This window comes from Notamacropus eugenii, chromosome 5, assembly GCF_028372415.1.
Source record: "Notamacropus eugenii isolate mMacEug1 chromosome 5, mMacEug1.pri_v2, whole genome shotgun sequence".
Taxonomy (NCBI): Eukaryota; Metazoa; Chordata; class Mammalia; order Diprotodontia; family Macropodidae; genus Notamacropus; species Notamacropus eugenii.
In genome coordinates, this window is record NC_092876.1 from 28,433,922 (window position 1) to 28,503,758 (window position 69,837).

Here is a 69,837-nt window from a genome sequence, read left to right on the forward strand (position 1 = left end):
ACCTATAGTAAGGCTTAATCCTTGCGACCATATTGAAGGCTATAAATCAAACGCTGTTTGCCTCTGCTGAATATATACAAAGCTCACTTCCAGTCTAAAGTTCTGAGGGTTTTGTCTTTTTTTATAAATGGCATTTCCATTTTTCTTTTACATAATCCTTCTCTCCACCAGCTCTCCCCCATCCCCATTTACCCTTGTTCTGTAAATACCCACCCATTCTCATCCCTCCTTGCTCCACCACGGCTAACATACCAATAGATGGGGGTGGGGGTGGGAGTGGGGGGAGGTGAAAAAATAATAAAAATAGTTCACATTTCTGTGGCTCCTTCTTATTTACCACATGCCTGCCTCCTAAAGTGACAGAAGTGTATTTATAATTCTCTTCTTGCAGAGGAGAGAATCTGAGACTCAGAGACTGCAAGAGACTGCGCCAGGGCCACATTGCTAGCATGTGTTGGAACCAGGCCTCAAACCCAGGTCTTCTCACTGCAACTCACTGAAAAAGATGATGTACTCCTTCAACTCTGTAAAGGTGGTGGTGGCAGGGTGCATGAAAGGCTGGACTAGGGCCCAGAGAGACCCGGGCTCATATTCTGCCCTTCCTCCGTGCTGTGTGCTGGGCAGGTCCTTAAACTCTCCACCTCAGACTTCTCATCTGGAAAATGGGGTACTCATACTGGTAGCATTTACCTTCGCAAGGTTGTTGTGTGACTCAAATGAGCTGCAGTTAGCGTAGTCTGCAGACTAAGGAGCTGTAGAAATGTTGGATGTTACTGTAGATAAGGAAGTTGAGGTCCAGAGAAAAATGACTTGCCGCAAGGGGCAGGGCTTAGATTTTACAGGGCTCAGATTCAAACCCAGGCCTTCAGCAGATCCAATCCTTTCCACTCCACCAGGCTTATTTTAGGAGGAAAAAGTTGTGGAGATGAGGGGGAGAGAATGGGGAGGGGGTGGAGCAGAGCAGGGCCTATGGGGTCTGGTGGAGGTGAGGAGAAAAGTTGAAGGCACAGAGATTTCATAAGATTTAGAGAAGAAAAGGGCCTCATTGAACATCTAGTCGCTCTCATCTTTACCAATAAAGTAACTCAGGATAAGAAGCTAAATTGCCTGACTAAGATCACACAGATTGGGAAGATTAGAATCTGGATAGGATCAGTGAAAGGCTTGAGGAAAAGGGCTATAAGGAGAGAAAAGAAGACAGGAAAGAGCTGAGGGCACAAAAAGGTATGGAGGAAAGAAGGAAACAAGTATTTCTTAAGCGCCTACTAAGTACCAGACATTGCACAAAAGCAATTTATTTATGAATATACAAATTTGATCCTCACAATAACCCTGGGAAGTTGGTGCTGACATTATCTCCATTTGAGGAAACTGAGGCACATAAGAGTTCAATGACTTGCTCAGGTCATACAGACAGGTCTGAAGTTGAATTTGAACTTATGCCTGTCAACACTTCAAGCTCAGTGAAGTAAGTATCCAGGGGGCCACCTCGGAGTCTCTAGGGGATTTGGCCTTAGGAGCCTAGTGGAAGGTGAGAAGGCAGTTGGGGGCCAAGTGGAGGTTAAGGGGGGTGATGCTTGGTGGAGTATAGTAGGTTGTGAGAGGCAGGGAAGGGTTGGCTGTGAGGAGAAGATTGAGGAGTGTGGAGAAACTGGGGGGTGCTGGAGGGGGTTGAGGGAGGTGGGGGTGACTGGGGGCCCAGAGGGGTTGGGGGAGGTGGGAGTGTTTAAGGGAGGTAGGAATGCCAGGGAATGGCTGGAGGAGTAGAAGGGGATGAAGGATGTAAGGAAGGGATGAGGGGCGCAGAGAGGGAAGTGGGGCAGGCAGAGGTACGCAGGCGAGCTGGGGGAGGGGTGTGTCTGTACTGGAATGGGGGATGGGGATGGAACAGAGGGGCGCCCCCTCCCCCTCTGTTTTTACTCTTCCCCCCCCCCCCCTCCACTCTTGAATGACTCTCCATGTAGCCAATCCTCGAGGCAGAGTGAAGCCAGATCCGGGGGGCGGCCAATGGTTCAGCTGGGGGCACACTAGGGGCGGGGCTGGGGAGGGGGCGCCTGGGACCGCAGGAGGGGAGGGGACAGGAGGGGAGGGGGCGGGGCCCGGGGCCGCAGCTTCTGCAGTGGCAGAGGCGGTGGAGGCGGCGGAGGCTGTGGAGGCGGCGGCGGCGGTGGAGGCGGCAGCCATGGATCGGGGGCTGCAGAGATCCAGGTATCGGAAGAGGGCAAGTCCTGGGGGGAGGGGGTGCCCTGGAGCGCCCAGGGTGCGCAGGATCTACCCTAACTGCTGAAGCCCCTCGTCAAGGGGCGCCCCCTTCTGGGCCGATTGGAGATGGGGACCCCCTATCAAACCTTTCCCAGCCTTTTGGGAACCCCCAGGACAAGGGATTCACTCCCCTTTAGAGTCAAAGGGGTGAAGTCATGGCCTCTTTCCCTCAGATTAGAACGTCCCAGGTTTGGAATTGCTGTGGGTGGAGCTGAGATCCCGCTCCCCTTGGAATTGCAGAGCTGGGACCTCCAGGGGAAAGAATCAGGACTTCCCCCTACTTGGAACCTGGAAGGATGAGGCTGCCCCCTTCCCATTACCTGGAAATTCCACCTAGAACAAAATGTCCTAGGTATAGGGAGGGGGCTGATATTTGTAATTGGGGCTACGTCCCTTTAAACAGATGTCAGGGAAACCCATGAGGAACCGAATCATAGTTGACGATTGGAATCTTCCCCATTACAGCCAAGAAGACCAGACTATCCTTTCCTAGAGCCAAGCTCCTCACCTTTCTACCCTCAAGCCTATGACCAGCTTTCCCAGAGAAAGGCAGGGCAGGCTTTAAGACTCACTAGGTTTGTGGGGCAGTTCCCTGGGATCCTGAGGAGGGCAGTTAAAGTACCCTGTTAGTGCCAGGGATGTGGCCCACTCCTGGTCCTCCAGCCATAGTCAGGGGGGTCTGAGGCATCAGAAATTCTGAAACCCTGGGTTTGAGGGTAGATGGCAGAGCCTTCTTCCTCTCTTCAGGTCAGCCTCTCCTTTAGGGGCAATGGGAGTTGGGAGGAGGGGTGCCCAAAGCTAATTCTATCACATAGCAGGTGCAGCAGCATGGATGTGCCCTAAGCCAGATAGTGGGGTACCTGGTGCCAACAGCAGCTTCCCCAGGGGTCCCGGTTCTGGGGCTCTCCAGGCTCCACCTCTTCCCGCTGCGTTTTCTGGCCTGTTGTAGACATCCCCGCCCCTACTGTCCACACTCCCCCCCCCCCCCATCCTGAGCCTTGGCTCTCACCCTGGCAGGGAACACCCCCTGGAAGGGGGAGGCAGGTTTGGCCCCTCCCCCAGGCGCCCAGGCCTGGCTGGGTGCAGCCCCACCCACACTGCCTCTTGGCTGAGCTGGGGTGTCTCTTCTCCCCAACCCACCCCAGAGCCCGGCCCCTTCCTGTCCTGTCATCCACCCCCCCCTTTCCCCTACCCTTTGGCTGCCACCACCCACTCACAACTCGCACTCAGGGCCAGGAACGGCTCGTTCTCTTCTGGCTTTGTTTGCCCCCAGCCTTGGCTCCCTGGACAGATGGGGATTGGGGGCACAGGCACCAATCTGGGGGGAAGGAGACCAGGGATGGTCCTGGAGGCTGCCCCGAGTGGTGGGGATCCAAGCAATGGTGAGTGGACCCTGGGGAGGTGGTCTCTTTTTTTTTTTCTATTCTCTCTCCCTCTTCTGAATGATAGGTGCCTCCTTTGGGTGGGGAAGGGGGAGGTAGTGAAGGGCTCCCTGGTGGGCACAGTGCCCAGGGGGTAGGCCTGTCACTGGTTGCTGGGAGGAGCTGCCACCCAGGAGATGGAGATCCCCTGGTGTACCCATCTTCTTCCTGAGATGCTGGGGAAAGAATGTGCCTGCCGATCCCCTTAACCCTTTCCATGGGGATGAGGTGCTATGCCCATGTCCGAGAAGACTGTAGGGGTATCTAGGATACCTACCCCCTCCTTTGGGTGTTCTCTGTAAACCCATTAGTGGTTCCCGACTGTCTGGACTAGGATCTAGTATAGGACCCCCTAAACCCCTGGGCCCCAGGAAGTCAGCTTAAAGCCCACCCCACCCACCTTTCAACCTCTCCTTGGTCTTCAGGGCCACAGGCCAGGGAGCAACCAGGGCTTAGAACCGGGAGGAAGCCCCCTCTACTTTTTCACTGGTCTTTTGCCCCAAGACTTGTGTTTCCATACGGGGGAGTTTGTCTTTCCTTGTTTGGGGATAAGTGAGAGGCAACCCCCTCCTTGCCCTTCCCCCCTTTCCCTGGCCTCTGCCAGGGGCCTCCCTGACCCCGCCTCCTGTTCTCAGCTGGAACATGGGGAGGGAGATGGTCCCCCCAGCTGCACGTCCCAGCTGGGCACAGGGCCAAAGAGGCGGAGAAGGGCCAGGCTGGGAGCCAGGCAGGGAGACTGGCCAGCCTAGGGAAGAGGGGAAGCCAGGGTGGGGTAGAAAGGGGAGTGTCTGGGAGAACTGACAGTACAATGGGTAGGTTCCCTGGCCAGATGGACCCAGACACCCACTCCAAGTCATGGATGCATACACAGAGGCCAACGTGGGTGTACATGAAGGCATACTCTAGCCAAAAAACTACTAACATCGAGCCACTGACTCTGGATAGGCCTGGGGACACCCAAACCCTTGGGGGGATACAAAATCTCTCAAGCCTCTGTGATGATAGAGCTTCTGGGGTAGGATGGGGGCGGGGTACCTGCAGAGCCCTGTGTGTGAGTGTGATGAGCTCAGTAGCACCTAAAATCTGGTGCTGATACTCTCTGGGAGGGCCCTAAGAGCCTAGCATATCAGTGGATATCAGTGCTGGGAGACCTCTTGGAACTTAGAATGCAGTATGTCAGGGCTAGGAGGCTCCTGAGAACTTAGAACATGCCATGGCCAAGCTGGGAGGCCCCTGCGAATCCTGATTATGTCATATCAGTGCGGGGAGGCCCCTACAAACCTAGAACCTGACGTGGCCAAGCTGGGAGGCCCCTACAAACCTAGAACCTGACGTGGCCGAGCTGGGAGGCCCCTGAGAACCCGGAATGTCCGAGCTGGGAGACATCTCAGCCCGGAGACCAATATGGCCAACTTCCTTCCCCACACTAAGGTTGCAGTGTATTTTCTTTCTCCACAACCACCCTTCTCTTTAGATACATTGTTTCTCCAGACTAGGTCTTCTCATCTTTCTCTTTAGAGAGGAAGCTAAGATTTCAAGGCGGTAAATGACGTCCAAATTCACACAGTTCCCTGGGGGACCCTTTCTAGGAGTCCCAGGGGTCTTCAATTTACCCTCCTGCTACCAGGATGAGCTCCTCCGTCCCCACCCCATCATGCTCCAGGAGGGGAAACTGAGGCCAAGATTAGAGCCTTGACATAGGCCTTCCCCCCTACCTCTGGTCTCCAGTCTAGTCTTCCCCCACTCCCATTTTACAGATAAGGAAATTAAGGTGTGGGGAAGTACAGTGTCTTCCTCTAGATCACTCAGGTAGTAAGTAGGTGCCTAAGCCAGGGTTCCAGCTCAGATCCTGACTCCCAATCCAGCCCTTTATTGGGCCATACCTCCCAGTCATTCTAATTCTGGTTGTGGGGTGCCCCTCCTCCCTGCTGGGCCCACAGCTGCCAGAGAGGGCAGGGCCTCCAGTCTCAAGTTGCTGTCCCAGGTCCTCCCTCCTCCCCTCTTCCTCTCTTCCCTTCCTCCACTCCCCTGTTCCTGCTTGTCTGGGGCCCCCCTGGCTCTGGTTGTCCCTCCCACCCCCACCCCCACCCTCTGGGCAGGAAAACAAACGTCCGAACAGAACAGAATGTCCTCCCTGGACTGGGGGCCCCCTGGCCGCCCACCACAGAGGGGAGGGTGAGCCAGCTGGAGTTCCCTGCCCCACCCTCTTCAGGCTAGGGGAGGCCCCCACCCCACCCCCTTTCTATAGTGATCCCAGATGAGTGGGAAAGAGGAATTTTTTTTCCCCTGGGGCCTGCCCTGATGCCAGCTCTGAGGCAGAGTGTCCCCGCCCCCTTGGACCAAGGAGGAAAGTAGTACCCTGACTCCAGGGGCAGGATTCAGAGGTGTACCTACAGGGTGGGACCCCAGGCTCCCCTCAGCCTGCAGAGCACTTGATTTTCCGGTTCTGAGGGCCAGGCTTGGCCCCCTCACCCCACTGTTGCTCCTGTATTATTTCTGTAACCATGGACAATTTATTACTATCCTCTGGGTCTCAGTTTCTCCATCTTGTAAACTCAGGGGGCTGAATTAGATAAGAGTCAAGGCCTTTTCCAGGTAGAAATCTAATAATGTAAAAACTCATTCTAAACCCTTTCCCAGCTTCTTTGGCCACACTGATTACAGAGGGTTGGGTGCGAATGGTGATGGTGAGGATGATGACGAAAGCAGACTCTTACATAAAATGTTAGGATTTCCTAGGCGCTTTGCAGACATTTTCTTACTCGGTCCTCACAAGAATCTGGTGAGAAAGGTACTCCTGTTGTCCCTATCTGCAGATAAAGAAACTGAGTTCTAGGGACATTAAGTAACTTGCCCAGGCTCACACAGGTAGTAAGTGTCTGAGGTTGAATTTGAACCCAAGGCTTCCAGCCCTCTGTCTGCTAAGCCTGACCATTTCCCACCTCCCCTGGGACAGGGGGCTGGTCTTGATTGCTCTTTCACTCCTGACTGCTAAAAGGGAACTGGGCCTCTCCTGGGTCCTGCAGGAGAGATGTCCTCTTCCCTTGCCCCTCCTCCCCAAGACCTGAGACCTTTAACCCTTTCTTCTGGGGCCTCAGTACCTCCCCAGGGACTCCTGGCTCAGTGCCAGCCTTGGGACCTCTCCTGGTCTAGTAAACAGCAGATAAGTTAGGGTGTGAAAGGGGCCAGGTAGGGGTTGGGGGAAGGGAGTCAGGGAGCAGAGTGGACAAGCATAGACAGGGAGAGGAGCCGGGAATCCAAGTGGCATGCACTGGAATGGGGACAGGTAGTGGTCAAGGGGTGGTGGGGTGTGGAGAGAGCAAACAATAGATTTAGGAAGGTCCTTAGAACAAAGAGTATAAAATGTCAGAGTTAGGAGGGCCCTTAGAACAGAGAATGTCTGAACTGGGGGCGGGGGGTGCTTAGAACAGGGAATATCAGAGCTGGGATGGGGGGTTCTTAGCACAGGGAATGTCAGAGCTGGAAAGAACCTAAGATGACAGAACCAAACATGGACCCTTGGTCTCCTGACTCTCAGCCCTCCAGGAAAGTGTCCGGAGGGATGCTGCCATCTCCCCTCTTTTCTTGCTCCCCTTCTCAGATCTTCCTCTATATCCAGATCCTGGGACTGGAAAAGACCTTGGGGTCTGAGGGGCGAGAAAGCTTCAGGGGTCAGGATGGGCAGAAGCTGCATGCCATTCCATCTCCTTCCCCACTTCTGGGCAGGTCCAACACAGAACTTCGGAAGGAGAAGTCCCGGGATGCAGCCCGGAGCCGCCGGAGCCAGGAGACCGAGGTGCTGTACCAGCTGGCCCACACTCTGCCCTTTGCTCGGGGAGTCAGCGCCCATCTGGACAAGGCATCCATCATGCGTCTCACCATCAGCTACCTTCGGATGCACCGCCTGTGTGCAGCAGGTGAGAGCCTCGGCAGGAAGGGTCCTGAACTGGGGAGGCTCCCTTAGACATTCTTTTCCCCGAGAGACCCTGGCCTGGGGGCAGCCCCTGGGAAAGCCTCTCCCCCTTTTCCCTTTAGCCCTCTTGCTTCTGAATAGCTCCCCTTCCCCCTCACACACACCCAAGAGACCACCATACCCCCTTGATAACTGTGTGTCCCTCGACACCTTGCCCAGAGAGACCAATCTCCTTGGAGCCTTCTGGGCAGAGCTATAAGCTCTAAGTTCTCCCAGATTGAGCCTGGGCTCCTGGGGGCTAATTGGTGCCTCTCCTTCCAGGAGACTGGAGTGAGGTTTCAGCAGCTGGCTCAGGGTCCGGGGAGCCACTGGATGCATGCTACCTGAAGGCCCTGGACGGCTTTGTCATGGTGCTGACGGCCGAAGGGGACATGGCCTACCTGTCTGAGAATGTCAGCAAACACCTGGGACTGAGCCAAGTGAGAGCTGCTCCCCTTGGGATGGGCATGTGGACGATATACGAGAAGCCCAGAGCTGTGAGGGTCCCTAGAGATCACTGAATCTGGACCCTTCCATTTTAATGTGGAGCCCAGAAAGGGCAAGGGACTTACACAAAGTCATGCAGCAAGTCGATGTTATAGGGTGGGCGTGTTTGTTTTTTAAATTCTTTTCCAACATTTCCCTTTTTGGCCTCTGATAAGTAGTGAGTTCCCCATCATTGGAAGAATTCCAGCAGAGGCTGGATGTTATAAAGGAATTGAGGTTCAGGAATAGGCTGAATGAGATATCCTTGAAGGTTCATTTCAACTCTGAGTTTGTCCCTCTGCCCTTGTCTCTATATTCATCTATCTGAGACAGGGGGTTGGGGATGATGACCCTGGGCAGGCACTGAACCCAGGAGGGATGAGATCCAGAGCCATACTGTAGATAAGGAAGTCAGGGGACAGGAAGTCGAAAGATCAAAGTCAGGAGTTAGGCTGGGAATTGGGGGGAGCCGGTCTCCAGGGTCAGCTTTTTGGCTCATCACTAAACCCAGGAGGGAGGGGTTCTGAGATTGGGGAAAGCCATTGGGCTCCCCTCCCCAAACACCTTCCTCCCTTTGTAGCTAGAACTTATTGGACACAGCGTCTTCGATTTTGTCCATCCTTGTGACCAGGAGGAACTTCAAGATGTCCTGACCCCCCGGCAGGGTGAGCCTTTGCCATGTTTGCCCTCTGTCCCGCTGCATAGAGTCCCCGTTGCCTCCAGGGAACTACCATCCCAAGGGGGACCTCCAGACTTGCTCTTGGGGAGGCCCATCTCAAAGGGTCCTCTCTGCCCTCCCTGGACCATGGGAGTAGGAGGGCAGGGCAGTGAATAAAGCCTTGAGAGCTTGGTAAAGTGGAAAGTGAACTGGTCCTGGAGTCAGAGGCTCTAGATTTAAATCCTCCCTCTGAAACTTAGTTGTGTGACCTGGACCATATCCTAGCCTCACTGGGCCTGGGCCTTTTCCTCAGTGAGCTAGATGACTTTGAAGGTCCCTTCCAGTTCTGAGGGGAGGAGCCTCTCTTTAAGGAGAGGGATCAGGCCCTACCCTCAGGAAGCTGTTGGCCTAAAACTGCATGGTGCAGAATTGGGGACCAGCCCCTGTGGGAGAGACCCCAGAGCTAATGCCTTCTTCTGTCCCACCTCAGGCCTATCGAAAAAGAAGCCAGAAGCACCCACGGAGCGGAGTTTCTCCCTCCGGATGAAGAGCACCCTCACCAGCCGTGGGAGGACCCTCAACCTCAAAGCTGCCACCTGGAAGGTGGGAGACTCCAGGGGCAAGGAAAGGGGTCTTGATGGACCTAGGAAGCCCAGGGGAGGCTGGGAAACAGGGAGCCCTGAACAAAGAGGGTTCTTTGAGCAAGTGGGATTCCCGAGACTTGGAAAGATGTCTGGAGATTTGGGAGTAGGGCATCCAGGCACCCAGGTTTGAAGACTCTTGGGCATTGGGGACAGTGGTACATATTTCAGGGGACTTACAAACTAGGACAATGAAGTTTCTAAAGGGTAGGAGTCCCCAGGTAAGTGAGGGGCTAGGGGAAGGAGGGGAGGGAGGAAGGGAGATCTGAGCACCCTAGGAGAAAGTTTTAGAGAAGCTCAAGTGGTGTCGTCTCTGGGGATGCTTCATGACTTCCTTTCTTTAGGCCTCAGTTTGCTGATCTGTAAAAGGAGGAGCATTGAACTAATGGCCTCTAAGCTCCTTTCATTCCCCAGATCTGTGGTCCTTTGAGTCAGTTGCCCAATTATGGGGAAAATTGGGAAAACCAGGGGGCCCACCCTAGAGCAGGGCAGGGCAAGCCCCCTAGCATTGGGTGGGGCTGGGGAAAGAGCATGGCAGCAGCAGAGAGGACCCAGTCAATTGGCAGCTGATCTCTACCCCTTCCCTGCACCAGGTTCTACACTGTACAGGACACATGCGGGCCTACAGCCCACCTTCAGAGCCCTCTGTGGGTAGTGGGCCAGGTGGTCCTGAGCCACCCCTTCGTTGCCTGGTCCTGATCTGTGAGGCCATTCCACACCCCAGCAGCCTAGAGCCGCCCCTGGGACGAGGAGCCTTCCTCAGCCGGCACAGCTTAGACATGAAATTCACCTACTGTGATGAGAGGTACGACTTGGCTCCAGCCTGAGCCACCTGATTCTCCTCTTCCTTATCTTTCTCTTAATAGCCCTCATCTGCCCGCATCCCCACTCATTCCTTCTCCCTTGATCTCCCTGCTTCTCCCTCCACCTTTACTTGAACCCTTTCTTTCCAAGTCCCCCCCACCAGATCCTGTCCTCTCCACCCTCCCCATACTTCCATCCTCTTCCCTCCTTCCCCGTGGACCTGTCCCCCATTCTCAAGATTCTGGCCAAGAGCAGGCCAGAATTAACGGGGCCCATGTTCCTCCACCTCCAGGATTTCAGAAGTGGCAGGATACAGCCCGGATGACCTGATTGGCTGCTCAGCCTACGAGTACATCCATGCCTTGGACTTTGATGCTGTGAGCAAGAGCATCCACACCTGTGAGTCTGCCCCAGAGACACCCTCCCCTCACCCTGATCTCTTCCCATGGCGGTGTCTTAGCCCTGGTTTCCAGCTCCCAGCCCCAGTCTGGGAGCATCTTCCTCTCTGGCTGCCCTTCCCACCTCTACTTGACCATCCTTCTCTGCCTTCTGCCCCCACAGTGCTCAGCAAGGGCCAGGCTGTGACAGGGCAATATCGTTTTCTGGCCCGCAATGGAGGATACCTATGGACCCAGACCCAGGCCACAGTGATCTCAGGTGGCCGAGGTCCACAGCCTGAGAGCATTGTCTGTGTGCACTTTGTGCTAAGGTCAGTTCCAGGCAAGGAAGGGACTGTGACCCTCTTGGGGAGGGGGGAGGAGGGCTGACAAAGGCTGAGATCTTTCTAATGAAAGGATCCCTATGCTGGGAGTCAGGTGACCTGGGTTCAAACCTGGCTTCTCCCCTGACTTACTGTCTCTTGGGAAACTTCCTTCCCTTTCTGAGCCTCAGTTTCTCCATCTGTTAAGTAGATAGACTTAATGATTTCCTCCAGCTCTGGAATTTAGTGGTTCTGTATGAAGCTTGTCTCTGCCAATTGATGCATATGGGGACCTTGGAGCTGGGATATCACCCCTGGGGCAATTTTTAGAATAGACTGGTTGGGGTGGCCCTCCAGGGGACAAAAGTTATGCCCAGTTCTGTTCTCCCTTCCCTGACACCCTGCCCCTTTGCCCATCCTGCCCCCCCAGCCGGGTAGAGGAGACTGGGGTGGTGCTATCCCTGGAGCAGACGGAACAGCCAACCCGCCGGCCCCCCCGCCCTGCTGAACGGGGGCCTCCCTCGGAGAAGAGTCCCCAGGGTCCCGGAGACGGCTTTGGTATGGGGGTGGAAGGCAAGGGAGCCTGGGAGGTGGAAAGAGGGGAGGAGGGAAGGTTCATGGGGTGCCTCACCTTGTTCATATCATCTCCCCTCCATGTGCTAGCATCATCCCTTCCCACCCTTTCCTGGCTGTGAGCCTCTGATCTTTGCCCATTTCCTTGGCTCCCATGATCCCACTCAACTGAGTATCTGGCTCCTTCTCTACCTCATCCCTAAATTTCTAGGCATAGCCTGTGCAGCCTCCACCCCTTCCCTGCCTGGAATGTACTGTGACACTCACTGTATGCTAATTAGACTCACCTTACCTCTCCTCCAGGAAAGCTTCCAGGCTCTCATAGTCCCCAGTGCTCTCTCCCCAATTCCTTCATCTCCCTTCCCCCAAGATCTGACAGCCTCCCAGGATGAAACTCCACCCACACTCTAGTCTCTCCTAGCCAAGGGATTAGGCAGCTTACTCCCTTGATTCTCAAACAACAGACCAGCATTTCAATATCCTCCCTTTTCCCCGTAATATGAAGGTCAACTTCCTGTCCCCCGCCCTCAAAAAAACCTAATATCCCTACACAGTAAGTGCTTGCTCAGAAAATATATATTGACAAAAGTTGGCATTGGGGGGGTTGGCGCCTCGTATGCCCCTGTCCACCACATGTAACCATCCCAGTTGATGTCTCACAGATACCTCCGGCCCCAGAATCCTTGCTTTCCTGAAGCCCCCTGCTCTGAGTGAGGCCACTCTGGCTGCTGACCCTCGCCGATTCTGCAGCCCAGACCTTCGCCACCTCCTGGCCCCCATTCTGGATGGGGCCACCTCTGCCCCTGCTGCCGCTGCCCCTGCCACCATCACTGCCGCCACCCCCAGCGGACCGCCAGCCAAAGAGCGTCCTCGAAGCCCTCCACCGGTAGGCAGGCCTTCTGGGCCAAGTCACCACATCTTCCCAAGCTGCTTTTCTGGGTGTCCTGTTCTAGCAGATGTTGGGTTATATTTGGAAAGCAGTGTGATATCAGTTGAGATATTTGAAAGGTGCTTAGCACTTGGCTCTGATATTCCATATTCCAAGGTCCCTCCCAGCTCAGACATTCTCTGTTCTAAATCTGTTCTGACTTAGTTCTGACATTCCATGTTCCAAGGTCCCTCCCAGCTCAGACGTTCTCTGTTCTAAATCTGTTCTGACTTAGTTCTGACATTCCATGTTCCAAGGTCCCTCCCAGCTCAGACATTCTCTGTTCTAAATCTGTTCTGACTTAGTTCTGACATTCCATGTTCCAAGGTCCCTCCCAGCTCAGACGTTCTCTGTGCTAAGGGCCTTCCCAGCCTTGACATTCTCTGTGATAAGGTCTCTCCCAGCTCTGACATTCTGTGTTCTAAGGTCTCTCCCAGCTCTGACATTCTGTGTTCTGAGGTCTCTCCCAGTTCTAAATGGTTTGTTCCTAGAATCTTCTTCTCTCATCCCCTATATCCTCATTGGTTTGACACACTCTTCCACTCACTCATGGCTAACCCGTAGCAGGATCTGGACTTATTCTCTAACCTTTGGCTTCTCTGACCTTTGACTGCTCCCATCCCTTAAGTTCCTGATTCCCTGCGTACCAAGGGGATTCCATGGTCCCAGATCTAGAATCAGTGCTCCTTGATACTGGACTTGCCTGGCAAGGGCCCAAGGCTTTCTCTTTTAGTTTTGGAGCTGGCTGACCTTAGACATCCAGTCCCCTGCCCCCAGAGCCTTTGACCTTGAGACTCCCAGTTTCACACACAATCTTTTTGCTGTTTTCTTCTTTGTACGTGGAAATATTCTTATTTGTTGATGATATTTACCAAGCATAAAAAAAATGTCCAAAGCTTCCATTATCCAATGACCCAGTTGTGGGTGCTCCCCTTTGGCCCTCTGCAGTGGGGCTTTGCTGACCTCTTGGGCAGAGCTGTCTCTGTGCCTTTGGAGGCTTGGCACCTCTCCCACCATTTATTTGGTGATTGTTTTCCGTTCTGTATTCTTGGCTGGACTTTGGGCTCCCTGTCTCGTCTGGGAGGCTGAGATAGGCCTGACCTTGGAGATGACCTCCTGCTCCATGCCCTCATTTTATAGAGCTCTGGACTCACCTGTTGCCTCATTTCCATCTTGCCCATAGGCTGATCTCCCAAACGACCTCCTCCTGGAAATGGAAAATGTACACAAAATGTTTGGATTTGGCAAGACCCTGGAAGCTGTGGAAACTCTGGACGTGGAACAGGTCAGGCACAACGCTCCTCTGTCCCTCTCCTGCCGCTTTCCTTTCTCTGAATGGACAAATCTCTTCATCTCTCTCATCCTCAGTTTTCTCATCTGCAAAATGGGGACAGTAGCAATATAGAGATGACATCTGTTGAATGCCTTACCAGCATCCTAGATTTAGAATTGGAAGGGACCTTGGAGGCCATCAAGCCTTACACCTTTATTTTACAGATGAAGAAACTGAGGACTGAAGAGATAAAGTGACTTGCTCATGGTCCCACAACTACTACATATCTGAGGCAGGATTTGAATTCAGGGTCTCCTGACATGCCCCACCTCGAACACCCATGTCATGAAGTAGAATCATGGGATGTAGAGCATGACCTCAGAAGTCATCTAGTCCAACTCATCCTCATTTAACGGAAAAAATACCTGAGGCCCAGGGAGGTCAAGAGACTTTCTCAAAGTCACACAGCCAATCCATGGTTACGATGGTACCTGAGGAAGGGTACCTTGTTGACCATAAGCCTGAGTAGTGACTCCTCCCCCACCTTCCCTGCCCCTTCTGGGGGAGGGGGAGCCAAACATTGGACCTGTAGAGGCCAGGGGAGTGCCCAGGTCTCCCTCCTGGACAAAACTCCTCCCAGGAGGGAGCAAAGTCTGACCTGGTAAGGGGTATGGTGGTGATAGGAGGAGCAGGAGGTGGGCATCTATGGGGGGGGGGGGGGGCGGGTGCCAGAACATTGGATGAGATGAAGACATGCAGTGCCCTGGGATATAGTCTGGGGAGTAGCAGAGCTTGCCAGGTTTTATCCAAACCTTTTTTTTATGGGCTTTATCCAAAGGCCTAGTGAGATGTCAGCCCCCTTCCTCCTCCTCCTTCTCCCTCAGACCATATCTGGAAAAACCCAGTGGTTATCTCATCCATTTTATAGGTAGAGAGACTGAGGCCCAGTAAGGGCAAATTGACTGATCCCAGACCACAGAGGGAGGAAGGGGAAGAGGCAAGATTTCACTGTGGGGGGGCCACGCCCCTCTGCGGGCTTCCTAGGATGCTGGGACTAGGGACCATCAGCCTGGACAATGGAAAGCTCAGGGCATCTGAAGAGCCATCCTTTGGAGAGGGAGATTAGCCTCCTTCTGCCTGGCCCCAGAGTGGAGAACCAGGAGCAATGGGACAGTGGAAAAGAGGCCAGTTTGGACTTTCTGTCACAAGACAATGAGAATGGAATCGGCTGCCTGGAGAGGTAGTGAGTTCCCTGTCTCTGGAGGCCTCCATGCAGAAGATAATTGAGCTCTTATCAGGGTTGTGGTAGTAAGGGTTCTTTATTAGTATCTTTATAAAGTTTCTTTATCAGGTTCTTTATCAGCCTTGGAGGCCCCTTCCAACTTGGAGGTCCTGGATTTGCACCCCAGGGGTCCTTGACTTTATAGGTCATACTATATGCTCCATGGTGTTTCTGTTATCACCCTGTCCTGCAATTCTGAGGCCCTCAGGGACACCCTGCCCTTGGGGGTTGGGGGAGGGGCTGGGGGTTACGTGCTTTCTTGGGTTTTTTGTACTTTCTCTCCTCCCTGGTTGATATGTCTTGCTGTTTTCTGGGTGCCTGCCTCTAGCAGTTTTCCTTCTCTCTTCAGTTTACTGTTCCCAGTCTCCTAGGCATTCCTGTCCTACACCCTCCAGTCTTGTTAGCACTGTGTACAAGGCAGGAGGCAGTGTGATGAGGGTCGCTTCTTTGAGGAGAAATGCTTGGGCTTTGTGATAGCAATTTTGTTCACTCAGAGACATTTTCTACTTCCTCCTGAGCTCTTGAGAAGTAGCTGGATCAAGCAGAGATCCAGAGAGACCTGGGCTGGAATCCCAGCCCTGCCCTGCAGTAGTCCTGGATGACCCCAGACAAGACACTTCAGCTTTCCCAGTTTCCTCCCCTGTAAAATGGAGGTGATGATGCCTGCAGGACCTAGCCTTCAAGAATTGTTGGGAGGACATGGATTTGTCCAGGCCTCACAAACAGCTCTGGGAGATGGGAGGATGCTTTGGCTTCAGCATCACCCTTTTTTCTGCCCTCCAGAGAACTGAAGGGAGCTTTTCAGGGTCTCACAAGAGCTTAGTCAGCAGCAGGTCTGGGGTTTGGTCCTATGGCTCCTGCCCCAAAGCCCAACATTTCCATGATGGATGCAGAAATGGGAGTCAGGACTTGAGTTCAAAACCAAACTTTGTTACTAAGGACTGGCATCATCCTCGGTTTCTCCATCTGTGTATTGGGAGACTTAGACCTTGGAAAGCCTCTGAGGTCTCTTCCAGATTGAAATCTATACTCCTAGGATTCTCTGACCTACGTGACCTTGGGCAAGTTTTGACCTCTTGGCCTCAATTTCCTCATCTGTAAAATTTGGGGAATTCATTAGATCATCTTTGAGACCCTTGCCAGCTCTAGATGTGGGGTCCTCCAGTCTTTCTGGGATGACTCATGAGAGAGACAGTGCCATAGGAAAGAAAGGACTGTGGATCTCCCCAAGCCCAGGACCAGATGTGGTTGGCCTCCTGGGGTCTTGTCTCAACTCCAGGGCCAAGAAGCTACAAGGACAAGGGTCACTTACATTGTCTTCTCCTTCTCTTCTGCCCAGGACATTGAGGCACTAGAATTAGAGATGCTGGCCCCTTACATCTCCATGGATGATGACTTCCAGCTCAACACCAGTGAGCAGCCCTATAGGATCCCTCGAAGGCGTTCGGGGGCAACCCCTCGCCCCCGTGCCCGTAGCTTCCATGGCCTGTCACCTCGACCTCCAGAGTCTCTCCCTCTGTTTCGGTGGGGAAGTGACCCACGACTAAGCCAGAAGACCCACCCTGCAGAGGGGGACCCCACAGACACAAGCTCCCAGGCTGGAGCTCGGAAGAGGTGAGGGAAGATGGAGTACAGAGGGATGGAGATGGAGGAGATTGGGGCCCTAGATTTGGAATTAGAGCACTCCAATTTAAATTCCAGCTGTGTGCTGGGTGACACAGTGGATAAAGAACCAGGCCTGCAGTCAGGAGGACCTGAGCTCAAATTTGACCTCAGACCTTTACTAGGAGAGGGATCCTGGGCAAGTTACTTAAATATGTTTGCCTCAGTTTCCTCATCTGTAAAATGAATGGATTGGTCTAGGTAACTTCTAATGTCCCTGTCCACTTCAGTTTCCCCATCTGTAAAATGAGAGGGTTGAACATCCTTTACAGTTCTAAATCTTGTCCTCCTAATAATGTGCATTATAGTGGTTTGTGTTTGTGTTTTCCCTTCTTAATAGATTCTAAGCTCCCTGAGGGCAGAAATCAAATCAAATCAAACTGGCCAGTTATAGTTGAGCAATGCAGTTCCTTCCTCCCTCCCTTTCTCCCTCCCTCTCTCCCTCCCTTCCTTTTCCTTCCCTTCCTTTTCCTTCCCTTCCTTTTCCTTCCCTTCCCGTCTCCTTCCTTCCTTCCTTCCTTCCTTCCTTCCTTCCTTCCTTCCTTCCTTCCTTCCTTCCTTCCTTCCTTCCTTCCTTCCCTCATCTCCTTCTGTCTACATAGGGAATCATACCCTTATTTGCTGGTACTCTGCCCTAAGAAATATAAATTTTGCTCCCTAAAACTTCACAAGAAATCCTGGGGTACACAGGCTAGATTTCTTTTTTTAAAGACCATGCCTTCAACCCAAATCACTCTGGTTCTCATTGGCCAACAATAGGTCCCAGCCCAAGCCCCATTTAATGGTCATTGTTTGGTCTCTAAGTGTAAATAGCAGTTCTTTCTGTTTTGGCCAGAAACTCCGGTGGTCTTCCCCTCCCAGATTGGTTTTTTTCCTGACTAGGTAAAAGAGGCCATTTTTAACCTTGTTTCTTACTTAGCTTTAATCACTGAATGGGTGTTGCCTTAGTCAGACTGAGACCTGGGAAAGACCTTAGCTTAAAAGGGACAAAGTCACCCACTGCATCCGGGGCCATCTCCAGTTGTCCTCATCTTTATCTCGCCACTGGAGCCAGATGGCTCTGGAGGAGAGAGTGAGACTGGTGACTTTGCCCAGCCCCCTCACAAATCCAATTCACAAGCAAGTCATGATATCACCTTCCTGATGTCATGTCATTCTTGGAGAATGAAAGACAAATAAGAATAAATATAAGTATCCCTATTTTACAGATGAGGAAACTGAGGCCCTGAGAAATCAAGGGGCATGATCACATGGCTTGTAAGGGTCAAAGCCAGGCTTGTAACCCAGCTCTTCCTACTACATGACTTTGAGCTCCCCCAACCCTCTTTTCTGTGGTGCCCCACCCCTCATCTGTAGCCCTTACTGGGCATTTGCCACATCTTGCCTTCTGACATTATGTGAGCTTGGATAAGTCTCTTCCCCCTCTGGGCTTCAGTTTCCTCATCCATAAAATGAGTCACAGAGAATCATGGGTAAAACCTAATGCCATCCAGGGTCTCCCTTCTGATGTTAAATCTTGTGATCTGGAAATCTCTGCAAATAGGAAGCCTACAAGTCTTTGCTCTGTTTAGTTCAGCAATCAATCAGTCAACATTTATTAAGCACTGTGGGGCAGCTAGGTGGTGCAGTGGATAGAACAGCAGTGTAGGAGTCAGGAGGACTTTCAAATCTCACCTCAGACACTTGACACTCACTAGCTGTATGACCTTGGGCAGGTCACTTAACCCCAATTGCCTCATCCTGGGTCATTTCTGGTCATCCTGATGAATATCTGGTCACTGGATTCAAAATGGCCCTGGAGGAGAATTGAGGCTGGTGACCTGCACAGCCCTCCCTCACTCAAAACAAAGTCAAGTGCAAGTCAGGTCATCATTTCTCTGATGGCATGATCTTCCTTGGCAATAAAGGACGATACACACATTAAGCACTGGGGATTCAAGAAGAGACAAGAGACAATCCCTTGCCCTGGAAGAGCTTACAATCTAATGGAGGAGACAACATGCAAACAAACAATACAAAGCAAGCTACAGATAGGATAGGGAGGGCATTGGAATGAAGCGGGTCTAGGGAAGACTTCTACATTGGAGCTTGGAACAGGAAGGAAGCTCAAGGCCTCCCTCCAGACTAGCCTATGCCTGTGCATCACTGACCCACCAAGCCACTGGTTATCCAATCATCGCCGCCTGAAATTCTTGGAGTGGGGAGGCCTTTGGCCTTACTCTGATGTCCTTCCTGGTGCCAACCCTAACTCTGTTATTCCCCAACTTCCCTCCATGCTCTTGGTTCTGGAGCCAAGGAGAACTCCCAATTCAGTATGTGAATGTCCCCATCTAAATCTTAGGCTTTTCTTGAGGCTGAAGAGGCCCACTTCTTCACCTTTTTTCAGGTCCTAGATCCCTTTGACAATCTCGTGAAGCCCAGGGACCCCTATTCAGAGTTACATTGTTAAAAGCATAAAATCAAATCCAGAGGATTGCAAAGGAAGCCGATTATATTGAAATACAGTCATCAGAATAACAGTGATGATGACGATGATGATGGTGGTGATGGCGATGATGGTGGTGGTGATGATGATGATGACGATGATGGTGGTGATGACGATGACGATGGTGGTGGTGATGATGATGATGGTGGTGATGGTGGTGATGATGGTGATGATGATAATGATGATGATGATGATGGTGATGACGATGATGGTGGTGATGACTATGATGGTGGTGATGACGATGGTGGTGGTGATGATGATGATGGTGGTGATGACGATGATGGTGGTGATGACGATGGTGGTGGTGATGATGATGATGGTGGTGATGGTGGTGGTGGTGGTGATGATGATGATGACGATGATGGTGGTGATGACGATGACGATGGTGGTGGTGGTGATGACGATGATGGTGGTGATGGTGGTGGTGGTGGTGATGATGATGATGACGATGATGGTGGTGATGACGATGACGATGGTGGTGGTGGTGATGACGATGATGGTGGTGATGGCAATGATGGTGGTGGTGATGATGATGGTGATAGTGGTGATGGTGGTGGTGGTGGTGGTGATGATGATGGTGATGACAATGATGGTGGTGATGATGATGATGGTGATGATGGTGGTGATGACAATGGTGGTGATGATGATGATGGTGGTGATGATGATGATGGTGGTGATGATGGTGGTGGTGATGATGATGGTGATGGTGATGGTGGTGGTGATGACGATTATGATGATGGTGATGATGGTGGTGGTGGTGGTGGTGATGATGATGGTGATGATGGTGGTGATAACGATGATGGTGGTGATGGCAATGATGGTGGTGGTGATGGTGGTGTTAATGATGATAATGATTATGATAATGGACACAAGTTCATGGACCCATGTCTAGAGGATCACCAGCATGTTTCAAAAGCTGTGAATGCAGGAAAAAATTAGATAACATCTGTAAAGCACTTAGCACAGTGCTTGGCACATAGTAGGTGCTTAATAAATACTTGTTTCCTTACTTTCCGCTCCTCTAACTATGGTAAAACTAAGCTAGAGGACACCCTCCTTATTCCTGGAAGCTGCACAGCTTACAGAAGCACCTAGGACAGAGGCAGTCACACAGAGCTCTGGGCCAGGAGTCAGAAAAACCTACCCGAGTTCAAATAGAACCTTAGACATTACTACCTGTGTGACCCTAAGCAAGTCACTTAACCTCTGTTTTCCTCAGTTGCTTCATCTGTAAAATGAGGATCATAATACTACCTACTTCCCAGGGCTACTGTGAGGATCAAGTGAGATAATATTTATAAAGCACTTACCACAGTGCCTGGCACTAACATTTGTAATAACATTATAATATATATACATTATATTATACATAATATAATTATAAATTATATAATTTATATATTATAAATGTTAGGTATTCTTATTATCAAGAGCCTTCTATGGGCATGGTGGATAGAGAGCTGGTGTTGCACTCAGGAAGACCTGGGTTCAAATTCTGCCCTGTCACAGGCTGTAGGACCCTGGGCAAGTCATTTGACTTCTCAGGCACCTGTCTTAAGACTATTCTGCATTGGTAAAGGGAGATCTGAGGTCCAGTCCTCATCCCAAAAGGCAAGACCCTGTTCTTAATCCTGAGGTACAGAAATGGAAAACTATGGCCATTTTTTTCTGCCCTCAAGGACAATCTATGGGGAGCTAGACCATGATGACATAAAGATTAATGAGTGTGATATGAGATAAAATATGCATAGAGGATAAAGAATAGATGATGTAGGAAAATCTGAGGAGGAAGAGGGAGGGGCCTTTGAGGAGTGGGTGATCAGGGCAGGTCTTGAGCCTGGACTGTGAAGGAAGGAGAAGGTTGTCAACCGGTGGAAGGGAAGAGGCATGGGAGTAGGGGATACAGTGCTGGATAAGAGCATGGAGATGATAGAGAACAGGACAAGATCATGAGATGTACGCTAGTTTGAGATCTACAGTTTATCAAGTGAAGTAGTTGAGTTCCAAGGGTTGAGAGGTAACTGGAACCCAGAATGTGGTCAGGTTTGAATTCTAGGTAGCCTGAGGAGTCTGTACTTTGTCCCAAAGGCAGTAGGGAGCCCCAGAAGATATCTGAATGGGGAAATAATGTTATAATGACGATGATAACTCATACAGCTAAAACGATTTATTTTTTTAAGAAGTACTTCCTTAAACTGGTTGTACAAATATTAAGCCCATTTTACAGATTAGGAAAATTAGGCTTGGAAAGATTTGGAGGCTTGTGCAGGGCCACTCAGGTTAATATCCTTGCCCAAACATTCTGTTCTTTCCAGTCATTTCAACATTGTCTCCAATGATCAATTCACTGCTCCCTATGTGATCAGCTTGTCCTTTGTTGGACCTGCTTCTGCTCTGATTCCATATGATACTGAATGAATGATACTTGGAGGAGAGCTGACAGTTAACAGGAGGTTTGCTTAGCTGGAGTGCGCCGCCGGGAGGGGATTCATCAAGGACATCTTAAGATTCACCCTAGCTCTTTTCCTCAGACTCGGTGCTGTCCATGGTGGTCCAGGGGTGAGCTCAAAAGCCTTCTCACTCTTAGTACTCAGGTGACCAGGAAGCCATGCCAAGCAGCAGAAGCTTAGTGTCCTAAGCAGTTATATCTCAAGGACAATCTCAGTTCTTTTTTCTTAAATTCTCATTTATTTCTGTTTTGAAGTCATTAGACTCTTGAGTCCTGAGGGGCTTGGGAACCCCTTAGAGAAAGCCTGACTGTCCAGATGACTTTCTTTGCCGTCAGGCAAATATAGTCTGGCTTTCTAGGGGCAGAACCTTAGGGCACTGCTCCCTCCACACTAGCACATCCTGGGTGTGTGAAGTTGATTTTTTTTAAACCAAAATGTAGATGTTTGTGTGTATCTCCACTCCATTTGATCTTCTAAGATTAGGCCCATTCTGTTGAGATCTTTTCAGAATCCAGACTCAGTTTTCCAGTGCTTTAGCTCTGCATCCCAGAGTTGTATGACATCTGCAGATAAATATTATTCTTTACCTTTATTCAAAAGAGGGATGAAAATGTTGACCATCACTTGGCCAAAGACAAGACCCTTTAGGTACTCTATGACAATGTTCAACCACCCATCTGTGAGCATTTCGTACATACCTACTGTGTGCCAAGCAATGTTAAGTGATAGGAGAAGAAAGATAAAAGGGAAGGAGGGCCTCCCCTCAAGGAACTTACATGTGCCTGAATGAATACCCTGTCCTTTCAAATGACAGTGACCAAGGTGTGGGAGACACTGGCACAGGACTGTCCAGCATGGCATGCCCTCATCAAAGATGGCACTGTGCTCTATGAGCAAAGCAAAATTGAAGTGGCTCAAATGAAACTTCTCCACTCCATGGACTGTCTGTGCCCAATCTGCGGCAGAGCATTCCAAGCTCGTACTGGTTGCATCATCCACAGCTGTATCTTGACTTCAGCATAGCAATATCATTTTGGTCTTCTTTGAGAGCAAAGGACAGTGACCATGTGGGAGAAAGGCTTAATTAATCAGTCAATAAATATTAAGTGCCCACCATATGCCAGGCACTGTGCTAAGATGAGGGTACAAAGAGTCAAAAGTCTCTGCCCTCAAGGAGCAAGTCTAATTACATGCAGCAGGTCATGAGCAACAGCTGATCTCCTGAGTGGAGAAGTTCTTATTGCCAAGACTTCTTTCCTCTCCCCTCTTGGTGCCTAGCACAGATCTGGGGCTGGGTGCATCTGAGATGCTCAGCCAAGACACCTTGCCAAAAATATTTACCTGGCAGGGAAGATTCCATGATGAATTGCTTGCCTTCTCAATAAGGCAGGGTAAGGAGCGAGGAAGGGAGAGAATCTGGAACTCAAAGTTTTAAAAACAAGTGTTAAAAATTGTTTTTACATATAACTGGAGAAAAATTAAATACTAAATAAATACTCCCCCAAAAAAAACTCCTTGCAAAAATGAGGGACGGATTACAAGTCCCCAGTGCTGGTGTCTGATGCTGTGCCCATGTCTCCTGGGTCCTGAACTCTCTCCCTCCCTTTCCTGCAGGACCCTGCCCCAGAGCTTGGAGGAAGACAGCGGGCCTGAGGCCCTGGGAGCAAAACCCCCAAAACGATCCCCCAGCCCAGCACCGGAACACTTTGTGCTGCCACCCCTCAGCCTGGTATGTTGGGGAATAGGGGCATCCATAGTGGGAGGAGGACTGGAGGGAAAGAATCAAAGGATTTTCAAGCTGACCTTCTCATTTGAGCCAGAAGGGGAGTGGGACCCAGAGGGAGAAAATTCCACAGCTGTTGATTCATGGCACTAAGAGCTGAATTGACTTGCCTCAACTCCTTCCCTGTGCCATGGATAGCCTCACATTTCTTCAATGGAGGCAGTGGGGTGAAGATTACTAGACAGAATCCAGAGAACCTTAGGTTCAAATCCCACCTCTGATGTGTGCTACCTGTACAACCATGGTTAAGTCACATAGTTTCAGTTTTCCCATCTATGAAATAGGCACAATAATTTCACCTCGCTCCCAAGGTCATTATGAGATGAGGTCCTACATGTAAAGTGCTTCTCAAACCTGAAGTCTCTTTGAAAATGTTTACTAGGATTATGATCGTATGAACAGTTTGTGTGCTCCTGCCTCAATCTGACACAGGTGTGAAATCCAGGTGTGACCCTGGGAAACTGGGACAGAAGCCCCAGCATGCCAGCGGCACAGTGGGTAGCACCCTGGGCCTGAAGTCAGGAAGGCCTGACAGGTTCAAATCTAGTCTCAAACATTTACTAGCTGTGTGACCCTGGGCAGTCACTTAACCTCTGTTCACCTCAGTTTCCTCATCTGAAATTCCTTCCCTTCCCTTCTTTCCTTTCCTCTCCTCTCCTCTATTATCCTTTCCTCTCCTCTCCTCTCCTCCCTTCCACTCCCCTCCCCTCCCCTTCCCTTCCCTTCACCTTTAACCTACTGCATTCTGAAGCCCATAGATTGGACAACACTAGGCTCCTGCCCAAGCTCCATTTAAGGGCTATTTTCTGGACCCTCCTGGCTTAAAAGTGATTATCAATAGTTACAGTTGCTGTTTCCCTCCCAGCTTGATTTAGTTATTTTTCTTTGGCTCATTAAAGGGACCATCCCCTGACTACTTCTTAAACAGACCTATTCACTGAATGGATGTTACCTCACCCCAAGTGAGTACCTGAGTAGACCTAGGCCTAAAGGGGCCAAGGTCTCCCATTGCTGAGGACCAAAGGAGGTAATATTTGTAAAGCGCTTTGCCAGCCTTAAAGCTCTCTATAAAGGCGAACTATGACAATGATGGAGATGATGAAACTGCCTATCAGATGTCAAAGATAGTAACAAGACTGCCCAGTTTGTGTGTCCCCTATGAATGTCTTTGTTTTCCTTCTGTGTGTTTTTAATGTTCCACTCAAGAAGCATTTATTAAGCTCTTACTATGTGCCAGGCACGTAGTAAGGCTACAAAAGCTGAAAACAGTCTTGACTTGCTAAAAGCTTCCATTCCACTGGGAGAAGACACCTGTGCCTAGAGCAGTCCAGCACTCAAGATATTCTGAGTTACTTGTTGTGGGAGTGGCAACTGGGAGTTCAAGGCTGCCTCCTCCTCAGAGGTGGTCCCACAGGTCTGAAAGAAGCTAGATGTTCTATCGATGAGCAGGGAATATATTCTAGCCCGTGCAAAGGTGCAGAGATGGGAGATGGCATGCCATATGCAAGGAACAGCTGGGTTGGCTACTTTCTATATAAGAACTCATCAGTCAGTGAATAATGTGCACTTATTAAGCACCTACTGTGTGCTAAGCACTGGGGATACAAAGAAAGGTAAAAACATCATATAGCCAGGGCTCTGGGAACAGAGTTGCTGTTCAGTCATGTTTCAGTCATGTCTGACTCTTTGTGATCCCATTTGGAGTCTTGTTGGCAAAGTAGTTTGTGTTTCCTTCACTAGCTCTTTTTACAGAGGAGGAAACTAAGGCAAACAGGCTTAAGTCACTTGCTGCAGGTCACACAGCTAGTAGATGTTTGAGGCCAGGTTTGAATTCAGAAGTTGAATCTTCCTGCATTGTACTGCCCCATCTAGCTGCTCCTAGGGAACAGAGAAGGGTGGCTATGGGGAATGGAGGGGATGAAAGGTAGAAAGGTAAAACAGTGGATCTGGGAGCCATGGGGAGCGCTTGCTAATTTCTGCCTCCTCCCTACTCCACCAGAGTTTTCTCCTGAGTGGTGAGGCCACCCCTAGCACCCAACCAGATGCTGATGCCAGGCTCCTGGACCTTGAAGAGCCCATGGGTGAGTGAGGGAATTCTGAGTAGGAGGGGATATTTCAGCAAGGGCCCAGGAGAGCCCAGGTGGGTCAAGGGATTCTGGAAAAGGAATTTCCAGTCTGAATGATCTGTCTTCAGGGAGGATCAGACTTGGCTAGGACTAGTAAGTGAGGGGATTTGCAGAAAGGCAGATTTTGGCTCAGTGTAAAGAATGATATCCTCATCATCAGGGTATCCCATAGCTCAGTGAATTCCCTGTCCTGGGAGACCTTTAAGTGAAGGCTAGTCATTGCAGGAGAGAGATCACAGGATTCAGAACTGGAAAGGAGCCATCTGGCCCCTCTCCATCATGTATGAGGAAACTGAGGCAGATGAGGTCAAATGACTTACCCAGGGTCACACAGCTAGTAGGTGTCTGAGGCCAGATTTGAACTCAGATCTTATTCTAAGACCAATGTGCCTCCCAGGAAGGATGACCTGTAAGCTTCCTTCCAGGGCTGGGATTCTGTGGGTTACACCAGGGTGGGATTGTTTTTGCTTCCCTTGAACTTGACACATAGTAAGTGCTTCATACATGTTTGTTGACTGACTGATGGAGACAGTGTGGGAGCTATGCTGTTCACCCTCAGGGCAGTCATCCAGACCCTCCAAACAGTCCCAAACTTCCCTGTGACCCTGGGCAATGTCATCTCTTACATTCTAATGGAGGATGCAACATACAAGATACTTGCATGCAGCATGTTCACACAACATATATGCATGCTCGTACAAGATAAATGTAGAGTAGATGGAAGAAAGAAAAGCCCCAGCAGCTGAGAGGTGCAGGGTCCTGATCCAGGAACAGTGCCGGTGGCGCTGGATGGAGAAGGCATTGAAGAACCAACTGTAAGATGGGAAGATAGGAAGGGGCTGTGACTTAGTGGGCTTTAAAAGGGAATTTTGTATTTGATTATTGAGGTAATAGAGAGCCATGGCAGTTTATTGAGGAGCAGAGTGGAGTGATATAGTCAGACTGAACTTTAGGAAGACCATGCTGGAGAATCGATTGAAATGGGAAGAGGCTGAGGCATGGGGGGACTACCCAGTGTTCCAGGGTTCACTAACTGCCCTTCCTACCCCCTCCACAGCCCTGGGCCCCTCCTCCCTTCTCTCTTTCTATGAGGATGAAGATGCCGCTCAGCCCCGGGGTCACTTCCAGCTGGAGGAGACCTTATCTCAGGAGCTCACCCCAGGCACCTGAGTGGCACCCCCCTTCCAGTCCCTGCCCTCTTCCCCTTCCTCCCTCCCCACACCCAGGACCTCAGCCATACTCCAAGTCCGCAGCCTACGCACAGGAAAGAGGGATCTGGGGCCAAGGGAGAGGGACATGTGTCTCCATCCCATCCCCATGCCTTCCCACATTGGGCCCTACCTCACTGTTCCCTCCCACCCTAGCCTTCTGTGTTTCAGGGGATGTGGGTGGCCCAGGAAGAGCCAACCAAACCTCAGCTGGGATGGAGGGAGCCCCATCTCATTCCCACTGGTCCCACACCTTCCATAAGGGGGTAGGGTCCTCCTAACCCCTGACTCAGCTCAGTGACCCCCCACCTTGGAGGGCAGGGACCTCCTTTCTCCCTCCTCCCACCCCCCTCTCAGGATCTCTTGGTGCTCATTTATTTACACAGTTACCTCACCCATATTTTTAGGGGTTTACTTTATAAATGGGGTTTTCAGGGTGGGGGGTTGGGGGAGGGCTAAGGACCTTTTCTACAGCATGCTTTATTTTTTAACTCTGGGGTACACATAACCACCTTATCAATGAGAAAAATCTCCTCTTTTGTGATAAATGTTCTCTTTTTTAAATTGTTATAATCTAAAGGTACAGGGAGAGGGTGAGGGAGAACTGATGGAATACATAACCCTGAACCCTTCCCCCTAGGTTTCACCGGGGGGGGGGGGGCGCCCTTTAAAATAGACCTCCCCTCATTGTACACAAATGCCTTCCCTCTTCTGTCCTTTCACCCCCAAAGCTGCCTCTCATTCCAGACCTTACCCCATCCAGACAACTGGGCATGGTGAGCAGACCTGGCCCCTGGCTCCAGCCTTGGCACTTATCTGACTTGGCCTGGTCTCCCTTGCCTTTTCTCTGCCTCAGTTTCCCTTTACATGAAGTGAGGCAGTTGGACTTAGCAGGCAATAAGGATCCTTCTAGGTCTGTCCTTCTGTAGGTCTGTGAGTGGACAGTCCTCTCTCCTCGTTTCACATAACTGGAATGTGTCAGAGGAGGTGAGCTGGGGGTGGGGACTTGTCCAATCCTCAAGTCTTAAAATTTAGAGCCAGAGTCTAGAGATCATCAACTTTGACCCCCCTTATTTTACAGATGAGGAGACTGAGGTGGGGGAGAAGGATTTGCCACACAGTGAGTCTCAGAAGCACAAAAAGATGGAGTTAGAAGGGTCCCCTTAGGGATCACCCATTCAACTCTCATTTAACGTCAGTGGAAACTGAGGGCCAGAGAGGGAAAGAGCCTTCTCCAAGATCACAGATAACAAAGCTGAGGGTCTTGAAGGCCAGTCTTTTGGGGTCTTTCCATGGCCTTTGACCCATCCTGGTTCCAGACTCCCTGCCTGCATCTCCCTTTTGTCTGCTACCCCAGCCCCAGGCAAGGTGGGGACCTTGAAGCACTCCCCTCAGGCCAAGTCCAGATTCCAGGCCGCCCAGTCACACGCACAGCTTCAGCTGCAGGTCTCAGGTTGGGACGTGGTTTAGGACCGGGGTTCACAGGACACCCCTTCCTCTATCCCACCTCCATGAACCTGCCTCTCATCCCCTTTTCCCTCTTCCCTATTTGCACGATGGTGCTATCCTCCAGGTCTGGAGTTGGGGACAAAGAACCCCCACTCCCACACACACACATAAACCACCTGGTAACTTCCCACTATCCCCTTCCTGGGGGCTCCCCTCCCCTCTACGCTGGGGAGTTAAGGAGTCTAACCAGATGGTGCTATGGGGTCAGTGGGGTAAGAACCAGGGCTTTCTCCCAGCTTTCCCCAGGAGGTCAGAGGCCTCAGTGGAGGGGGCTGTGGATGTGGGAGGGGAGAACTGGGGAGGAGTTATATTTGTAACTACCACCCTCAGCCCCAATAAAGCCTTCAGCCTGAAAGGCACCAGAACTCCCCAGGTGAACTTGTATTCACTGACTTTGTGTGTGTTTGTGTATATGGTTTTGTGCATCAGAGACAGAGAGACTTAGAGCTGGAATGGACCTCATTTTACAGAAGAGGAAACTAAGGTTTCAGGAAGGCGAGTGATTTGCCTAAGGTCACACAGATGACTCCATCTGCTTACAGTCAGAGGAGTGTGTCTGTGCAGGTTGTCTGGGTGACTTGTTTCCTTGTGTTATAAAGAGCTTGCTTCCAGTCTCCTCTCTGGTGTTTTGCTTTTTCCTCCATTGTGTGTATCACAGATCTAGTCTGACTTTATTTTTACAGAGTGGTAAATTGAGGCCCATAGAAAGTATGGGTTTTGCCCAAGGCAAGTTTTGAATTTGAAATCCAGTGTTTACAAGAATACCCAGAATTTCTGTAACTGTCAGGTTTGCAAAGGGCTTTATAGATATAAGTCACAGTTAGATAGATGTGGGTAAAGGATAGATTGATAGATAGATAGTGAGGTAACTGGTTGGACAGTGGACCTGGAGTCAGGAAGACCTGAGGTCAAATACTATCTCAAGACAGTTATTAGCTGTGAGACCCTGGGCAACTCACTTAACCTATTTGCCTCAGTCTTCCTCATCTGTAAGATGGGGGAATAACCACATTGACTCGTTCCAGGGTTGTGAGGATTAAATGAGACAATGCTTGTAATGTGCTTTGCAAACTTTAAAGAGTTCTCTAAACAGCGGTTGAGGTGTATCTCGGTGGATGGATGAGTTACCGCCTGGGTTTTTAGGTGAGGTCACCAGCTCTCTTGGATCCTGTGGGAGAAGGGTCATATGCTAGAGCTGATGGAGAGACCAGGCCTTAAACTCAAATCACTCTCATTGATTGGCTCAAACTAGGGCCCAGCCCAAGCCCCACTTAGTGGCCATGGCTTGGGCCCCTAGGGCTCTCAGTGAGTGTGAATAGGAATTGTTTCGGTTTTGAACAGAAACCCAGGGGGTCCTCCCCTCCTAGACTGATTTTTTTTTTTGACTAGGTAAAAGGGGCCAGTTTTTTTACCTCATTCTCACCTAGCCTTTATCACTGAATGGGTGTTGCTTCACCCAAACGGACCTGAGAAAGACCTTAGGTCAAAAAGGCCAAGATCTCAACCTGAATGCAAGGCCGTCTCTAGTCATCCTGATCTGGCCAGTGGAGCCAGGTCCAGACACTCCTCAGCAAGGGTTGATCCACTCAAATTCCCTAAGTCTTGTGTGGGCCTAACACCCTTCTCCCTCCCCACCCCAAGCTGGCTTTTTGGGCAGCTGTCTGTCAGGGCTGCATCTTGGAGACATCTTTCTCCCTCTCTAGAGCTGTGGCCATGAGGCTGAAGAGTGAGGGGCATCCCCTGGCAATCCCCCAGGTCCCTTCAGTGACCAAACCCTGTGTCCGGGGTGTGTGTGCGTGTGTGTGTGTGTCTGTGTGTCTGTGTGTCTGTCTGTGTGTCTGTGTCTGTGTGTCTGTGTCTGTGTGTCTGTGTGTGTGTCTGTGTCTCTGTGTGTGTCTGTGTGTGTCTGTGTCTGTGTGTCTGTGTGTGTGTGTGTGTGTGTGTGTTCACTCCTGTGTCTCATGATCTCTTTGGGTTGGTGGGGATGGGGGTTGGGGCAGCAGGGCCCCAAACCAGCCTCTGGTCCCATAAATCCTCCTACCCAGAAGCCACCTCTCCCCTCCTTCCATACCCCAAGGTCCATCCTTGGGAGCCCCAGGGTGGACTCTGGATTCCTAGTCTCCTCCTCCTAGGAGGAGTAGGGTGTGCTGCTGGGTGCACACTTAATGCACTGGGAATGAGAACCAGAATCTTGGTGCCACCTGGGTTGGGGTGACTGGGGCTGTGGGGGAGGCCAAACAGAACTTGCTCTGTCCTTCCCAGGGAGGGAGGCTGGCTGGAGAGATGAGACACACACACACAACCCCCTCCCTCTCCTCCACTGTGGGAGAAGACCCAAGGTTTAGAGGGGTTTGTAAGGAAAAAACAGGGTAGGCCAGAGCTATCCTCATGGGAGGAGATAGACCCTGGCTAGCCCCAGAATGACAGGGTGGGTTTGGCACTCTAGGCAGGGACACCCACTTGAGCAAAGGTATACAAGTGGGACCCATTCTCCATTTTTCACAAGGAAACTTCCTCTTGAATTCAGTGGATTACAACACAGTCATTAAATGACTACCATGTTACATTATAGTAATATGATATATTATATAATTATATATATTATAATATATGATATAATTATATATAATAAAATAAAGCCAACATTTACAGTGCTGACCATGTGCCAGGCCCTGTGCTAAGAATTTACAATTATTGTCTCAATTGGATCCTCACAAAAATCCTCTGAGGTCAAAGCTATTATTATCTCCATTTTACAGATGAGAAAAGTGAGGCTGAGAGGTTTAGTAAACTTGCCCAGGGTCACACAGGATCTGAGGCAGGAATCAAATTCATTTCACTCAGACTCCTCGCCTACCAGCATTATTCATTATGGTAAGCGGCTGGCCAAGTGCTATAGGTATGCAGTATTCCACACCCATAGTCCTCCACCTCTGCCCAGAAGGGGGGAGAGGTCACATTCTGTCCTTTCTTCTTGGAGCGCAGTCTTGGTCATTAGAATTTCCCAGCCTTCATTATTTCTATTTTACCGTCGTTTTTCCCTTTTCCGTTCTCCTAGCCATTTTATCTGACTTCCCTCTGCATCCGTTCATAGAAGTCTTCCTTGGCTTTTCCTCCTGTGACCCCATCTCCTCCCCATTACATTGGTACCCCTTCATCTGCTCAGCCCTTCCCCAGAGCGGGGGCATTCTCCTGGTTCCAAGTCTTTGCTGCCACCACAAGCCTGTTTGCCGGACCTTCCTGTCCTCTTTGGGATCAATCAATCCATTGATGACCAAACATGATCAAGTGCCTACTGTGGATAAGGGGGGGACACAGGTAAAGAAGCCAAGGGCAGTCTAGCCCTGGAACCTCCGCGGGTGGACATTTTGTCACCGCTCTCCAAACATAATCCAGGTTGTTTTCTGGTTGCACCAGCTCAAAGCTCCACCAACCATGGACTTTCCTTTTCACCACAAGATATAAAAAATAAACAAATCAGGAACAAAGATATGATTGTGGAGGGGGAGCACACGGACAAGGCTGTAAGGACTTCTAGGTGGGATGGGAGGGAGCGTGTTCCAGGGGTGTGGGAAGGGAGGGCAGAGATGGCCTCGGCAAAGGCGCAGAGGCTGGAGATCCCAGGCTGAGTTCAGGCCCATCTACCTGGCTTGGGGGGGAGGGGGCGGACTGCTGCAGGGTTTGCATCTGGGAGGCCTGGGGGCAGAGGCCCAGCTGGCCCCGGATGACCCGGAGGTCGCACCCAGCAGGGGTCCGATCTGGGGGGAGGGGGGCGGAGATGCCCTCTCCGGCTCGGCCAGGCCGGAGAGGCCGCAGCCCCTGCCCTCGAGGCACGGGTGACCTCTGGGTCACAGAAATACGCGGGAGGTGAGCCACCCCTCCAGGAAGCCTTCCCGGATTTCCGGCCCTCCTTCGCTGGGGGGCTCTGATACACCTCCCGACCCGCCTCGGCTTTCTGCTCCTGGGCAACGGCGCCAAGAGCAGCGGGGCGTCCAGTCTAGGGACGTTCTAGAAGCCTCGTGGCATCTCGCTGGCCAGCGGGACGCCCAGGGCCGCTCTAGCCCCGGGTCCGCCCGACTCTCTATGGTTCGCAGCCCAGGCCCCGCCCCCTCCCCCGGGGAATGTGCGGCCTGCCGGGCCGGCTGTGCGCATGCGTACGCGAGGTCGGGGTGCGAGGCCGGCGCACTGAGCGAAGGGCAGGGAAGGAAGAGGGAGAAGAGGGGCGGGCGGGCGTTTTACGACAGTTGCCGGCGACCGTTGCCTGGGTTGTGGCGGTGGAGGGGTAGGCGCGCTTTGCGGCATGGCGATGGCGGAGGGCGAGCGGCCTGGCTGTGCGCCTCCCCCCCGGGACGAACCACCGGCTGACGGCACCCTGAAGCGGGCCGAGGAGCTCAAGACGCAGGCCAACGAGTACTTTAAAGGTGCCCCCCGGGGCTGGCGGGAGGGCGGCGGCGCGGGACGGACGGGCGGTGCCATGGCAACGGGCGGGCGGGGGGAGGAGGGAGGCTGGAGGGCGCTGCCAGATAGGGAGCCATAGAAAGATTATGGAGGAGGGGGCTGCCACATAGGGAGCCCCGTGGAGAATGCTGCCACATGGGGAGACCAGATAGGGAGCCCTGGGAAATGGGGAGAAGGTTGCCACATAATGAGCCATATGAAGACATGAGGAGACTGCTGCCAGATAGTGAGCTTTGGGAGAATGTGGAGGGTTGCCACATAGTGAGCCTTATGGAGCCATGGACTGCTGCCAGATAATGAGCCATGGGGAAACGTGAAGGTTGCCACATAGTGAGTCATATAAAGACATGAGGAGACTGCTGCCAGATAGTGAGCTATGGGGAAATATGAAGACGTTAGCCATATAGGGAGCCATGAGGAGACTGCTGCCAGATAGCGAGCCGTGGGGAAGGTTGCCACATAGGGAGACATGAGGGGACTGCTGCTAGAAAACGAACCATGGGGAAGTAAGGAGAGGGTTGCCTCATATATAAGGAGCCATATGGAGACATGAGGAGACCTTTGCCAGATAATGAGCCATGGGGACATGTGAAGAAGGTTGCCACATAGGAAGCCATAGACCATTGCTAGATAAGGATCCATGGGAAGGTGGGGCGGGAGAGATGGCTGCAAGATAGGGAGACCCTTGCCAGATTGAGTGCTATGGGGTGGAATTCTGCCAGGGAGGCAGAGAGCCATAAGGAAACATGGGGCAAGTGCTGCCAGATAGGGAGAGGTGAGGAAGAGTATGGCCAGGTGGGAAACCTGGGAAGGACTGGGAAATCCTGTTCAGTAAGGGATTACTGGGAGGTAATGTCCTGCCAGAAAGCGATCTGTCAGGCAGGGAAGACAGATGGCCGCGGGAGTGGGGAGACCAAGGTGAATCCCTGTGGGGTGAGCCCTGACAGTGAGGGAGCCACATGCCATTGCCACAAGCTTGGATACTGCCACAGGCCCCTGGAGTGACCCCTAAAACCCAGCCCCAAGCCCTGGACCAGGAGAAAAGATGGCAGGTTAGAGGCCGAAGGGACTTCAGAAAGTCCAGATGAGGAAACTGAGGCCCATAGAAGAAAGTGACTTGCCCAAGGTCACACAGGCAGTAAGAAGCCGAGCCAGAATTTGAACTCAGGGCTTCTGACTCCAAACCCAGCTCCTTTTTTCCCATCCCACCGAACTGGGTACTTCAGGTTGTGATAATAGTGGGGAAGTTGCTGGCTCTCTTTGGCCCTTATCTGTGGAGTGAGAGAGCTGAGCTTTCACATTTTTTTGCTGCTGGAGAAACCAAAGGGGATCCTTGTAACTTCAGGCGGGCCAGGACAGGGGTTGCCCCCCAGCTTCAAGGTGGCAGATTAATGGCCTTCCATATAACGAACCTTGGGAAGGGAATGGAGGGATGCCTTAGAGGGACAGCATCACCAGCCCTCTCCATGGGAGGTCATCCCATCCCCCCCCCCCCATCGGAGATGGACACCATGGTCTGTGAAGGTCATGGGGAACCAGGGAAGGAGGGTGGTGGTGATCCAGGAGAAGAACAAGACCAGAGGGTTTGGGAGAGACCCTCTTGTCCAAGCTCCCATTTATTGGTGGGGAAACTGAGACCCAGGGAGAAGGGACTTGCTCCAGGCCTCACAGCAAATCAGGGCAGAGTCAGGGCCCAAACGCAGGCTTTTGACTTTTTTTTCAAGACTTTCTCTAAGATAATAATGCTTCTGGGGAAAGGGGGATACCCTTCTCTTACCATCAAACCCCAACAGGAAATGGCTGAATCTGAAAAGGAGGGGGAGGCAACAGGAAGTGGAAACACGTGGGAAGGAGGAGCTGCCCTCTGCCCTTTCCAGGGACAGATTTGGGAGTGCCCCTCTGACTGTACCCCATCTTCTGAGAGTCATAGTACATCACTGGTTGGCAGGACATTAGAGACAATGAGGTTAAGCCCCTCCTCATAGCAGGTGAAACTGAGGAGCCCAGAGGAAGGCAAGAAAGTAGCCCAAGGTCGTGTCTCTAGAACCTGACCTTTGCCCCCCCCCCTTCTCTCAGACAGTCACTTCTTTCTGGTATCACTTCCTTCACAGCCTCCAGGAAGTATCCTCTTCCCTTGAATACCTGGCCCCTCTCCCCCCTCACCCCTCACCCCCCCATGACCTTCCCCTCATCCTGCCCCAAGAACCCCTAGACTAGCAGCCCAGCATTCACCCCAGCTGTCCCCTGTCTGCACTATACTCCTTCCATATCCCACCTGTAGAAATCCCTTCTTAGGTGTCACCTCCTCCAGAAACCGTCCCTGATTTACCCAGACACGCCTGAGGGCCAAAGCCTTTCCACTGTTTACTCCCTCCTAGAGAAGGGGCAGGTCCATTTTTTTGGTATCTGATGCCTGAGCCCTGGGTCATTCATTTCAGCAAGCCCCTGCCTACTCTTCAGACTTCTCAATGACTCGCCTGCCCTCATGGGTGTTACTATCTAGCACAGGGATAAGCCACCAGCCCAGATCACTCAGTTCCTGCCTGTGCTCTGAGGGCAGTAGGAAAGGAGGTCTCGTGGCCCACATAACTCATGTGCGATTCAGCATAGAAAGAAGAAAGAGGAACTCTGTAGACACAGGGACCACCATACATCCGAGGTCAGGGCTTTGATTGCCAAGGAGAGGAAGCTGGCCTTCCCCTGGCAGATGGGAGGCCTAGGCCATGCCCACAAATGGGTGTCTGAGGCTCTGGGGGTCCAAGGCTACAGGTGGCATCCAGGACCCAGGGGACCAGAAGGACTTGGGAGGGAGGGGTGCCAGAGAGGCCTGGGGGGCCTCCCGGGTCTGAGGAGAAGGCAGAGAGCAGGAGGAAAGCTGGTGTTAGTCTGACATACAGTGATTACTGCATTGTAGTGGTTTAAGGCTGGCCAGAAAGCTGACATACGTTGCCTTGTGTGAGCCTCACAATTATACAGAGGTATGATTATCTCCGTTTTACTAGGAGAAAACTGAGGTTCTGAGGCTAATGCCTTGTTCTGGGATCCCAGCCGAGGGCTGGTGACCTCCCAAGGGCAGGATGTCAATTAAGAAGGACCACATCACCCTCCAGAGGACCCCCACACTGAGGGTTGGCTGGCGGTTCTGACCTCTGCCCTGCAGGGAAGGAAGGCTGGCCATCCCACTGGTGGGGAGAGCTGATGTGTAGAAAGGTTCAGTCCTCACAGCAAGCCCATTGCTTCAAGGTCTGCCCCACAGGGCCTTGTGTGTCTTTCCAGGACTTCCTTCAGCCCCCTTAGACTTCCTTTCCTCCAAGTCTTATCTGACCCTTCAGAGGGAAGTCTTTTGATGTAGTCTGGCTCAGTAAACTTTTGGTCCACTGAAACCCCCAGCTCTTTTTTAGACAGGCTGCTCTCTGGCAATGCCTCCCCCAGCTCACACTTGTGCATTCATTCAGACACACGCCTCTTTGCCACTCCATCAAGACTGACCAAGAAATAGACTGTCAGTAGGCCCTGGCCCCTGCTGCCTCAGAGGATGAGAGGTGAGGACTGAGTCCCTCAGTGGCCAGAAGCCTGGATTAAGGGAGTTGATGATGATGACGGCTACCATCTCCCCCAGTGAGGGAGGCAGGGGCCACTCCCCACAATTTACCCATGAGAGACTGAGGTCCAGGAAGATAAGGGTCTGTGGTCCAAGCCACATCTTATAATGGGCAGAGCCAGCCCCCCTGGGCTACCTCCTGATCCTCAGGCTGCCCTTCTTCCCCCAGAGCACACAGCCCCAAGTGCTCTCTCCCTTTTGACAGGGAAGGAACTGTGTCTTTGATTGTAAAGATGGGCAGTACTTAGACATGGCAAGACAGAGCCCTGCCTGGCGCAGACACACGTGTGTGTGTGTGTGTGTGTGTGTGTGTGTGTGTGTGTGTGTGTGTACACGCATATATTTTCAACAGAGTTACAACATTAAACACCTACTGTGTACAGAACATCATGGTCAGTGCTCAGAGACTGAGACAAAGTTAGGATGAGAGGCCTGCCCTCCCTCCTGGAGCTCACGGTCCAGCAGAGGACTAGGAGAGTTGCATTTTCTGACAGATCCCCAAGAGGCCTCCTGGCCTTTGTGTTGGGTCTCCAGGTTATCAAATGAAGGAGGGGAGGGAGGACATTCCAGGTGTAGGATCAGGGACCTCAGGCTGTCCTTTTACAGATAGGGAAACTGAGGTAGAGGAGAGAGGTGGGGGATAGCCAGAAAGGGACTTCACTGACAGGACCTCCACGTCCTCCAAGCTGGGCTTCTTACCTCTTCCCTTCCCCTGCCCTTCCAGGCAAGGACTATGAAAATGCGGTAAAGTTCTACAGCCAGGCCATCGAGCTGAACCCCAACAATGCCATCTACTATGGCAACCGCAGCTTGGCCTACCTCCGGACAGAGTGCTACGGCTACGCCCTGGCCGATGCCACCCGCGCTGTGGAATTGGACAAAAAGTACATCAAGGGCTACTACCGCCGGGCCACCAGCAACATGGCTTTGGGCAAGTTCAAGGCGGCTCTTCGGGACTATGAGACGGTGAGCCCCTGCTGCTCTGCTCCCCCACACTCTGCAGGGCTCGGGATCGGAGGGTGGGCTGAGGGGGGCATGTGCTTCCTGTCCTTGGCTGGAGATGAAGGCTGTGGCCTGACTACAGAGGCCTTGAATACCAGACCCAGGTGTGTGGACCTCCTTCTGTGGGGATTGTGGGATCATCAAACCTCTTCCTTTTGAGATGAGGAAACAGGGGCCCAGAGAGGGGCAGTAAAGGCTCACAAGCAGTAAGCATGAAGAAAAGCTGGGGGTATCGTCTCCCCATGCCCAGGAAGGGACCCTTAGGAGGGCTGTGGCAGGGGTCTGAGCCAGGCTCCAGGAAGAGGATTCTCACCTTCAGCATCGGGAGAAGCTGGGAATGTGGGGTGTGGAGTGTCAGAGGGGGTGGCCATGGAGAAACCACTGAAGGATTTGGAAATTGGGGTTATGGGGAGTAGCTCCACAAAAGATGTCCCAGCCAGAAAGTATGAACTGATTTTAAAAGGACTGAGAGAAACTCTCATTTGATGAACTTCAGTTAGGTCATTAAGAGGATGTTCAGGGGGCTTGGGCTCCCTTCTGAGACCCACAAAGGATGCACAGGTCAGGGAGGGGTCAGAAACAGGAGGCCAAAGCTAGAGGGTGCACATGTTCCTAAGAACTTGGTTTTTTTGTGAAAAGGACTTTTATTGATGTCTTGTATTTTGACATCACAATCATTTCTGGACGTGGTCCCACCCCCACCTCATTGAAACTTTCCCCCAGCAACTTAATAGAATGAGTTCAGAGTCGGAGAGGGCCACCATTCTGTCTCCCCAGGCACCTCCCCCCACACCCTTGTGCTCTTCAGCAACAATACTGATTCTTTCCATTACTGGGAGTCGGGCTTCCCTCGGTGAGTCTTGAGGCTCATCTTGTGGTCCCAGTGAGGCTTGATCTTACCTGCGTACAGACCTTCCCACAATGACCTTCCTACACACCTTGGATCATAACTTGTTTATTTGCTCCCTGGTTAATGATCTTGGTTCTTACCACCACAGAGGTGCTGCTCTGAATCTTTGACCTCTTCAGGGCAGGTGCCGGGGAAGGGGATCCCCAGGCTGGGCGGGGTGTAGGTGAGGTTAGTGACGTTTTCAGAATAACGCCAGGTTGTTTTCCAGAAATATGAATGTGCTGGCTTTCCCACAGCCCCACCAACAGACGTTGTCTGTGTTTCTGTCTGCTTGGAGGTGGGCTCCTGTTGGAGGGCGTCTCAGTCCAGATGAGTCAGGCCTGGGGCCTGGTCAGGCCTGGTGGGTTCTCTGCTCCTAGCCCACGCATACACTTTTTCATCTCCTTGAGTTTCTGGGCTTTGATTCCTTCAAGTAAATGTGTTGCTTTGTTTTCTGTCCCCTACATCGTTTATTTAGCCTGTCCTCTTATAGTTTGTCACCGTCCTTATGGACTGGTGCAGCATCTCTGGAAGCTCTGGTTCTCCCTGCAGCCGTTGGTTCAGTAGAGAGTATTTTTATTGTGTTTCTTCAAGGCTGAGTGTGGCGTTGCCTGTGCCCTCCAGATCTTGCGATGGCGTTTCCCTCCTTTGTTTTCTCCTAGCTTTTGTTAGTCTTGTGTAGACATCCTCGCTGTGTCTATGATATTATTTCTGTCTTTATATTTGAGTGCAGCTGTTCATTGTTTCAGTTTCTTTGCTCATTTGTTGAGGTTTTCTAAGTAAATGACTCTTGTCCCTCTGGGTAACAGAACGGTTCATTCCTCTACCAGGGTCCCCACCATGCTGCCCAAGGGAGAACACCGGACATTTGTTCTTGGATCTCCTGGTGCAGGAGGACCTGAGTTGGCCAGACTTTACTCATGTTGGGGGTTCTTTCAGGGTGGAATGGGGGGCAGCATCATCTGCCATCAGCCCCAGTTCTGTGCCTTCTCATTTCAGAGAGCTTGGGGCCCTGCGAGGGAGGGGACACTTACAGCCCACATATGCAGAGGCAGGACTTGAGCCTGGATCTCTCTGACCCTTGAGCCTGACTCAGCATTCACCTTCCATGTCCATACCACCTCTCAGTGCAGATATCACCATTTCCATCTTCCAGATGTGGGAACCCCTTTTAACACTCAGACACTTTGGAGATCGCCACTCAGTAGCAGTTAGACTGTTTTTATTGGTTCATCAAGAGCCTCTGTAGTGACAGAAGGTAGCATTTGGGAATATTGGCCAATGTGCTTCATAAAGCATGACAGCATTTACTGACGGTGGGAGAACAGTAGTGAACACATACAAGCCATGTTGCTCTTTGGGCACCAGAAGGTGTGTTGGCTTCTTTAAGGATTTGCACATGGACTTTCTGACCCTCTTTTCTTTAGACCATCCTGGATCCTAATGTGGCCGTGGCAAGTTGAGGAAGAGATGGGTTCTGATCTGGGGCCAGGACAGCACTGGGCTGGGTGATGGGGAAGGAACTAGAAGCAGACCAGTTGGCCCTGGAGCCCCATCAGGAAGGGCCCACTTCTCTGCCTGGGAATCCACGACTCCTCATACCCAGGGCCCTTCCCTTGTAGGCACCTCTTAGATGGTGGTATCAGTCATGAGCCCTGGTCTGGACACAGGAGCCACCCAAAGGAGGGTGAGACCAGATGATCACTCACGGCTCTTCCTGCTCCAGGAATCTTCTATTCCCACTGCCCACCCCTAGTCCCCGCTTTGTGTTGTAAAAATGATGTTCCTGATTCTTACCCAGGAAGTCCTCGAGGACTTTCTAGTCCTCTGGAAGGGTGGGGGAACAAAGGAGTTTCCTTTGGGGGTCCCTGGTAAGGACGTGTACCTTGGCCCCTCCTTCCCATGCCAGCCTTCAACATGAGCCCCCTTTTCTGGAGCCTCTTCTCCAGCCACAGATGTTCGTGCCACCCTCATGCTCCCCAGCAGTTGGCTGAACAGACCTTTACCATGTCAGTGGCTTGCCCGTCTCCTCTGGGGGCTCTTTGGGGTCCTTTTTGGTCCACTTCTCAGAGGAATGAGAGAACAAGACCTGTTTTTCTTCCCCAGCCCTCCTAGAATGAAATCAAAGGGTCCTGCCCTGGCTCTGAGACCTGGCACCAGGCAAATGAATCAGAGTTTCTAAGCTGCTTGGTATCTGGAGTTTGAGGAAAGAGTTTATTTCAGCCTCTATTTCCTCTTCCCCTCCCTCCCTGAGTCCTGTTGCCAAGCTCCAGTTTGGGGTAGGAGCCCAGTGTCTCAACATTTATACCAACCCTCCTCCTACCCCCCACCACGATCCAGGAGCCCCTTCCTCCTCCCCTTTGCTTTGGTTATGGACTCTCTTCTCAGTGGTCATTTTAAGTCAGTCCTTGATCTCTTCACTAGGGCTGGGAGTAGCCTGATGTCCTTGACCCCTGGAATCTCCAGCATTTAGCAGAAGAGCTGCAGCCCTCCCTTGGCGTGGCCAGTCTCACTTGGGCATGTGCCCCTGGGAAGTACTACAGGCTGTCACTGACCTCCTGGTGGGCTTTGCCCCCATGGGGAGTTAGCGAGGCAGTATCCCATGGAGCAGCGTGAGCACAGGGGCCTCTGCTCCAAGGGGCATGAGTTGGACCTTCTTGGCCCTCCATTCAAGCCCCAGCTCCCAGTGAATCCTGGGACCTAGTGTCCAGGCCTGACGTCTGCTAACTTGCTCTTTGGCTTGTGCCCACTTCCTTCACTCTCAGGGCCTCCATTTCCTCATCTGGAAAATGAGGGATAGGCTGTGTGCTGTGGAAGGCCTTCCAGCACCTTCAGGGGGTCCTTCTCCACTCTTTTCATCCCTCACCTCCAGTCTGGTCCTCCCTTAGGGCTCCTTCCTGCCTCTTCTTCCCCCAGCTGTGCCTCTCCCTCTTTCTTTTCCTTCTCTCTCTTCTCTTCAGAAGTCCCCTGGGATTCACCCCTACCAGGCTGCCCCCTCCTCATTTGTCCTTGCATAAGTTGTTCCTTGGTGGAGTGGGAATGGGGTCGAGGGGGAGACCCTCCACCTCACACAGGAGCTGGTCTTCCCTTCTTGCTTTGAGGGTGAGTGGCAAACAGGTTTAGGCAGGCCTGGCCTGCAAGGGTCACCAGGCTGAGTGTGGTTGTGAAGAAGATCCAGTAGGTCAGGCAGGGCTGGCACAAAGGCCGGGAAATCAGAGGGCATTTTTAGGAGCCTGAGATGCCAGTCAGGAGTCAGTCTCAGTCCTTGGCTGCTGCTTGTTCTTGTTCATGCTGGTGGGTTAGTGGGGCTGGTGTGGAAAGTATACTCTGGATTTGATGCCCAAAGACCTGGGTTCAAATTCTGAGCAGTTTGGAGAAAAATGCACAGAGATAAGACAGCAAGCCCTCCAGAGCCATGGGGCTGGTGTCTAGCCCCTTCTGTCCTCATGAGCGAGTCCTTTCCCTTCTCCGTGCCTCACTTTCCTCATCTGTAAAATAACCTGTGAAGCCCCTTTCGCTGTCGGTCAGACATCTCTTGGGCACTGCTCTGCTGTCTGACCACTGACTCACACCTCCCCTATCTCCCCGTCCAGGTGGTGAAAGTCAAGCCCAATGACAAGGACGCCAAGATGAAGTACCAGGAGTGCAACAAGATTGTGAGGCAGAAGGCGTTTGAGCGAGCTATCGCTGGGGACGAGCACAAGCGTTCGGTGGTGGACTCCTTAGATATTGAGAGCATGAGTGAGTCCTGCACTGGTGGCAGGAGGTGGGGGTGGGGAGGGTCGTGGGGGCTCCAGCTGAGCACCCTGTTTCACAGCAATGCCTTGAGCCTTTCAGTTGGGCCCAGGGACAGGAAGCTTTGGTTGCATCTGGATCTTCTTGTAAAGTCTTCTCGTTGTCACAGCAGTGGTCCTAAAACTGCTGGAGCTGGTACACTCTTCCACTGAGCCATCCCTAAAGGCAGATGTCAGTCCTCCATCGGGCCCCTTCTCCCATCCTCTTGTTCTCCTAAGCCAGGCTCTTTGCTGGTGCTTATATCCACTCCTACAGTCTTCATCTGGCTGACCTGACTCCATTCCCAAGTATTGAGTCCCCCAGCCTCATCCCCTAACATTCCCACCCTAATACACACCTCCCTCCCTTCCTCTTTCATCACCCCCAGGCAGGGGGCACCTGCCTGTTTCACCAGCCTGCATCTGCTGGCCTGTCTCTAGAAGGGTCCTGACAGCCCTAAGACAGAGAGAACAGCTAGCAGGAACTTGGGTAGAGGGGAGGGGGCCAGGCACTGGCACTTAGGGCCCCTCCTCTTCCTCTCCATCAGGCCCCCACATCCATTGCCAGAGCAGATAGACGTTCACTGACACTCTGCCTGGGCACATTGAGCAGCCCTCACTCCAGTCCTGGTGGCTGAAGGGGTTCTTACCATGTGGCATGAGGCCTCAGAAGCGGTCCCTACCGTGTGACATGAGGCCTCAGAAGCAGTCCCAGCCCTGCTCACACTCCTCTGGTGGCTGTGGGTGCTCCTGCTGGGCGCTCCTGTGGGCCCCCTGGCTACACTCTATCTCCATGAATGAGATTGTTCTCCTAGGGTCCAGACATCCTCTTCTCTGTTCTCACTTTGCTGGTGCTTTCCTCCTTCAGCTTTCCTTGATTGAAATGTCTTAATTAGGCAAACTTTGGAAGCCACCAAGTGACCCTGTCACTGGGGGGAAGCAGAAACCCTTAGCATTTGTCTCACTTTTGGAGCATTGGTAATCTTAGGGCTGAGGGCCACCTGTCCAGGAGGGACCCTGTGTGGAAGCAGAGAGCCCTGGGATTGAAATGTGCGGGGCCTGCCATTTGAGCCAGGGGCAGGGGGGCGGGGGGATCTCCCCCTGTCAGCCCCGTCCTCAGGCACCAAGATCACATCAAATTGGTAATTGAGCTAGTCTGGCATCATATCCCATTTCCATCTTTTGTCCTTCCAGTCTACTGAGCCTCGGCCATTTTAGCCTGTCGTCTGATAGACCTTTCCCTGAAAATATCATAGGAAAGGACTAAAACATCAGGAGTTAAAAATCTAGACCTCCCAGTATTGTACTTTGTGACCTTGGGTTAGTTTCTTTCCTTCTCTGGGCCTCAGTTTCCTCATCTGTAAATTTAGAGGACCAGATGATCTCTTAGGGTTTTCACAGGCCAGTAGTCAGTGAGTCCATCATTCCAACTTAAGACAGACGATACTGCCTTTCCCATAGCCTCTTTTCTTTTTTCTCCACTTCTGTCCTTTCCCAGTGGCTTCTCCCGTCTTCCCTGCCCCTAGCCATGGACCCTTCATCTAAGCACAGAGGGAGAAGGAAAGAAATCAGCGCGTTCCTTTCTCATGAACCTTTAGGGTCTGAGTTACTGAGGAGTTGTGCAGTGGTTCTGTTCTCTTGATGCTTCCTGTTTGTTCTTTTACCAATGGAGTAATATTTTTCTTTTTAAAAAAAAAAGCCCATAAACATGAAAGAATTGTTTTTCCTACTCAGTCTCTTTTTTTTTTTTTTTTTAGATAACTGTGCTCACTTTTCTTGATGTTCTATTGTTTGGGATGTTTGCAGGTCAAATAATCTGTTTCCGCTTATGGGATTTTTTTTTGCAGGAATGTCTCCTACGTCTCTTATTTTCTGCTGATCTTTTATTAATGATCAGGTTTAGGTCTAGGTGTCCAGGTATGCTATTTTTGGGGAAGCACCTTGAGCTCCTTTTTTGGAATATTCTTATCTTCCCATTGCTTTCACTGATTTTTCATGAATATAAAATAATCTTGAGATATTCAAATTACCTTCCTTTCCTTCATACTTAGAGAGCTATCTCCTTGTCTGCTTGCAGAATTTGTTTTTGTTTCTAGAGTTGTGAAAATCAATCAGTATAGACCCCAGCCCTGGAGGCATGTTTGTTTCTCCCCCTTTTGGTTGCCCTCCCTGGATGGCGCCTGTGGATCTGTGCTTTGCTGTCTGTATTCAAAATTTTGGACAATTTTCTTATGCTCTTACCTGCAGGATGGTGGTCAGGCCTTTTGGAAGATCTCTGATTCAGAATTTGCCTTTGCATATCCTCTCTCTGCAGTCAGTCACTTTCGTGGAGTTCATGTGTTCTTTGAATGTAACTGCTGCCGTTTGCTTTTCTTCTGCCCAGTTTTCTTCTACTTCAGTATTTTTTGGTTCAAATTTTCTTCCCTCTCAGAACTTCTACTGCTTTGGAGAGATTTTTCCATCTTGATTTTTCTTATTCAGCTATTTATGTTTTTGAATTCATCCTACCTTTGATTTCTGATTTCATTTTGCTCCTAATATGATCTTCCAACTGTTATTTCTGTTTTTTAACCATTCTCGAGTTTCTTTTTCTCTTCTATGATCTCTCAAGAATGCACATTTTTCATTTTCGTTGGTTCCCTTGATTCAGTTTCCTTAATGGTTTAATATTTATTCATTATGCTTTAGATTCTCTTTGGGTTTTTAGTTACTTTTCCCTCTGTTTTTATCATCTTCTCTGGCAGCTTATCTGCTCTTGAACCAGGTTTTTATTTGGGCTTTCTTTTTAACTTTTTGGTCTTTCAGCCTCTCCAATCACTTGGTTCTTGCCTCCCCCTTCATTCTTTGGCTTCTTCCCCTTCCACTCCTGTACCAACTCTTAAAGCTGGGCTTCTCATCTTGGGGAGAGAATGGACAGTGTATGTGGGTTGCCAGCCTGGGTTCCTGCCCTCAGTAAGTTCCAAGGGGGTGGTCTGGCCTTCCATTTCATGGCTTCGTGATCCAGAGTGCTCTTTCCCTCTAAGCCGTGACCACGAACAGCCCATGGCTCCCGCCCACCTCCTCCACATTCCTCCCCATTGTGGGAGCCCCTGCCCTCACTGTACCTGGCTTTGGTGTTTATGGGCTGAGGTTTTCTTGCCTTTTCATGTGGTGGCTTTGCTGATTCTACACCCAGGGAATCACTCCTTTTACTGAGGTTTTTGGAGTGTTGATGGTGGCAGGGGAACAGTGAATTTGCCCTCCCATGGCCCTGGTGCTTTCACCATCCTGCCTTCTCTAACTCACCTTTGTGTAAGTGCCAGGCCCTCATTTGGAGCTGGGGTCTACCACCATGATCTGCCCATGTATATCTCTCTGTATTGAAGTGGCCGGTTAGGTTGAGGGGGCTTGGAGGCCATTGAGCCTGACCCACTACTGACTTTACTTTCTGCGGCATTTCAGACCCTGCCTTGGGCAGCCTGTGGCAGAGCTTGGACTGTTAGAAAGTTTCCTCTTCCTTAACCTGAAATCATCCTCCTTGGTGCTTCTCCCCCTTGGTCCTAAGTCTGCCATGTGGACCCCGCAGAACAAGGCTCGTCCTGCTTCTTCGTGGCTGCCCTCCCTCCATGCCCAGGCAGCCTCCAGCCTGTGCCAGCCCTTCATGAATGAAGCAGTCTCATTGTCAGGTTGTTCTCGTGGGTCTCCCCATTGGTTCTGTTTCAAGACAACAGTCCTGCCTGGGGTCCAGAAAGAGAGAAGGCACCTGAGCTAAAATGGAGGCCTGCTGGGGCAGAGTGGGGAGGGTCCTCCACCTCCCTCGGTTTTGAGTGCACTGCGTATGAGGGCCTCAGTCCTGCATAAGAACAGGAAGCCCTGCACTTGTCACCCTCTGCTCTGGGACATCTGTGGGTTCTCAACTCTGTCCCAGAAGCTGGAGTTCTAGACTTGGGCCATGGTGGGCCATGGTCAACAGCACTCAGTAGAATTGGTTTTCTTTGCCATCCTACATATTTTATCTTATGTCTTTTCAATTGGGATTCTGAGAAGAGTCCCTTGACTTCACTAGACCGATAGCCCCAGGGGTTTATGACCCCCATGCAGATGCTCCAGGAAATGACCCCATCCCTATGCCTCCACCCTTCTTTGCTCCCAAGCACCCACACACCTTCTGTTTGAACATGGCATGACCTCACCTTGGCCCTCCAGATTTGTCTGTTTCAAGAAGTGATTTTGGAAATATTCCTTAGGAAAGATAGGGAGAGAATGTATGGGGTCTCTGGTCTCCTAATCTCCAGGGACCTTTGCTGACTCATTGGTGGTCTTGGGCCCTCCCCCTGACCCAGTTATCAGTATCACTGCCTTTCTGGAGTCCTTTGGATGAATTCCTTTTGGACCCCCCACCCCATTGTAACAGCCCCTTTATTGATCTCAAGACTCTCCCTCATGGCCCTTTCCAGAAGCCTGGTTACTCTCTCGACTGTTAACCCATTTCTGGCATGGGAACTTCCCAGAGCCTGTAGGGACCCAGCCTTGCTATTCGACTTGGCATTCGGGGTCTCCAGTCTGGCCCGACGTCCTTCTTCAACCCTGTCCTCTGCCAGCTCCCTCACATGCGTCCTGCTTCCCTAGACTGATTTCTCACCATATCCCAACACATGCCTTTACCAAGACTGTTCCCATGGGCCAGAACCTTTCCCTCTGTGGTCCCAGCCACGTTCCTGGACTCTTAGAGTCTAACTGTCCTTTCAGGTCTAGGTCAAACCTGTCCTCCTCCAGAAAACTCCCCCTGCTGGGCTCCTGGGGCTCTCTTCTCTTGGGGACCCCTCCAGCCCTCTCCAAGAATGAGTGATTGCCCCTTGGGCCTCCAAGACCAGACCCGCTCCCTCCTCTGGGGGAGCAAGAGCAGGGGGCCATGACTGATCCCTCCCCCTCCTCTGCCCCCAGCCATTGAAGATGAGTACAGCGGCCCCAAGCTAGAGAACGGCAAAGTGACCCTGACCTTCATGCGGGAACTCATGCAGTGGTACAGAGATCAGAAGAAGCTCCATCGGAAGTGTGCCTACCAGGTAACGGCCTGCTGTCCCTGTCCCCTACCCTGCCCTGGGAGGAGGGAAGGCCCATGGGGGACTAGCACCAGCCTTGGCCACAAACCAGGCTCCTGCCCAGAAAGGACTTTGGGCCTCAGTGTCCTCATCTGTAAAATGATACTGGGTTCAGCCCCATTCCGTGACTCTGAGAGGCTGAGGACTTTAAAGCCCCATCCAGACAATGGGGAAGGGGACTCTTGGGGGCTTGTGCTCATAGCCAATTCCCCCTCAGATTTTGGTGCAGGTGAAGGAGATCCTGTCCAAGTTAACCACGCTGGTGGAGACCACGCTTAAAGAGGTGCCTCTGTGTTTGGGGGTGGGAGCACCCCGGAGGGGTGGGGGAGGGGGATGGAGGTGACAGAACAGCCTCCCTGAAGTGAGGGAGTATGGGGCTGGGCGGGGGACCTGGGAGCCTGGCAGGCACTTACCCGGTTTGGGTTTTGTCTCCCCTTGGCTCTCTCCATCTCTCTACCCCCCATTCTGGTCCCTCTTACTGCTTCCTCTGTCCCCGTTTTTCTCGGGCCATCTTGGTTTCTCCTCCATCCCGACGCTGCATTTGTCTCTTCTCTCTCTTTCCTGGCACACATCTTCCTCTCTTCTTCTGTCTCTCTCTCACCATTCCTGTCTCTGTGTCCTGTCTCTCTGTCTCCTTCTGTCTCTGTGTCTTTCTTTTGCTATCCCCCCCCCCCCCCCCCCGGGTCTCTCTGTCTCCATCTGTCTCTGTGTCTCTCCCTCTTCCCTGGCCTCTTTTCTTTCAGACAGAGAAGATTACGGTCTGCGGGGACACTCACGGCCAGTTCTATGACCTGCTTAACATATTTGAGCTCAATGGTCTGCCTTCCGAGACCAACCCCTATGTATCCTTTTGGGGCTGGCCCAACCTGAACCGCCCCCTTGCCCCCGGGCAGCCTGGGAGGCTTGCCTATGCTCGCCACTTTCCCAGGCCCCCACATGCCCAGCCTCAGCTCTGTCCCTGGCCCTCCAGCTTGGTGACTGTAGGTCTCATGCTGGGCCATAGGTGCCACCCATCGACTGTCACTGGCAGCCCTGGGATCTGCTCTCAGGAGGGCCTGGGTGGGCATGGGGAGGGTGCTGGGATTCTACTTCTTCCTCATTTTCCTGAGCCTCCCCTGGCATAGATATTTAATGGAGACTTTGTGGACCGAGGCTCCTTCTCTGTAGAAGTGATCCTCACCCTCTTTGGCTTCAAGCTGCTTTATCCTGAACACTTCCACCTCCTCCGAGGTAAGCTGGGGATGGGGCTCGGGTGCAGGCAGAGAGGAAGGTGTCCGCAGAGGGTGCCCCCAGACTAGGGCAGGGGCAAGAGCTGCCCATCCCCACGGCTCAACCTCCAGCAGATCAGAGAGCTCCCTCGGCTTCTGGGACATGGGTCCTCGGAGAAGCGTCGTGCCAGGCTTTTGGGGTGGAGAGACTCCCTGCGCTCCCCAGCAGGGCCCTTGGGAGGCAAGGCGCTAAAAGCCAAGGTTCTCATTCCTCAGGGGATCTGAGGTGCATCCTTCCCCTTCTTTGGGCCTCAGTTTCCCCATCTCTATACAGAGGAGCCTAGGTAGTCTCTGAGACCCCCTCCAACTTGGGCGTTCAATGTTCTCCAGGCCTTTCTAGCTCTAAAACTCTCTGGTTCTCTGGCGATGCCCTAGTGGGGTCCAGCTGAGTGCCACAGCCCTGTTCCATGCCCAGCCTGAACAAGCAGGCCTGTGAGCCCAGGGTCTTCCCTCCATCCCTCAAAATCCCCCAGGGAACCACGAGACAGACAACATGAACCAAATCTACGGCTTTGAGGGGGAGGTGAAGGCCAAATACACAGCACAGATGTTTGAACTGTTCAGCGAGGTATTTGAGTGGCTGCCCCTGGCCCAGTGTATCAACGGCAAGGTGCTGGTAAGCCTTGGTGGGGCAGGGGCGAGGGGCCAGCCCTTGGGGAGTAAGGGAGGGAGGGTAGTGCCCTCACCGAGGCTCCTGCTTCCTCAGATCATGCACGGGGGGCTCTTCAGCGAGGATGGGGTCACACTGGATGACATCCGGAAGATAGAGCGGAATCGACAGCCCCCAGACTCCGGTGCGTTCTGCAGGGAATGCTGGGAAGAGAGCTGGGCCTGAGAGGGAAGCCTGGGTTTTCGGGCCGTTGTCTGCCTGGGTGGGCTCAGACGGTTCCTTTCCCTCTCTTGGCCAATTTGCCTGTTTGTAGAATAAGAAAGTTAGATAAGATAATGGTGCAGGCCCTTCTGGGAGTCCATGGGCCAAGCCGGACTCACTAGCCTGGGGCGGCCCACCAAAGAGGTGTGGGGCCTGCCTCATTCCTGTCCCCCGGTGGCGATGGCTCCATCAGAAAGGGAGCGGGGAGGCATTGGGCACAGCTGTTTTTGAAGGGGGTCCTTTCCTAAGGTCCTGAGCCCTAGTAATTCTTTCTTCCTCTCCCTTCCCCTTTCAAAAACAGGCCCAATGTGCGATTTACTCTGGTCAGATCCACAGCCCCAGGTCAGTGAGTGCACACCTTCAGCAGGGTCACTAGGGGCTGGGTAGCATTGGCAGGTTGGGGCCAAGGGGTCAGGGGGTCCCGCTCTGAGCCTTCTCTCCCCCAGAATGGGCGCTCGGTTAGCAAGCGAGGTGTGAGCTGCCAGTTTGGACCAGACGTCACCAAGGCCTTTCTAGAGGAGAATCGGCTGGACTACATTATCCGCAGCCATGAGGTGAAACCTGAGGGCTATGAAGTAGCCCATGATGGCAAATGTGTCACCGTCTTCTCTGCCCCCAACTACTGGTGAGGAAGCTCGGGTCCTCCCCTCCTGCCCCCGCCCCTGCCACTCTCCCTGTTTTGATCTCCCCCAGTACCCTGTCCCTGACCCATCTCTCCCAAGCTCCTTGCCTTCTCTCTCCTGCCTAACTCAGCTGCTCTTTGTCTCATGTTCTGTCCCCTCAGCGATCAGATGGGTAATAAAGCCTCTTATATCCACCTCCGAGGTTCAGACCTGCGGCCCCAGTTCCACCAGTTCACAGCAGTGGTGAGTCCCTGGGTCCCCTGACCTTGTGTGCCAGAGCAGGGATGGGGGCAGGAGAGACCTGGCCAAGCTTAGTGCTGCCTTATTTCTGATGCCACATCTGCTCATTCGCAGCCTCATCCCAACGTCAAACCCATGGCCTATGCCAACACATTGCTGCAGCTGGGTATGATGTGAGGGGGATGGCAGGGCCTGGGAGCCCACATGTGGCCCAGCCTCTGCTCCCAGCCAGGAGGCCGGCCTAGCCCAGAAGTTGGAGACTGGAGGAGTTCCACCTGCTTTTACTTTGTAAACTTTGTATTTATTCCCCCACTTTGGTTCAAGGGGTGTGCATCCCCAGGACAATGGGCATTCGAGGGCTGGGGCTTCTCGGGGCTTGCTGCCCCAGGGCATTCTGGGAGGAGGAGGTGAGAGCCAGGGGAGGGAAGAAGGGCAGGGCCAGGGGAGCTGCTCCAACCCCCTCCAGCCCCCTGCATGGCTCGGCTCCTTTTCCACCTTGTCACTGAAGCAATAGGCCCGTGGAGGAGCTGGGGGTCAGGGGTCAGGGCCCCCAGGAAGGGGCTGAGAGCCAGGCCCACCCAGAGCCCTCCCCTGCCCAAGCTATTTTACTGTCTGTAATTAAAAATGTTAAAATAAAGTCATTATTGTAAGCCAGTCTGGCTGGGGATGAATCAGATGTGTCTCTTGCTGTATTCCCCCATGTATCTGGAGTCATGTTCCTTAGAGTTCAAGAGTCTCATAACTGGAAAGGACAGTGGAGGTGGTCAGATCGGTGCCTCCTTTTCCCATGTGGAGGAGCCAAGGCCCCAGGCCACCCAGTGAGTTAGAGCTGGTGCCTCCCAGCCTTCCAGAGACCTTTCCAACTAAGGCGGGGTATGTGCTCCTGGCTGGAGGCCACCAGGCCAGAACATAGCCCCTGTTGGCAGCTCCCCAGGTGTCCTTTCTGGATCTCAGCTGCCCCATCTGCACTCTAACAAGGGGGAGCCCAAGCCCCTTCTTCAGCCCTAAATCCCGTGGTCCTGGCTCTGCTTCTCCTTGGCTTCTGCCTCTGTCACTGCTGCCGTTCCCCCTGACCTTCCCTAGCCCCACCTAAGTCTGCTCAGAGGAGGACAGACTGAGCAGGCATCAGCTGACTCAGCTGGGGGTAATGGCCCTTGGACCACCTAGACCTCCATCCTCCCTCCGCCCATCACCACTGCTTCTGCAGGATGAGGGGTAGGCAGGTGGAGGGGTTCCTGGCGGGGGATGCCAGGTGGGAACAAAGGACCAAGCGTAAGCCAGGAAAGGTTGCAGGAAGTGGGCAGACTCTGGGCTTGTGGGAGAAGGGCCAACCACGATGGCGCCCTGGGGCTCCAGGCCTTGGCCTGGCAGGATACCTTTAACTTCCATGCTGACCAGAGTCCCTGTTATGTGGGGCTTAGCTGAGGATTTGCTGAGGTTTAACAGTCATAGAGGACATGCTGGGGCTGGAACTTGGGTGCCTTCCATCCCTAGCACTGATTTGGTGAGGTGGCTGGGCCTGGGTGCCCTGGCATCCACTGGCAGGAAGAGCTTTGGGCTATCAGATCCCTCCACCCCTGCAGGTCCCTTCACTGTCTCTGGGCTTCACTTAACCCTGTAACATTTCTCCAACTGGCACAAGAACCCCTGAGTGCTAATAGACACCCAGTTAGGACCCTGGGGCTATAGTGCAGTGGACAGGGCATTGTCTCCATCCTTGTAAGCGGCAAGCAGAGGCTGGTTGACCAGTTGGCCAGTAGATCATGACCAGGTGTGGATTATACTATGGGCCTCCTAAGGTTCCTTCTGAGCTGGCTAGACTTGCCAGTGGGTTTGGATTCCACAGGAAGAGGAGACACCTAGCATGCTAATCACAATGGTTTATTAGCCTTGGGAACTGGGGGGGTGTGAGTTACAGGGACAGGGATGACAGGACCTTCTGGTCCAGCAGGGTATACTCTTGCAGGCATCCAGGGGAGGGCATGGGGTAGTGGTCTGTGTCTGATGGAGCCACCAGGGGCCTTCTTCAGGGAGAGAGTGGCACTCCGCTGCTGGAGCCTGACAGCCCCCTGCATTTCCACTTTGGGCTGTTCAGATGATGCCAGTGAACCCCTTTCACGGGGATGAGGGCCCAGGGCAAAGACACTGGAGGGGTTTTGTCATTTCCTTCCCGGACTCATTTTACAGATGAGGAAACTGAGGCCAACTGGGTGAAGTGACTTGCCCAGGGTCACCCAGCTAGGAAGTGCCTGAGCCTAAATTTGAACTCAGGAAGATGAGTCTTCCTGCCTCCAGGCCCAGTGCTCTGTGCACTTTAGCGCCACTTTGAGGACAGATGGGTCCAACGTGCCAGGCACTGTGCTACACTCCAATGATATCAGCACAAAGTGCCTACTCTTGAAGTGCTTCCATTCTAACAAGAAGACAGCCCAGAAAGGGGAAGGCGGCAGGGAGAAGGCTGTGGAGAGCCGGCAAAGGGGAAGAGGATTCGGGAGGGATCCTACTATGGTGGCCCCAGGAAAGGAGTCACCACTGAGAGAGGAAGACCACCGGACTGGGGTTTCTCTGAGTGATAACTGTAGCAGGAGAGGGAACAGTCCAACTGGGAGGGAGGGCTCAAAGAGCAGGGGAGGGGGTAATAAATGGGGCATGAAATAGATAAAAACTGCTTCCAGCTGCTGTCCTGTCACTAGCAAAAGCCTCCCTCCATCCTGAGCCCCTGTGATGTGGAGATGTAGAAGGCTGACCAAAAGAAAATGCCCTGTGCTAGCCCACCCTTCCCTCCCATTGTGCCCTGGGCTCCCTTCAGTCCAAAGGCCATCCACCGTTCACCTCTTTCCACCGTCCTTCCATTTCATCCATCTTGTTGCAGTCATGGACACTTGGCTGCCCCCACAGACCACTCCTGGCCTCTTCCTACCATCCTCACCCCTGTTCTCAGCAGCCTATCATCCCACAAGCCTACACTTCTATCCCCTCCACCTATCTCTCAGGTCATTCCCTCCTTTCCTAAGGAGTGCCACACCCGACACTGAGCTCCTCAGCTCCCATGAGCCACACCTGTCCTCCACCTCAACCATGGGGAGAGAGTGGCATCCCCCTTGGTCTCATCATTGCTACTTCCTCAGTCCCAAATCCCCAAGTGCCTCTGGTGGTCTGTTCATCTCTAGTCTCTCGGTGCCCCTTCCATATCTGTCTGGACCATCTCACCTCCAACCCCTTAAAATCCCGCTCTTTTCCAAGTCTGGATGCTTTATTTAACCAATTCGGCTTTACTGCGTCCTCAGCCCTTGAATTCAGTGCCTTCTTGTCCTTGGTTTCACAGCCCTTTCCAAACCCTGACTTTGGATTACCCCCACTGCCCACCTTCTCTGCTGTGACTCACAAGCTGCTCAATTCCACTGGATGCAGACCCACAAAGAAGGGGGTTGTTGGAAGGGGTGGTGGGTCCTAACATCCCTTCAGCCTCTGGGGAGTCACTGTGGTATTTCAGTCTCAGAATAGCCTTGGGAAAGCCTGGGATAGTGGCAGTAATTAATGATTAATTCCCTTGTCTCTAAGTCTTAGAATCTTGTAAGGAAGTGACACCTTGTATGAGAGGGAAAAGGTAGGTCCAGATAAGGGAAGGGGCTAGTAAGAGCCACCCAGTGCTCCAAACTGGAAGGGACCTTTATCCTAGCCCCATGCCTGCCCCATTCAGCATTTTACAGAGGAAGAGACCGATGGTCAGGGAGGGAAGCCTAGAGTGAACCAGGGGTCACGCCTTGGCCTCAAAGCTCCCTGCCTAGGGCCAGGACGGCCACCCATGAGTGTTTTGTCATAGTTTGTAACTCACATTTGCTGTGATATATAATTATATATGTGAGCTATAACTCACTGTGCTACAAAGGGAAGAAACAGTCCAACCAAGTGGAGCCAGGGAGCCAGGAGAGGCCGAAGGGAACAGTGGCTGGATGGTGGGCCTGGGAATGAGGAGGAACTGGCCACACAGAGGGTGCCTCTAGAGCTGCCTGCCCGCTGCAGCTACGTCATTTTTCCTTCTATTTCTATATTTCCCCAAGGGCTTCAAAGATGTGCCAAGCACCATTTGCTTGCCTCTGGTTAGAGGTGAGAGTCAGTCAGGCCTGTTATATAGTTTGGACCTTGGCGGCCAGTTGGAATCGTTTCATTGTTTCAGTCATGTCTAATCGGGTTTTCTTGACAAGGATACTGAAGTGGTTTGCCATTTCTTTCTCCAGTTCATTATACAGATGAGGAAACTGAGGCAAACAGGGCTAAGTGACTTGTGCAGGATCACCCAGCTAGGAAGTGTCTGAGGCTGGATTTGAACTCAGGGCTTCCCGACTCCAATCCTGGAGCTTCCTCCACTGCTCAGTCAAGAGAACCTGGGTTTAAATCTCAGTTCTGGCCACTTTGGGTATCCCTAGGCCTCATTTTATCATCTGCAAAAAACCAAAATGATCTAGGTCATTAGATTATAAACTCCTTGAGAGCAGGGACTCGCCTCCTTTTGTATTCCCAAAGTTTAGCTCACTGCCTGGAGCAGAGTAGGTGCTTAGTAAGTATTTAAAGAACTGGATTATTGAATCGAATTGCCATCTGTAAAATCTCAGCCCATGAACCCTGTGGGTTAAATGTCCTCCTCAGATCCCAAAGGGAGCACAGTTGAGATGCCACCTCAAAGTGCATGGTAGGACAGCTTAGTTACCTTGCAGGCTGAGCATCTGCAAGCCAATCAGAACACCCAGAGGGGAGTCACTGGGCAGAAATGGCCAATAGGAGCCTTGGCCTACTGATGAAACAAACTCCGTGTAGGAACGGGGACCCTGGGGTCCAGCCTGCGCATGGGGAGCAGGGGCTGGCCATTGGCTCTGTGAGGACAGATGCAAAGACAAATGAGAGAGAGGAAAGCCTGAAAATAAAGAGTGGTCTTCTAACAATGCCCCCTCCCCTGCTCCCCAGGCCTCTACCAACGTCCTCTGCATTCACTGATTGGTCTCTTAACAATCCAGTCTGGCAGGGAGCCGGGGCTCCCACGCTTTCCGGGCCTAAGAATAGCTCGTTTCCAGATGAGGAAACAGGCATGGAGAGTCTGATCTGACCGGATCCGTGTGAGTCATCCCCTCATCCTAACAGCTCACCCACAGGAGAACGGAGGTAGCTTGGAGGGTGAGGGTGCATTCTCAACCAGCGTTTATTAAGCACCTACTATGTGCCTTTGTTGTTCTATCCTTTCGGTAAAGACTGACTCTTAGTGATCCCGTTTGGGGTTTTCTTGGCAGAGATAACAGAGTGATTACCCATTTCCTTCTCCAGCTCATTTTACAGAAGAGGAAAGTGAGGCACGTGGGGTTAAATGACTTGCCCAGGGTCATGCCTTTTTGGCTAGTGAGTATCTGGAGCTGGATTTGAACTCAGCTCTCCCTGACTCCAGGCCTGATACTCTATCCATTGCACTGCCCAGCTGTCCAACTATGTGCCATGCTAAGTGTTGGGCCCTCTTACCTGCTCTTGGCCAAGGTACTCCTAACCTACTGGGGGGTTACTTTCATTATCATTTAAGTTCTTGGGCTTTAGAGCTCAGAGGAGCCCCAGTAAGGAAACAGAGCTGAGCCTAGCACCCAGGGCTCCTGACACCCCAGGCTCCTGACCCCCTTTCAGTCTTGGAAGATGGGGAGGCACTGAAGCTGTTTTGGTCTGTTATTACAGAGTTATAAGAAGCTTAATCCCTGGCAGACAATTTCCCTGCCGGAGGCTGTATGCAAGGTGAGTGACAATTGGTCCCTTTTTGTTGCCTCAAATTGTTGGGCCCTGGTTCTGGAGCCTCTGGGGTCTAGGCTCCAATATCTGCTCTGACACTATCTGTGTCACCTTGAACCTCAGTATCCCCATCTGTGTGAGGATCATACTTGCAATACCTAACCTTGTGGGACTTGGAAGAAGGGGCTGTAGAAACAGGAACTGGATCTTACTGATATGGGGAACTCCATGTGTGGAAACTCCCTCTCTCATTGCAGTCGCTAGGGGGCACCATAGAGCACAGAGCTCTAGGACTGGAGTCAGGAAAACTCATCTTTATGAGTTCAAATCCAGCCTCAGACACTTACTAGCTATGTGACTCTAGGCAAGTCACTCAAACCTGTTTGCCTCGGTTTCCTCATCTGAAAAACGAGCTGGAGAAGAAAATGGCTGAAACCTCTCCAACATTTCTGCCAAGAAAACCCCAAATGGGGTAAAAGAGACATGACTGAACAACATTTGTTCCCCACTACAACCTTGGATGATTGCCTGGGGCCCTGAAAAGGCAAGCGACTTCCTCAGGATCTCACAGGTAGCAGGGCATGATTCAAACCCAGGATACCGTGATCCTAGATGCTCTGGTCATCTGCCTGGGATTTTCAGAACCTGTTTTTCATAATCCTATAATCACAGACTGAAAAATCTTCAGTGGCTCCCCATCTTCCAGAGGATCCCAGAGCTGGAACAGACCTTAGCAGAGGTCTGTGGGTTCAACACCCTCATTTTACAGATGAGGAGACTGAGCCCTAGGAAGATGAGGTGAGTAGCCCAAGGTCACACAGGGAGTAAGCATTAGAGGCAGGAATTTGAAGCCAGTTCTCTGGGCAGTTCAGAATAGAGCTCCTGGGGCAGCGTGGTGGCAGAGTGGATAGAACACTGATGCTGAAGTTAGGAGGTTCTGAGTCCCAATGCAACCTCAGATACTTATTAGCTTCCTGACCCTGGGCAAGTCACTTAACTCCAATTGTCTCCCCCCAAAACCCCAAAAAGAATAGATTCCCAGCTTTTTGTTTTTTTATTTTATTCAGGGATTCCATCCCGCTGCTAAATTTTCACTGAGCTTTTATACCTTGGATATTAGCAAATGCTTCAAATCAGGCCTTAACTTATTGTTTTGTTTATTATTCAGATTTGAGAAAGTGTTACCAAAGCAGATGGTTCAACATTTACCAGCTGTCCCTGGCCTCATTTCCTACTTTACTCCTCATGAGAAGACTATGTACTGGGTGGCTAGCTGTCTCTTGAACTTGACCTTGCTATCTCCTGTTTGCAGACCTTGCCCCTAGGAGGCTCCCTCCCTCCTTCATTTCTGCCTCTCAAGGCTCAGCTCAGGTTCTGCCTCTGTGAAGCTTTGTCTGTCCCCCTCTCGTCCCCATCAGTGCTGTTTCCTTCCTCAAGTTTCCTGGTACAGTACTTATTCGTGGATGGAAATCCCCATGAGGGCAAGGATTGTTTCATTTTGGTTTGTGTGCCCCCAGGACTTGGTACACAATATGTGTTTAGTAAATATCTGCTACCTGTTTCCTGACACCGCATTAGGGGTGCTTAATATAAATTTGTTCAATTGAACTGAGTAAGAAGGGAATCCACCATGCACTAACCATAGCACGATGCATCATAAAATGAGATGACCGAGGCAGCGAGGTGGTGCAGTGAATAGACCACTGGCCCTGAGTTCAAATCCAGCCTCACACTTACTAGCTGTGTGACCTTGGGCAAGTCACTTATCCCCAATTGCCTTGCCTTCCCCCATCCAAAAAAATAATAAAATGAGATAACCATCTAGGTGATGATGCTCATTTAGGAGGCTCTGGAATGTTCTGGGTTCCAAAGAAAACTGAGTTGGAAGCAATCTCAGAAGCTATCAACTGCCTGGACAGAAATTTCTTCTTCTTCAACATTGATGCAGCTCCCTTTTCTGGGACTACTTCCCCAAATCCCACATGCATTGGCCAGATGCCTCCTATAATGTGCTTGATCTGTGGTCCTCCAACTTTTATTCCAAAGAAGGGAAACTCAGCACCTCCCAAGGGAGTCCGGTCTGCTCTGGGGCAGCTCTATCTGTTACCAAGTATTTGCTGACTTGGAGCCAAAATCTGCTTTTCTTCATATTCTTCCTTTAGTGCCAAGTTTTTCCTCCATGAACCATCAGAACAAGACCAATCCCTCTTCCACAAGACAGCTCTTCTCTGAGTCTTCCCTTCTGCACACTGACCATCTCAGCTCCCTCACGAAGTCTTCAGATGAATGACAAAGGACCTTCCTTTTAAAATTCTATAGGAGCCTATGAATTCCTCTCTCCCTATTCCCAAGTAATCCCAAATCAATATCACAATTCAGAGAACTGCCTTCCTTGGGGTTATGCAAAGAACTCTAATCTGTTGTTATTGTTGAGTTGTTTCAGTTGTGACTCTCTGTGACCCTATTTGGGGTTACATTGGCAGAGATACTGGAGTGGTTTGCCATTTCCTTCTCCAGCTCATTTTACAGCTGAGGAAACTGAGACAAATAGAATTAAGTAACTTACCCAGTGTCACACAGCTAGTAATTGTCTGAGCCAGATTTGAACTCATGAGGATGTCTTCCTGATTTCCAACCCAGTGTCCTATGCACTATGGCATCACCCTAGCTCTAATAGAAGACATAATTCGTTTCATCTAGAATTCCCATCCACTCCTGCATATTTCCTAGTATATTCTAATCTGTATCATCTATGCTATTTGCCCACTATCTGCTTGAATCAAAGAGTTCACTCCCTATGCCCTATTTGTGATGGTCTTCTGTGTAATTAGTATTTTGTGGGAGTCAGTCTGCAGGTATAACTTTGGAAGATCCTCGCCCTTCAAGGAATAGTGACTAGGGAAGATGGAGGCTTTTCTGATTTGGTTCCAAACTTTAAAAAATCATGGGGGCGGGGAAGGGAAAAAAAACACAGTAAAAAGTGCACAGGAGAAAATAAAAGAAAACTTAACGAGGAAGCAAAGAAAAGATCGACAGGTCTCAACACAATGTGTAATATTTATCATACAGGCTTTCTTGAAATGAAAACGTACATATTTGGAATCCTCTCTTATGTTCGACTTAGGTGCATGATATGCTTTTTCCCCCCTTCTTACTTTGTATTTAAGTTCATGATATGTTTTTGTTTCTTTTTTTCTTTTGTATTTGTGTTCTGGTGTTTGAGTCTAAAATAACATTTAAAAAATCATGTCCCTAGAGCAGAAATATTTTGGTGAGTGTGTGTGTGTGTGTGTGTATACATATATATGTATACACATACATGCACATACACATATATATATTATACATATATATATATATATATATATATATATATATATATAATATATATATATATATATATACACTGCAAATATTATTCTAGTCCTATACCTCTCTCTCAGATGAGAAAGCCTCTGTAATGGCCCCTTCTTCTCCCCTTTTAGGCAGAAATCACAAACTCCCTTAGAGAAGGGTAGACAAGATTCCAGAGAATATCTATCCAAGCCTCCCAGTGATCCACATGGTCAACACACTCTTTACACAAAAGAAATTAAACATAAAATTAAAACTCCCTGAGTACCAGCAGCACTATTAATGAGGTCTGAACATTCAAGTCATGAATAGAGCTTGCTCTCCAGAGCCTTCAGCAGGGAAGAGTTAGCACTCATTCTTGACTTCCATGTCCTAGTCAGAAGAAGAGGGAATGGGCCTGTGATTTCATTGGTCCAGGGATTTTCTGGTTGAGAAAACTCCTTCTACCCATATAAGGTAGCCCTTTGTCAATAGCTAGTCTTGGGGAGTTGACTAGAACAGTGAGAGCTTGTGTCACTTGCCCAGGTCTACACTGCCAATATGTGTCAGCAGTGGGACTTGAACTCAGGTCTTTCTGACTTCTGGGCCAGCTCTTCACCCATGGTTTCATGCCTCTTTTCATCATAGTCATAGGGTGCTGAAGTCGATAGACTCCCTTGCCATTTTGCGATGACTGTGACTGTCTCCTCTGACCATTCATACTCATGAAGAGGCAGCAACCCAAAGATCCCTCAGGGATCTCCAATAGTTCCTAGCATTGACCTTAGACCTGGGGTCCCACAGACTGTTTGTCCATTCTTCATCTCGGGCAAGGTTTCCCAGGCATCCTAGTGGCAGCTTCTCCTTGGCTGGCCCTAAACTCCAGATGTCCAAGATGGGGGTGAGGAGGGTCATCTATTTCTACATCACTGGCAAAGTCAGCCCCACCCAATGTCTCTGGGGAGTTGTCATCAAGTGCTTCTCTGGCTCAGCTTTCTGACTCAGCTGTCTGGCTTGGTTCCCAGATATGCCCTCTTGGCGTAGGGCAATCAAGGCAGGCCAGTTCCTTGGATTTGTAACTACTCTCTTCAAGGCAATCATCCTATCACTGTCCAAGTTCCAACTCTTTCCTCCCAACCCCAGAATGTGATCTCTAGGTATCAATATCCCTACTTCTCCCCCTGCCCCAAAGTATCTGTGGCAGACTAGGACACAGAGACAGAGAGGGTGATGCCAGTAATAGCAATTCCACATCAGGTAGAAGAGCTTGCCTCCTGGTTAGCAGGAGTGATTAGATAAAACAGAAAGCTACCACCAAGTGGTCCATTTCCTCCCCTTCTGTCCTCTCCTTCTCCTCATGGGGGAGCCTCAATTAAGATTCCCTCCATGAATGTTAGGGAGATAAAAGTAGAAGAGCGAGGCACCGTGGCTATTTTCTATTTTCAGTGTTTGCTGAGGGGAAAGGGATGGCCCCTACGGGTCCTGGAGATTCAAGGTGCATCTCTGAGATTTCTTTCCACTTGTCATATGTATATCTTAAATGTAGATGCCTGTTTATGTGATGATTCCCCATTTGAATCTAAGATCCTTTCAGTCAGGGAGCATATTTTTGCTTTCCTTTGTGTCCACATTCAGCACAATGTCTGGCATCTTATGTTCAGTTATTTCAGTCATGTCCAACTCTTCATGACCCCATTGGGGGTTTTCTTGGCAAAGAGACTAGAGTGGTTCACCATTTCCCTCTCCTGCTCATTTTTACAGATGAGGAAACTGAGGTAAACAGGGTTAGATGACTTGCCCAGGGTCACCCAGCTAGTAAATGTTTGAAACCAATTTTGAACTCAGGAAGATGTCTGACACTCTATGCACTATGGCACCACCTAGCGGCCACTCCTGGCATGTAGTAAGTGCTTAATAAACATTTATTCACTAGCTACTCGTCCAGTCCACGCCAGGAGAGAGGCAGGATGGTCAGGACCTTGGAGAGCGGCAGCCAGAGCCCAAGGGAGGAGGCGGAGGAGTTGAGGAGAAAGCATCTTCCCCCAATTTCTGTGTCTGGGATAAAGTCCTACTTGCCCTTCCAACTCTTGTTAGAAATTGAATGCCAGGACTGAGAGACACCTTAGGATGTAAATGTTAGTGTTGGGGCAGACTTTAGAGATTAAATCTAGTCACCTAGATTTACAGATGAAGAAACTGAGGCCCACAGACTGGGAGGAACTTGACCAAGATCATTAGGAAGAAAAACATAAAGCCTGGAGAAGCACCATCTCTTGGCTTTATGTCCTCCTGCTATACCAAACGTGCCCAGCACATAACCACACTTATTAGATGCTTGTTCCCCACCTCCACCCCGCACCAGTTCCATTTGCTGTGCTCAACATCAACAGATGGGCCCCAGATGGGAATATCTTCATTGTCTCAATGCCCTTCCCCTCATCTACCTAAAACTCTAGGGAGCAAACAGTCAGTATTGAGAAAACATATGAAGGATAATTCAAGAGCCTTTTGTATATAACTATGATATCCCAACATCCATCTGGCCAAGCAGATGAATGCCTCTTCTCATCCCCAGGGTTTGAAGCTGTCAGTCATCCCTGAGTATAGGAGTAAATCTGGTAAAGACAGATAAGCCTATCCCAGGGAGCACTGGGCAGGCTCCTTGGTTTCTGCTCTGTAGGAAGAGCAGCATAAGAAGTTTTCTACTTGCTGAGAGTGAGGGGGTTAGAGGTGAAATAATTAGGAAGAAATTCATTAGGGGAGGGGAGAGGAGGTCGTCTTTTCTCCCTTTGCACCTCAGCCCTGAGATCCCCAGGACTCAGAGAATCACAGATGTCACAACTGGTAGAAAACTTAGAAACTGTCGATCCAATCCCCTTGTTAGGTCCAGAGGAAAAACAATTTTGTTCAAGGGCACAGAGATAGTGATATAAACCCAGGTTTTCTGATTCTAAGCACATCCCTGGCTGTTTCTTCTAGGATAGGGTGACATGATAATCAGGATTATTCAGTGTTTTTTCATACACACGCACACACACACATACACACACATACATACACATACTTTATCATTATAAATATCATCTTTACTCTGAGAAGTTGTAATAAAAGGAGCTATAGTCTCCTCTATTTTTCTTTTAACTCTGAGCCCCCAACCCCAGTTAGAGAGTGTCTGGGAAAACATCTCAATATTAAATTTTCCTCTCTTCATTCCCAGGATGCTCCTCCTCAACTTCCTCCTCCTGATCTCATTCCTAATAAATAAGTAAAGACTGGCAAATGTCTGTGGCTAACTCTATTTATAAAGACAAAGTAAATGTTCAAAACAACTCCTGCCTCCCCCCCTCCCCACAAAAGGAAAGAGACTTCCCCGGTGCCCAGGGGGAAAAGACTTCAGGTTCTCATGAGGAAATCCAAGGGCAGATAGGAAATAATTGCTGCCCATAGTGACGGAGGGTTCCAGGGATGTTTGTCCCAATATTTCTCGTGCCAGTATGCCTACACAGCCTCATTCCTGGCATCATCGTGGCTGCTTCTGTCTGTGCTCCATTCCCCAATTCCTGTACTTCCTTCCTTCCCTCCCTCCTTTCTCTTTCTTTCTTTTTTTTTGCTTTATTTCTCTTCCTTCCTTCCTTTGTTCCTTCCTTCCTTCATTCCTTCCTTCCTTCCTTCCTTCCTTCCTTCCTTCCTTCCTTCCTTCCTTCCTTCCTTCCTTCCTTTCCAAGGCAACCTCATATACTGCCTGAGGTAGGGTTTGAACTCAGATCCTTCTGACTTCAGGGCCAGTGTTCTATTGCCACCTAGCTGCCCCTCCATATACCTCTTGTGGCATTTCCCACTCTGTGAGTCTTTTGTCCTATTGGGAGCACCACTTTCTGAGGCAACCCATCCTACCTTGGTTCAGCTCTGTTTGTTAGGGAGATTTTCCTGACCTCAAACCTCAATCCTCCTTTTTTCAACCTCCATCCATTGCTTCTAGTTCTGCCCTCTTAGAGACCTGATCCTCACCCTTCAAATATTTGAAGATAGCTGCCATGACCTACTGAGCACTCTCCCCTCCAGAAAGGACATGAGGATGGGCATGCTCCGTTCCTCCCTTCATCCATCACAAGAAGTGAGTGACAAGGTTCACTTGTTAGCTGCAGAAATTCTGCAGTGTTGCATGATGATATATGGCGTGATCATGGGATGCATGCCTCTGCAGTGAAGCCCATCTACATGCCAGGAGGACTGTGTTGATATTCTTGTGACAACTCCTGCTTCCTGAGCAATGGACTCTGGGTGATCACCCAGGCACTCATGGGTCAAAACCAAGGTTCCTCAGGAAAGAGGAGGACAAAGAGAACATCCAGAAAAAACTCATGGGTTCATGAGGTTCCCCTCAAGTGGAGACAACCACAACAGTGACAGGAAGTCAATGGTGAGGTGGATCACTCTAAACTTCCAATGAGGTCCAGTTATGACATATAATTTTCGGACTGTCCCACCTCCCCAAAAATTAAGGTCACTCAGTTGAGAGGTAATGACTTAGCTCTAGTAATGGAATTAAAATATCATTTCAGGAGGGGCCAGTTGGGTTTTTGTTCTCACTGTGGAAAAAAAGGGACATAAGGCACCCAAGAGGAGAGAACCTGCCCCCCACCATTGCTAAATGTCTCAAGCTGAGGTCCAGAGGATCCATGACAATAACTGGGATCAAGGCCAGGAACCACTATAGGACTCCAAAGAGTGTCCAGGGTCACCTAGCATGAGTCTAGTTGACTTGGACTCAAGAACCATGGAGAAGACTGCAATTCTAGTGTCTCCCTCCAGACTGGCCAGTGAATCCCCAGTAAACAGAATTAAGAAGAGCTTGAGGCTTATACCATGAGAGCCCATGAGAAAATCAGGCCTCTGTAGCTTCAATGAAAAGAATGATCTATTTCAGCGTTCTATCGTGGCACATCTGAAGCATCCATAGGAAGCTATGGGCATCAGCAAAGATTGACTATACCCTTGGCATGCTGAAATTAACAGATGATCTGGATATAGGCAGTGAGCCAGAGCAATCAGAACCTGTGTCCTTCACATCAGGAGGGTGCCCTTGACACAGGGTTATAGGGGAATCCTCTGGGTGGGGGCTGACAGGACCCCAACTCACCATTAGCTCTGACCCATCCCTCTTGTGACCACCCAAGTTATTGCTCTAGAGATGACCTGGGAAGGCTGACTGGAAGCCTGGCATCAGTCCAGGACCCAGTTCTCTTACCTGCCCTGGCTCTTCTCCTCATGTACTCCTCCTATAGACTCTACTTCCACACCTTAAGGGAATTCGTTTCAGCTGGGTTAACCAGTCTTCCACAACTCATTGTAGCGTGTGTGCTTTTAAACAAGATAAGAATGTTCTAGAGATGGCACAAAGATAGCCTGAAGGAATGAGTAATGCCAGGGAGACAAGGTACCCAGGGAGTTTAGGAGAAAGGCAGTTTTGACTTAGTGGAGGCCTAGGTTAATTAAATCTTCCTCTTTCTCTCAATTAAGTGAATAACTATTCAGGTACTTGGGAGGGGCTGACTAGAGGCCACTCTGATTGGTCCTTTCTCAACCCACTCTTAACTATTCAGATTTGTTGAGGCTGGAACCCAGAACTTGGTTTGGAGCTCTGAATGGGCAGGTATGGTTGTGGTCAGGTTCTACTTCCCATCTTATCTTTTGGTTCTTAATGAATGATTTCACCTCTGGATATGGACCAGACCTCTGGTGGCTGGACTCCCAAGTCCAGAGTTCTTCCAGGGTCAAGGAGAGGACTTGGTCTTTATTTAGTCTAGCTGGAGCATGCAGATGGTGCAAATTAAGTAGCGAGATCGTCAGAGGTGGACACTTTCTCCCCACCCACTGGCTCATCAGCCCCATGCATTCTGGCTTCAATCTCCATCAAACTAAAGAGACAGCAAAGTACAGGGGAAACCAGGGGACTGGGTTCAAACATCACCTCTGTCATTTACTAGGTTTGGGCAAATTGCTTAAACTGTGTCCCAGTGCCCCTCCCTGTAGAGTTCAGGGGTCAGATTTTTGGCCTCTAAAGCCCTTCCTGGCTCTTAAATCTATGCTCCTCTGAACTGTGGACACAGACAGCTACTCTTTTTGCTGGCTTTCTCCATCCTTATCCTTTGACCTTTGAGCATTAAACTGTAGACCACACCCTCCTACTGCATTCTCTTCTTTCCCTTGGATTAGGAGAGATCGCATTACTGGCCATCTTTTTCCCTCTCTAACCATGCCATCCCTGATCCTCCTTCTCCTTCTGGCTCTTTAATGGACTTGTTCTTCCTAGGTCTCTCCTTTACCATCTCCTCTCTCTGTCCCTGTCTTTGTCTCTGACTGTCTCTGTTTCTGTCTGTCAGCCTGTCTCTCTTTCTGTCTTTGTCCCTCTCTCTGTGTGCCTTTCTCTCTGTGTCTCCATCTCTGTCTCAGTCTGTCTACCTCTCTTTCTCTGTGTCTGTCTCTGTCTCTCTGTCTGTCTCTGTGTCTGTCTCTCTCTGTGTCTCTCTCCTTCCTCTGTCTGTCTGTCTGTCCATCTCTCTGTGTGTCTCTATGTCTTTTTCTCTGTCATTCTTTCTGTCTCTGTTTCACTGTCTCTGTCTCTCTCTCTGTCTTTGTCTCTGTCTCTTTCTGTCTCTCTCTTCATGTTCTCCATACTCTCTCTGTTGGAATACACTTCCTCCTCACTCTCCATCCCACAATTTGTTATTTCCTTTCAGACTCTCTATAAATTCCTCCTTCTACAGGAAGCCATTGCTGATTCCCCCCTCGACACTAGGTGTGCGTGCCTCCCTCTGAAACTGACCTCATATGGATTTATGTTCATATTGTCTCCTTGACAGAACAGAAGCTCCCCAAAGTCAGGGACTGATTCACTTTTGTCTGGTACCCCAAACACCCCACTCAGTGCCTGGCACTTAGCTTGTCAAATAATTAACAGGCAGAGCATCATGGAATATAAAGCTGGAAGGAACCTCAGAGATGATCTTGTCCTCCCTATTTTACAGATGAGAAAAGTTAAATGATCTGCCCAGTCACACAAGAAGTAATCAGCAAAGCTAGGATTTGAACTCTAGGCCTCTGCCTTCAAAGTCACCATTCTTTCCCCACCACCACACTGCCTCTTAAAGCCCACTCCAGGAGTAGGCTAGTAAAATGTTTAACAACCAGCTTTCCAGGGGGAAAAATATGCACATGACACACAAGCATTATTAAAATGTACTTCATCACTTCCTTAATTCCATGAAACAACAAATCAAGCCCTGATTGGTAGGCTTTGCTGATTCCTGAGGTGTAGATGCATACATTGAAAATTTAAGAACTGGCTCTTAGGAGCTGGTAAAAGTTGACCTCAATAAACCTGTCCCTCCTTCACTTACAAATATGAGGGTCACACAGACTCAGCTTTTAGGGAAGAACCTGAGGAAATTTCAGGAAACTTTCTGCTCCACACTCAGCTGGGAATGCCTCCTCCTGCCCTAAAGGCTTGGAATAAAAATTCATCCTGTTTCACCAGGACATAGCAATAAATCTTTTGGGAAGATGGACAGGCATCCCTCAAGAGGTGCTACAGCTTGAGGAGAGGTCCCCTCCAGACTGGGAATCCTAGTAATTTCCTGGGTTCTGCTGCTGCCTGAAATGGGCTCCTTTCTTATCTAAGAATTCTTACACTTTGCTCCAAGCACTCTGGGATCCAGACAGGCTGGGCAAACTTCATGGTTCCTCTCCCTGCCTTCACAATGACTGCTTCTCATGCCTGGAATGCTCTCTCTTTCTGGAGACCTCCCTCAAACCCCACCTTGTGCCAGAGAGCTTTTGCAGTGCCCTGGGGGTTTAAATAATTATTATAACAGCAACCTTGTTTATCCTCCATTTGTGAAGAACTCCAGTGATGTCATGGGGTGATGTCTTGACTTGATGTCTTGAATTGGATAAAAGTGAGGCAGAGCTGCACAAAGTCCTCAGGCTCACTCCCTCTCTCTTTCTAGCGGGTGCAAGGGCAGGAGAAAAATCAGGATGACTGGCAGGCGATGGGTGGGGATGCAGGGGATGACTTGGCATCTTTCATGTCTGACCAAGCTCTAAGCGCTCCACAGCACGTGCTTCAGCCTCCTTTATGGACGTTAGAACAAATTGTTCTCATCTGCCCATTCCTCTAGGGGAAATCTTCACATATTTGGGGTAGACACCACCCCTAACTCACAAGATCTGAGGCCTATCAGTTACCTTCAACTTGATTTAGCCTGTCTGTGGCAAGGGTTTTATCAGAGTATGGCTACTGTTCATGTCACAGCTTTTCAGAGCCACAGGTGAGAGTCGGATGCCAGGAGGACCCCAAAGGTGCATGAGTAGCCCTGAAACGACTTGGCAAGTCCTCACACCTGAACACCCCATATGCTCAGACACCTACTAGCAGTGTGACCTGGGCAAGTCACTTAACTCCTGCCTGCATAAAACCAGAGAAGTAAATGGCAAACCACTGCAGTCAGTATCTTTGTCAGGAAAACCCCACAGACAGTTGGTCCATGGGGTCAGGAAGAGTTGGACACAGTTGACTGCACAGTTCAATACATGTGTTAAGTCTTTCGATCCTCAGAGATTACCTTCTCCTGGCCCCTGCCCCTTGAGGGGCTTCAGCCATAGCTCCTAGAGACCCAGAAAAGAAAAGAAAGGTCTTATCAAGTCTTTAGTATTGTGTTTGGCAGGAGAATAATCTGTATTCATCTGGTACACTTCTACTGACTTCTACTGGGTCTTCTTCATAAGAATGTGAGCTCCTAATTAAGAAGAAGCTTATTAGTTTGGGGGACAGGGCTTCCTTCTTCACTCACTGTGGGGCACAGCAGCCAAAGCTTTGCTCTGATGCCAGATGACCTCGGTTCACTTCCAGGTTGTATCACTTACTACCCATGTGACTATGGGTAAGTTGTTTCACCTGCAGCCCTCAGTTTCTCTATTTGTCAGTTGGGTTGGTTGGGCTCACCAAAGGCTTCTTCCAGCTCCAGAGATCCTCCTACTGTCAGGTTAGGAGCTCTCATTAATATAAATACCTGATTAAAAAGATCAAACAAAGGTCCTTTTCCTGGAAGGCTTTTGCAGAAGGAAGAAATTATTCTCATTTTGCAAATGAAAAAAGGAGCCACATTCATAAAGTCACAGAGTCCGGATTTGAAGCCAGGCCTCCTGACTCGCTCTCTGGCCTTTTTCTCCTTCCCCCAGATGGCCTCCAGCTTTCATGCTAATTCAAGCCTGGAACTTAACAAAAGTAAGCATTCACATAAACTTTAGATACTTATCTCATCTGTTACAAAAATCTGGGGAGCTAGGTGCTGTGACTATGCCCATTTTACAGGAAAGAAAACTGAGACAGAGGTTAAATGACATACTCAGAGTCACATAGCTAGGCAAGATTTGAACTGAGCTCTTCCTGATTCCACACCTAGAAGTCTACACTGCTCATTTTCCTAGTTCACATGATTCATTGCCAAGTTGGAATGGATGCTTTCCTGGGGTCTTTCTGCTGAGACTGGTCCCTTAAAGAAATCTGCCAACACACTACTGCTGGAGTAGAAAGCCAAGTATTCCAGAACTGGGTCTTGGGGTAGAAACCTAACAGTCCCTAAGGAGTTTGGGCCAGAACTGAAAGTCTTCTGAAATTCTGGAATCCAGGATCACAGATTTTAAAGCAGAAAGGGGCCTGCATTCAATGCAAGGGGCCACATTCTAGGAAGGCTGCTGAGCAGCTGGACAGAGTCCGGAGCACAGGAAATCAGGATGAGGAGAGGGTCAGGGGTCTATGAGGGTTCTTTGAAGGAACCAGGAAGGCTTTACTTGAAGAAGAGTTTCCTGGTGCATATTCTTAGGACATGGAGACAGAAGCCTTGGGTTCATATACGGGCAGGTCATTTCAATTCTCTGGGCTTCAGTTTCCTGATCTGCCTAATAGGAAAGGATAAGTGGATCAGATCTCTTCCTGCATTTGTCTCCTTTCCCCACAAGAGGGAGTCCCATCCTCACCATCAACTCCATAGCCTTAAAGCCAGCCAAAGCCAAGGCTGCATGGTTCCCCAGGGACCAGTGAACAGGGACCCTAGTCTGTCACCACCCCTCTCCTGATTCTCTCCTTCCCTGCAGGGTCCTTATGAAAACAGGGCACCAGGGATATTGGATGGAGAAGAGACCAGACTTGGTGCCTCCTGTGCTCCCAAGAGCAGGTACTAGGGAGCTATGAACCAAATGAAAATTATGCATGCTGTCTGTTGAGGAAACTGAGGCAGAGGACTCTCTGCCTTAAGTCTAAGTTGTTTGCCTTAGGTCATACAGGTTACATGTAGAAAGCTGGGCTTCAAACGCAGGTTCTCTGATTCCGGATGAACAAAAGTCATCTTAGACACCACCAAGTTTCATTTTGGAAGTAGGTATTATGGAGGAGACAGGACATGCTCAAGGTCACACAATGGATTAGCGCTAGAAACCAAGCCCCCTGAGACAGACGGCAGTCTGTCTCAGGCATCTCTCCTAAAGGCTCCCTAAAGCCTTCTGGCCCAGGGTCACAGAATTTCAGAGTTGGAAGGGGCCTGGGCAGCCACAAAGTCCAACTCATATTCCAAGCTCATCATCTATCATTCCTGGCAGGTTGTCATCTAGCCTGTGAATGAATGAATAAATGAGGCACTTATTACATCTAACACTGTGTGATGTGCTAGGGACACAA

The 69,837-nt window shown here is 50.8% G+C and overlaps 2 protein-coding genes across 3 annotated transcripts; both read left to right on the plus strand.

Moving 5' to 3' along the window:
* Window positions 1-2,137: 2,137 nt before the first annotated feature.
* HIF3A (hypoxia inducible factor 3 subunit alpha) lies at window positions 2,138-27,242 on the plus strand. 2 transcript variants are annotated; one of them, XM_072608064.1, is made up of 15 exons: window positions 2,138-2,208; window positions 7,410-7,600; window positions 7,918-8,075; window positions 8,702-8,786; window positions 9,270-9,382; window positions 10,014-10,225; window positions 10,517-10,623; window positions 10,786-10,933; window positions 11,355-11,482; window positions 12,160-12,383; window positions 13,609-13,710; window positions 16,320-16,594; window positions 23,192-23,306; window positions 25,360-25,441; window positions 26,544-27,242. In XM_072608064.1, exons 1-15 carry the CDS (start codon window positions 2,183-2,185, stop codon window positions 26,654-26,656), a joined length of 2,079 nt encoding a protein of 692 aa, XP_072464165.1. In that variant the 5' UTR covers window positions 2,138-2,182; the 3' UTR covers window positions 26,657-27,242. The 2 variants fall into 2 exon arrangements, with proteins under 2 accessions (XP_072464165.1, XP_072464166.1); XM_072608065.1 differs by lacking the exons at window positions 25,360-25,441; window positions 26,544-27,242 and adding an exon at window positions 24,260-24,401.
* Window positions 27,243-32,353: 5,111 nt separating this feature from the next.
* On the plus strand, window positions 32,354-50,680 carry PPP5C (protein phosphatase 5 catalytic subunit). The gene is made up of 13 exons (XM_072608066.1): window positions 32,354-32,624; window positions 36,987-37,228; window positions 41,747-41,894; window positions 46,850-46,971; window positions 47,225-47,290; window positions 47,751-47,849; window positions 48,132-48,237; window positions 48,749-48,891; window positions 48,982-49,069; window positions 49,448-49,488; window positions 49,593-49,771; window positions 49,931-50,012; window positions 50,124-50,680. Exons 1-13 carry the CDS (start codon window positions 32,504-32,506, stop codon window positions 50,184-50,186), a joined length of 1,500 nt encoding a protein of 499 aa, XP_072464167.1. The 5' UTR covers window positions 32,354-32,503; the 3' UTR covers window positions 50,187-50,680.
* The last annotated feature ends 19,157 nt before the right edge of the window (window positions 50,681-69,837 follow it).

Coding starts and splice junctions, on each gene's coding strand:
- HIF3A (XM_072608064.1), top strand. CDS start 2,183: ATGGATCGGGGGCTGCAGAGATCCAG. Junction 2,209..7,409: donor CGGGGGCTGCAGAGATCCAG/GTATCGGAAGAG, acceptor ACTTCTGGGCAG/GTCCAACACAGAACTTCGGA. Junction 8,076..8,701: donor AACACCTGGGACTGAGCCAA/GTGAGAGCTGCT, acceptor CTCCCTTTGTAG/CTAGAACTTATTGGACACAG.
- PPP5C (XM_072608066.1), top strand. CDS start 32,504: ATGGCGATGGCGGAGGGCGAGCGGCCTGGCTGTGCGCCTCCCCCCCGG. Junction 47,291..47,750: donor TGGAGACCACGCTTAAAGAG/GTGCCTCTGTGT, acceptor CTTTTCTTTCAG/ACAGAGAAGATTACGGTCTG. Junction 48,892..48,981: donor GTATCAACGGCAAGGTGCTG/GTAAGCCTTGGT, acceptor CTGCTTCCTCAG/ATCATGCACGGGGGGCTCTT.